Genomic DNA, 72089 nt, shown 5'->3' on the forward strand with positions numbered 1-72089 from the left:
AAATAAATATAAAGTGACTTGAATTAAAATTATATAAATCTAAAATATTAAAAAAAATAAAATGAAATGTATAAATTAGATAAAAAAATTATCCAACATTTTTTTTCCTTTACTATCGAAAAAAATTTTTAAAAATTAATGTCAAAAAATTAGAAATAGTAGACGTGTTACTTATATATATAGAATATATATGATTATATTTGAAGTTTCACTGTGATATTAAATACAAGGAAGTTATCTTTTATTTCTATCATCAGAACCGACTAAAAAAATTATTTAATTAATAAAATTTCTAATTAATATATGAAGAAATATAAAACTACATAACTTTAAGATATTTTAGTTATAACAAATTATCTCCACGTCTATTTGTTTTTATTATAGACAATTTTTATGTATGATCGTATATTTATAGCAAATAAATATTCAAAAAATTACAATATAACGAAAAAAAAAAAAAAAAAAAATGGATTCCAAATTTGTTTCATTGTTTGTCTAATAATTAATCAACAAAAATATATCTTCTATCACTTCTATTATCGATTTATTATCATAATAAAAATCTTAAAGTAATAATTATTGTTCCTCTTTTTACAATTATTTCAATTTAATACTTAAAATAAAAAAAAAAAAAATTTCAAAAAATCTCATCTTTAATCGCCATGACAAAAAAATCAAATATAATTAATTAATCAATAAATCTATACACAATATTTTCTATAAAATAAATTAATTAACCTTCATTGTAATAAATATTTTGTTGTGTTTTAACTACTTTAGGTTTTGTTTTCAATATCGTACCAATTTCAGTGAGAATATATTTTGTTGCTTTTAATACTAAAAAATGTATACCAAATTGTAATACAAGAGCACCAAAACCTTTGTACAGACCTAATGTACCTTCAGTACTAACAATCGTACGATAACAATCAATAGCTCCGCTGTATCCCGTTAAAAGTGGCATAACACTTCGTCCATTGTCAAGATTATCAATGATAGTCCGAGTGCCTTGGAGATGAAGCCGATGAACAACAGTCTCAAGTGGGTAAAATAACACGTCTGCTGCGCACATTGATATTAATGTTGAGTGTAATTCAATGTCTTGCATCACTCCTTCAGATAAATCTCGACTATAAGCTCCCTAAAAAATATTTTTCATTTTAGTTTATGGAATTTTGTTTAATTGAAATTTTTCTTGGAGATAATTTGCAAAGAATCGCACTCTATTACATTATAAATTTCGACAATAAAATCAGATGAAACTAATTTGTGATAGATTCTATTTTTAAAAAGTTTCAAAAATATTTAAAATTTTTTAAGGATTTTTATGTTGTTTCTATCATGGAAACTTGTAACAAGTTAAAGAAACTTATAAAAAAATCTGGAAAACGGTTGACCCTGTGGGCCAACTCAAAAAACGAATGTGCCAAAAATATATGTATTTCACTAAAAAAAGTAATTTTTGTCCAAGGATATCCTCGGAACAAACCGACCAATTTACGCGAGCTCTGCAGCAATCGAAAGAGCTTGTAGAGAATTAGATTTGATCAAACTTCGAAACAAATCTGTCGAGTGATTTACGAATTATACATCCAAAACTTGAAAAAAAAATTTTTTTTTTTTTTTTTCATTTTCCGTATAACTCGTAAACTACTTGACCAATCAACTTTAAAATTTATTGAGATCCAGTGCTGCCAGATCATGGGTTATTTTAACCCCTTCCCGCGGTCAAATAGCATGGAGTGTAATGGCAGGAGGGGGTAAAAATATCCCACGATCTGGCTGCACGGTTGAGATTTGAGCCTTGATGAGCCCTTTCGATTGCCGCAAATTACAATCAAATCAGTTAGCAGATTAACTTCGTAGGACCTCAAAACGTCGAGATCTGATGAAAACTCAATTTTCGAAAATCGGACCGAAACCAATAATTTCACTTTTTATTTGAAAATTTTCAATTTTCATAGCGGGAAGTTGAAAAATTTAGTAACTCAGCAACTGATAATACTGGCCTACAATTGGGACTTTGCAATTCATAATTCATTGAGGACACAAGCTATTAAAATTTTTATTAATGATAATTAAGAAATCATAAAATAAAAAATAAACTTACAGTTCTTTCTTGTGAATGTCTATCTCTCAGACACATTATCCGACTAGCAACACTTTTTACAATCAATGAAAATAAATATTTAGCAACTCCATAAGCAATATGTGGAGCAAGAAGTGCATAAATTGGAATAATTCTGCCTTTAGTCCCTACTTCTAATAATCTGATAGCTCCATCACGAAACACATCAAGTATTCCAGGTTTTTCAGAAGCTATTTCTGACTGCACAGTCTCAACTAAAGATGCTGAGTAAAATGGAGCAACTATTCCAATCGAAACACTAAAATTTCAATTATTGTATAACATATATATATTATATAACTTTATAGGTAATAAGTAAGTAAATAGATAATAATATAATAACCATTTGAGAAGTAAATGTTGTCCAAAAGCTTTTATAGAGCATTCACTGTTAATTTCTCTGTAAATTAAATAGTAAATTAATTAAAAAACAATGCTTATTATGTTTATTATAAATTTTTTATAGTCAGTAATTACTTCGGCCAGGGGGTAAGTTTAGAAATAACATCTTCAACAGCTAATGTTAAACCTCGTACTAATAACACTGAACCAATACCTTTCCAGAGTGTGCTCAGACCTTGAGTTTGATGTAATCTTACTATCACCGGTATCAATGTTATGGGCACTAAGTGATAAGTTGATGCTCGCGGATTAACTTGACATTGTCTTCTTAAAACAATGAAAGGATGAATCAAAAGATTCTCTGTTATTAAACTTACTATCCCACAGCCAATGCCCACAGACTTTTTAACTGCAATATCTAAAAAAAAAAATAAATAATTAAATAATACCTGACAATTCGAGGGTCGAAGAAATGCATGGTAAGGTGCAGGATAAGGTGTGGAAATGTAGGCAGAGCGGGGAAAAAAGGTTACAGTGATTGGATTTGTAGATTATGTGGGAATGAATGAAAGAACCTGAAGCATATTTTTAAGTGCCAAGAAGTTACGGGGAAAGCAAAAAAGGAAGTGAAAGAGTACATTTAAGGGTGGAGAGGTGACTTAGTAGAAGTTGCTCGAATACGAGTTATCGGACACTGAGAGGAAAGCCGATTAAGAAGATATACGAGTATCTCTGATTACAAACTCTGATTGAATTCGATTGGAAAATTCTAATCGGATTTAATCGGAAAGTTCCGAATCAATCCGATTGAAAGTTACCCTGATTAAAAACTTCGATCGAACCTGATTGGAAAATTCGAATCAGATTTTATTGGAAATTACTGATTGACTTTCAATAAGTTTTAATCGGAAAGTTCCGGACACATCCGATTGAAAGTTAATCAGAAATCGGAAAGTTATTAGGAAAAAAAATTATTATTTTCCAATTGAATCTGATTAAAAAATATCAATCGGATTTAATCGGAAAATAATTTTTAAAAAATTATTATTCTCCGATAAAAATATTTCTATCGAATTTAATCGGAAAATGATCAAAAAATAAATTTATTATTTTCCGATTAAATCAGATACTTGAAACACTCCCGAGCAATTCTGATTGAATGTTTGGTTTTAATTAAATCTGATAGAAACCCGATTGAGTTTCAATCAGATTCAATCGGTTAAAATCGGAATTTTTAATCAGGAATATCAAAACGTTCGTGCAGTTATTCAGAGAGAGAGAGTAAATGACAGTGTGAGGACTGAGCAGGAGGTGGTAGACAATTGTAATAAAGGTGTAGGTGATAGCAATAAATAAAAGCTTAGTTGTAAAAATAGAGTAATAAAAAGGATAATAATCACTTTGGAAATACAGATGAAAATTGAAAGAAAAAATGTAAATAGTGATGAATGTAACTGTACATTGAAATAGAAATAAATAATAAATAATACGTGACAATTTGGAATTGTTGATTATAAAATTAAATAGTAAAATGTATAGATCGATTGCGGTTGAATAATAATAAATAAAATATAGATATAAGAATTTAAAAAAAGAACCTTGTTATGACCTTACCATTGTCAGATGTTAAGTCTTCTGATAGAAGCGGTAATGATGGTTCTAGTGGTAATGGTCTTAACATACCACGATTATAATATTTATCTGGATCATCTTCAAATTGTCTGTGATCTAGTGATCTACCCCTGTAAACTTGATCATAACCTGCCATTCCTGCCATATTATAGATAATGTCAAAATTGACTTGGATTTAAATAATTTATTTGAATGATACATTGACTGTCAAGTCAAATTTTTTATTTATTTACTACTGTCACACTATCGTAATTTATTTTCCGTTTTGCCAAATATTTTTATGCCATTAAAAATACTGTTACTGTATCAATAACATTTTCAATGCCATTTAATGTTCATGACTATATCTATATATACAGTCGACAATATTTATATTGTTTTGAAAATGAATTAGAGATGGCGCAATACTGGACTTTTTTGGTCCATCTCACTGATGTCAAATTATTTTTATTTTTTTAATTTATCGCAGTTCGCAGTAATAAAAAATAATGAGTGTGAGTGTAGCAGATATGAGATAAATTTTAATTTATAAATAAACGAACAAAATAATTAAAAAGATAAAACTAACAAAAAGCACATACTGATTTTTAAATTTTATAAATGCGCATTTTTTTTATTTCTATTCGATTTACATTTTTTTCATTTATTTAAAAATTATAACAATTCTCTAATGTCTGCTACATTTACAATCATAAAAAAAAAAAAGAAAATATGTATGAGTGTAATGTAGCAGACATTAGACAATTTATAAATTTGAAATAAATAAATAAATTAAGTAAAATAATGAAGTTGAAAAAAAAAATGCGCGTACGGATTTTGCATTTATTTAAATATGTATTTGTAAATTTCTACTCTATACTTACATTTTATTAATTTACTCTCAAATTTAAGACTCTAATTTAAAAAAGCGATTTGGAATGATTTGAAACAATTTGAATCGACTAATATATAGATGTACACTTAACATGGAGCAAATCATATTTCTTAATCAGAGGAAATTGAAAATTGTCTGTTACATTCACACTCATAAATATGTAGCAGGTTTGCTAAAAATATTCAACAGTAGTAAAAAAATAAGTGTAAATGTAGCAGACATGAGACAATTTTTAAATTACATATAGAAAAATTAAACAATTAAATTCATAAAATAAAAAAAATGCATGTACTGATTTTAAAATTTTCTAAAAGTTCATTTTTAATTTTTTTGTTAAAAAAATTTTATTTTATTATTTTAAAATATTAAAAATTGTCAGATGTCCGCCAACTTTACTGTCATAGTAAAAAGACTAAAATCCTCATTATTTTTTTTTATACGTTACATTTTTTTGTTTAAAAATATTAATATTTAATATAATTTTTATTTTTATTAACAAATTACAAATTATTAAAAAAAATTTTATGAACAAATACAAAGACTTGAAAAATTTTGTACATTTAAAAATTATTTTTGTATTAATATTTAATTCATTTAGAAATATAAAAATTGTCAGTAATCTATTGCTTTCATTATCATGAATGTGAATGTAGCTGACAACTGGCAATTTTAAAAATTTTTGAATATTTTCATTATTTCATTATTTTAATTAATTTCTTATTTATTAAAAATTTATAAATTGATTCACATTTGCTAAATTTACACTCATATATCATTATCCTAATCAATTATTATCGTACTCCCACCCAAATATTTAAATATTAAATTTAAAATAATAGGTTTATATCTTAACTTCATCATTTAATTAGTGCATTTAATTTGCATCTTGGTGGATAATACGCAGTAGATATTTTTGAAAATATAAAAGCCCAATTTGGAATATATGATGTGAACAATAGAATGGTATAAAAATTATTTTCGTAAGCAATTAATCAGTACGCAATCAATTTCAGTAATAAATTAGATAGGCATTAACAATGTTTACAATAATAATGTTAGCGATTGATAAATCGATAGACAAACTGATACCTTTTCATGGACGAGGACAAATACAATAAAATTATCATCAATGACGTTTTATTTTTTATTTATTAAGACTATCAAGTAACTTAAAATATCAGATTGTATATCAAACAAAATGAATGTACATGCAGTTATGAAGTATGATAAGCAAAAAATTGGTAAATTGGTCACCCCTCTTTACATCTCAGCCACAAACATCGCAGTCAAAAAATCTCAGCAAAAATATCTCCAAGTAAAAATATGAGTTGTTTCGCACTCATATTGTACATGAGATTTTTTTTGTCTGAGTCGATGTCATTTCTGAGATAAAATCAGGGAGAGCTGTCATTTTAATTAAATCTTGTAATAATTACGAATATTACAATTTTTTGGGTTCTGTCATTTTATCTCAGAAATGACGTTATTAAAATTACACAATAATATAAAACTTATCGATTGTAAAAAATTAAATATTAAAATTATCAGCATGAAAATTTTATATAATGAACCAACTCATGGAATTCTGAAATTATTTTAGATCTAAATCATACGGCAATTCAATGTAATCATTATCTATCCATTCATTGTCATTAGTTGTAATATTTGTTGGAAAATTTTTAGACAACGGTAAACCATCGATACCCAAACTCAAATACTTAATTAATTCATCAGGAATTTTATAGTTATCAGGTCGTGCATTTTGCGGTCCCAAGTTATTGAAATTAGTAATATTCCGTCTCAAAGCGTCTTTAGCAAATCTAAAATCACTGGGCAAACAATGATGTTGAAGACAAAAATAATCTTGATTATTTTCATGGTGACACCATGTACCATCAGGAAAATATGGATCAACACCAAGATCATTTAATTCAATACGTGGTGTATAATAAGAGGCAATATCTTTTCGTCGGCAAAAAATAGCACATGACATCCAGGGTCTTCCTATTTCATGAGGAGCTTGTAAACCAGTACCATCTCTATCTAATTCTGGTAAATGTTCGCTAAATTCTTTACACTTAATTGTTGCAAACTCTTCGATAGTAATACGTTTTTTACATAATTTTTCATCGTTACAAATCATTACATCGTAAGAAGGACCTTTACAGTCTTCATTCAATTGTTCTTTTATATCTTTATTATTATTACAAACTCTACGTCGTATTTTTGATCCTTTAGACTTTTTAATACAACCACTGACACAAGACGATTCTTTCCATTTACTCCAACCACCATTGCCTTTAACTCCAGAAGATTGTGGCTTTAAAAAATGCAAAGATGGTAAACATTCACCACCACGGCATTCTTTACCCTGTTCACAAACCGTTCCCTCTAATGCAGGACCAGCAAAATAATAACCACTGCGATGTGGACTTTTACATGACAATGACTGGCAAGCATTTGCTAGTGAAACAACATCAGCATCTTTATCTCTTAATAATAATTCGCATTGTCTTTTAGCAGTCCAAATACGTCCGGGTAATGTAAGAAATCTTGAATGATCTAAAGTTTTGTCAAATTTATTTAAATTTTTATCAAGAAGACAGGGTTTTTTTCGTGGTAAATCAAGAGCTACTTCTCGGCTACATGAAGACCAAATTGTTTCTCCTTGTGTACCACGACTTGGTGACATGATGTAGCCATCACGAGAACAAGAGTTACCTGTTGAATCATGATGCATTCCTAAGCTAAAAAAAAAAATAAATAAATAATTAATGATAATATTCTATATTATTAAGAGAATAAGGAAAATTTTGTTCCAGTCATATCTCTATGATATAATTATTTAATGTTTGTAACTTTGGTATCGTTAAAAAAGTCTCGACTTGAATTTATGCTTTTTCATGATTTAAACTCTTTTTTAATGATGCCAAGTTTCGAGATAAATAAATTTATCTAAAATATTCGAAATACATTTAAATTACGCGTGAAAAAAAGATCGTATTTATTTTCTGTAAATAAATTAAGGATATGTTCAATAATTCAGTGCATTTCTGTTGGTACAAATTTATGTCGCCAATTGTTCATAATTCACTCTAGAAGAGAAAGATGTAAATGTGCGATTTTTTTTTCTCAAACGTATTTTGTTACTTCTATAAGGATTTACATAGTTTTGAAATTTAAAATTGAACCGTCACGTCAGTTGTCAAAACCCAAGTAGCAGACTTGAATTTATGATCTATAAGATCTATAAAAAGTTTTGAGTCTGTTTTTTGACTTATCGATGAGGCACCAACATGTTGACAAAACAATCACAAATGCATGTCACCGAAAAAATATCTGCTTAAAAGACTTGACACAAGTGACGACAAAAAGTAAATTACTAATAACTTATTAGTAATAAGTCATCTAAACAATTTTTTTAAGACGGGAAAAAGAAGACAAATTTTCTATGACTTCGAGATTGAAATTTTTCTTGTCTTTTTAAAAGACATTTGTATGACATCTTAAAGTTGTCTCCGTGTTACTTGGAACAGAACAGCTTTTGATAAACTCTCAAAATTTAATAATTTTTTTTTATCTTTATCGTAATTGAGATGTTTTAAAAAAATATACATATTAGACGATTTAGAAAAAAATTTGAGTGTTTGTGGAATTTTTTTAAGAATCCCTTGATTTAACAATTATCGAAATTAATAAGTTTGTGAATGAATGACAAGATCTGTCTTATTAAACTTGAATGATAATAAAAATACACACTGTAAAAAATTTGCGGAGTGAACGCGAATTAAATCCGGAGTGAATGAGGAGCGGATGACTGTATGTTGGAGAAAAATTCACTCCGAAGGGGAGTTTATTTTAATTATTCATCTTGATCACGTCCAGAATATGTATATATATATAAATTTTTCACGGGTGTTATGGATAAATTGATTGATTAATTAATTAAACATTAATTTTTTGAACGACGTTTCTTCACTTTATTATAATATATTGTGACTTTTTCAAGTTCTTAAATTTGTTGATTATTAGTCAAATTTGAAACGTCGTTCAGAAAACGAATGTTTGATTAATTAATCAATCAATTTGTCCATAATATCTGTGACAAATTTTAGATATTTATTTTAATATTGAAATTCCAAATCGGAGTGAATGCGAATTTAAATAAAAGCCAAATCACTCCGCTAGAAAAACAAACTCTCTATTTATTCCGTATGCGGAGTGATTTTTTCTAAATCTTCAGAACTCCGAGTAAATTCGGATTTAAATAAAATCCGTAATTACTCCAAATTCACTCCCGATTTTTAGCAAAGCACAAAATATCAGAGAGTTTATTGCCCTTATTAAAAAAAGCCATTTAAAAAGATTAGAAAAAAAAATTTTAAATACTTATTAATACTTTTGAATACTTTGGAATCGCCTTTCTTATGGGTATTTGCAAATCGTTTTAAATCGCTTCTTTTAATAAGGGTGGTAAAAATTTAATCAATAATTAAATTTAAATCATATTTCATAAATTTGCAAATGGTATTGATGCTAAAGCAGTCACTACATGACCGCAGGTTTTACGTTTAATAATTAATAATAAATAGTAATACATACTTATGACCTATTTCGTGAGCTGTAATGTACACTGATGTAAAACCAGCAGATGGATATGGTTTACCAAATCTATTAGTAACTCCAAATTCAGCAATAACACAAGCATATGAATCCAAACATGCTCCAGAGACAGTTGCAAGACCCATTGTCACACTATTTTTTTCACCATTTTCATATGCATAGAAATCTAATCCCGATACATAAAGTCCAATATCCCAATGATTTGGATCATCATCATCTTTGGGATTTTTAGCAGCAGTATAATTACAAAATGAATTCAATAATTTCAATCTTTCCCCATTGTAATGGGGTAAATCATCTGGTTGATGTTTCATCATGTCTAGACGTATTAAGACAATATTTATTCTTGTACCAAGACTAGGATGATAAAAAAGAGCTTGTACTGCATTAATATAAGCCAATAGCATATCCCGAATTTTTTTTTCACTGTAATCGAAGAAAGGTGAGAATAATTTATAGCCTGGTTCATCAAAAAAAACTGCCAGCTCTACTGTTAATTCATCTGTTTGTTTTCTTCGAGGTCTTTCTTCAATTATATTTTGAATCGAATTTATAAACGGATATTTTTTGAAGCCCGAATTTAAATAATCAAAAGAAGATGATGAAGGTGATGGAGAAAAAAATGATGATACATGAGTTCTCTTAACAATATGAGGCATTTCTTCCTCAAAACGAACATCTTCAAATATTAATTGTTCATTTTTATCTAATGGCGTTATTTCAAGAGTAATATTTTTCAATATTACAAGACCTTGTACTCCTTCTTCGCACAAACTTATTGCTGCGGTAATTAATTCATCTTCATGAATATAATGACACGAATATGGTTTATTTAATTCTACTATTTCTTCAACAGTATTAGGACCACTGTGCCGCCAAACTTTAAAATCTGGAGCTAATAATTTATCATTCCTCAGTAATTTAAGTTTTATTGTTTGACCAAAGGCGGTAAAAATAATTGGAATCTGAAAAATTAATATATTATCAATCAGTTTCATAACTTGGGATTTATATATTTTTAAATTATGTAACGTTTCTTATGTATAAAAATAAATAAGTACCTTAGCATCTGTCGAATTGATAGATTGGAAATAAATGATATCCTCGTCTTGTGATGTTGATAAAACTACAAAACTAAATAATAAAATTACAAGTAAACTCAATGAACTCATGGTGACAAGTCAGTGAAATAATTTTTGCTCTTTAATTTATATGAGTTCAAGTGCATTTACTTGCATTATTGTCATAGAAACAAATTATGAATACAAAAATATGCAGGTGCCTGCATAAAAGTTGATGACCTTTTATCTAAATATTGCAGTTAATATTTATTGTTATTATTATTATATATTACGTTTTTTTTATTTATAAACTTATTTTAAGTGGTACCGCACTGAGTGTATTGGCCTGTCGTTGTCCGGTGGTCTATTTTAGGAGTGCGTTGATGATCAATAATAATAAAAAGAGAAAGGATTGATATAAAAATATATTTTAGGAAATAAATAAATAAAAAGATATCAAATAACTTAATGTATCTATTTTATTTTACGTGTACAAATAATTTTAATTCCATTTGTCACATAAAAATGATTAAAATTAAATAAATTCACTCAATCAAACAAACATTCATCCATAATACGCAATTATAACACAACAATGTTTTCTAATAATTAAAAAATAATTTTTCATACATAAATTGTTAAACAAAATAATTATAACAGAATCAAATTAAATTCTTATTTATTGTTTTTTTTTATCAGTACACCGGGACATTATATATATACGCGCGTATAGCCCGGACCTTCTATAATATTATCAATAATAATAGTAGTATACATTGCAAGATAAAATTTAAATATATCATTAAATTGCTGTTAACCTTTTAGGGTCCAGTCATTTAACATATTTTATCTGCAAAAATTTTTTCACATATTTTACACGCATGTTTTGTTCTTCATAATAATGTACTACAACGTACATCTCATTTCAACAGTAAATGATACAAATGATTGAACTAACGTATTACTTATTATTATCAATTTTTTTTTTCTTTTAATCGATTCAAGATGTACATATTCAGTCATCTCACTACAAAGAATATTAATTATTAATTCAATTTGGTAAAGTATCATACAGTATGTCTTTGATGCTTTGTGATAATTTATCAGGAAATTTGATATCAAATGAAACGAGTAAATCGCCTTTTCTTGATGGTTCTTTTGGGAATGGTAGTCCTTGGCCTTGGATTCGTTTAACCATGTTTGGTTTAACGATTTCATCAGTAAGATTAAGAGTCTTTTTTTCGCCAAATAACGTTGGTACTTCAACGATAGTACCACAGAGAGCCTGTTTTAAACTTAACTTACAGGTGTATCTGATGTCACTTCCTTCTCGTCTGAAGTGGGGATGAGGTTTGTCGCGAATAATAAAGACAATGTCAGCTGGTACTTTACCACGGCCTTGATCACCTTCTTTTTGGAAGGTAATTTTAGTTCCTGCTTTCCATCCAGGTTTGACATTGATGGTAAGTACTTTGTCTTCTTTTTTAGTTGTACCGTCTGGCTGTATTACCCGTCTTGATATCTTCATTTTTTTAGCACAACCACGTGCGATGTCTTCTAAACTTACATAGAGATCGTGTTCTATTGGAGGATCTTGAGCGTGATCTTTTTGACCTGTCATTCGACCACCACCTGGACCGGCGAAGTTGAATGAATGTGATCTAAATGCACCCTGTCCACCGCCACCACCTGGTCGTGCACCAGCCATCCTCAAGTCAAATGGATCTTCCATGTCCATGTCATCATTGCCGCCGAATGCAAATGTTCTGCTGTTACCACCGCCAGGACCAAATTCAAAGAATGTAGCAAATGGTGAGGATGAACCGAAGAATTGAGCAAATGTAGCACGTGGATCTCCATGGAAAGTATATGTTTCAGCGCCACCACCTCCACCACCAGATGATGCACCGCCTTTCAATCCTTCTTCACCGAATTTGTCATAAACTTCACGTTTTTTAGCATCTGACAGTACTTCATACGCTTCTGCTATTTCTTTAAATTTTTCTTCTGCTCCAGCGGCTTTGTTCTTATCAGGATGATATTTAAGAGCTAACTTTCTGTATGCTTTTTTGATTTCATCATCATTAGCTCCTTTTGCGATACCCAAAATTTTATAGTAGTCTTTTCCCATTTTTGTTTGTTCTGAAAAATAAAAAATAAACAGTTTTAAATAAAAATTTTAATTTTTAGTATAAATAATATAATTTAACATTTTTACATTTAAAAAAATTATTTATAAAATTTTAATTTAATAAAATTTATAAATTATAATTTAATTCATTTATTAAAACATTCTAAGTCTAGATACGGACATTGCAATAAATTAAGGAAATGAATATTACGACATTGATTTACTAAATTTGTATTTCCGTAAACGTCAGTCTACTATTTTTTATTACTCTTAAGGGATTATAAAAAATAATAAATATATAAAAATATAATTTTTTAATTATATTATTTATTTTTAATATAATGCCATTTTGAGGTCATGAATATCTCGAAACACCCACGGTTATATATTTATAGTTATTTTGGGAATGATGATGCCGTGATGTGAAAGCGAACAGTCTTCATAAGACCAACGATAAAAAATAATTTTAAAATAAACTTAAACAAGCATATGAATCATTTAAATATATTTTTTATTTAAAATATTATAATTTTGCCAATAAAAAATAATTAATTTTTTTTCCGTACTTTTTTAAAGCGCTCATGACTCCCATTTTGAAATGATTGCAAATAAAAGTCTACGTATGGAAACGATATCGCTTTTGAGTATTTTATTATTACTTATTATTTATATTAATAGTTACCTTTGTTAGATGTTATTAATCCGTTTTATTATTATTTTTAAATATTATTGACACTTAAGAAATCTTAATATCACTATTAGAATGTTCTAGTTTGAATAGAAAAACTAAATTTAAAATTAGTTATGTCAAGTCTTTCAAGTCTCGATTTTAACTGGAAAGTACTCTACAGTTGCGCAGATCATATATACAAACTCAACGTCTCGTGTCTTCTGGAACTTTCTAGAATAAGAATAAAGCCAAAGTTTCATTAGCTTCCGTGGCGCTTTCGTGCGTCATCATAGTGACCCTAAGTCACTATTTTTTTTATTTATCTATTAAACAAAGATCATCTCATATATTTATACAATCATCAGAGAGAGATGAGTAACATTTATTGGAATTTGTCTTGATGAATTTTCACAGGCTCGCCGTTATTTTATACATTTTTTTCAAGTGCTGCCATCTTTAGTTATAGCGGGAATTTTCAAATTTCTGATAGTGAGTAACGTGATTAGTAGGGATGTGCGAATCGAATAATTCGAAACTTTCGAATTACTTGTAACTTTTAGATTTATTCGTCAAGTTTCGAATTACTCGATTCGAATCAAGAAAATTCTGGTCAGCTTTCAAATATTATTTAATGGATAGCTTAGTTTTCAAAGTAACCAAAAATATGAGTGTGAATGTAACTGATAAATGAAAATTTTTTGAATTTTTGAATAAACCCAAGTAACCCACAGACAACTTTAAGATGTCTTTTAAAAGGATAAGAAAAATTTCTTGTCTCAAAGTCACCGTTTTTGGTAGAAAGAAAAGATGCGGATGTTGGTCCTAAGAGACATAGAAAATTTGTGTTGTTTTTCCTGTCTTAAAAAAGACATGTCATTCAAAAAATCGTTTAGATGACTTATTTTACCACTATTTGTAATTTACTTTTGGTCGTCACCTGTGTCAAGTCTTTTAAGTAGATATTTTTTCGGTGACATAAATTTCTGATCGTTTTGTCAACATGTTGGTGCTCTATTGATTTGTCAAAAAACAGCCTAAAAAATGATGTCTTATAGATGTCACAAAGCCAAGTGTGCTACTTGGGAATAAATAAAATGTAATAGAATATAAATTTAAAAATGCGTATTTAGATCAATGGAAAATCAGTACGCACATTTTTTCAATTTTCATTATTTTTATTTATTTATTTTAAATTTATATAAATTTTTTCATGTCTGCTACATTCACACTCATCCGAAAATAATTTTTTTGAAGATTCGAGTCTGAACTCTATTTACCTCTGACAAAAATTTAAATTATTGGAAAAAATATTACAATTTCATTGTTCAAAAGAAAATTTTGGAATCATTCGAAAATTTACTAGTAATTCAGAGTTTCGAATTATTCGAAAACTAATGAATGAAGTAAAAATTTTCGAATACAGTCACGAAGCTGACAGTAGCAGACACTAGACAATTTTTAAATTTTTATAAACCAGTTACTCGCAAGTAAAATTAAATTTTCAGACCACGCGCAAAAAAATTTTTTAAAGTTTCTGATATGCAATTTTTAAAAGTTTTTTCTATTTATTTAAAAGAAATAGATTTTTTAAATGTCTGCTACTTTCTGTATCATGCACAGCTGTGCACAGTCACGGACTGTGACAACTTTCCTTGCCTTTGAATAGAATATTTATTTATCATTTCAATGTTTACAAAGTATAAGTTTTACAGTTTTATTTTATTCTGTATCTATTGCTTCCGCAGTTTGACCAGTTACATTTATCTATTAATTTATAATGCTTGTAATTTTATGCAGTTAAGTAATATTACTTGAGAATTTGTATGTTTGTGTTGGGTAAAAAATTTATAAAAAGCCCATGAGATCTTAAACTATGACAACTGGGTACAATTCAATTGTTAAATACACAGAATACACTATGTGTCACTCCGTGGCTGTGTTTCTAATCGTAACGCAACTATGACTATTTTTTATAACAAGCGCCATCTTGACAGTAGCGGGATTTTTAAAAACTCGAATTCTTATTAAATTTATTAATAATTATTTAAAGATAATTTGAATTATAATTATGAAATAGAAGTATATTAACTCAAAAATTTTCTTTATTTTTGTATAATAATAGTGTGAGTCAAGCAGATATATAAAAAAAAAAATAAATAACGTGTATAGGTGTAGATTTAGAAGCGCTTTGTGTTCACCAATCACTGTTCACTTCGACACACCCTTCAAGTGTTAGTTTTTTTTTTTCGAATGCAAGTGAAACAGTCAACAATTAAACAAAATTTAGTGAAAAATAATATTTATTTCATTTTGAATTATCATATTTTATTTAAAATAGTTGTGTAAAAATTTTAATTAGTGATTTAGTAACATTGATATAATGGTGAGTCATTTTATTTTTTAATTTATTATTATTATTATTATTATTTTTAATTTATTGTCCTAATTTATAAGACTTAGTCATTTAAATAACATTTTTGTTTATTTATAGTTTAATTTTATTGATATATTTTAATAGTTTCTTTTTTTTTTTTTTTTTTTTTTTTTACTCTAAAAACATTGAAATTTGATACCTAACCCATAACAATTCAAGTGTCAAGATGGTGAATTGTGTTCTACATTTTTGTACCGCATTTGAATAAGATTTTATCAGCAGTGAAATTTAATCTTATTGATGTGTTATGACACTTAAATAGTTGTTTTTTAATTTGAATTTAAAACAATAAATATTAATTTTATGAAAAATGAATTATTTTCAGAGTGAACAGCAAATGGATTGTGCCCTAGATTTAATGAGACGGTTGCCACCTCAGCAAATTGAGAAAAATCTCAGTGACCTCATTGATCTTGTACCTTCCTTATGTGAAGATCTCTTGTCATCAGTGGATCAACCACTTAAAATAGCTAAAGATAAAGAATCTGGTAGAGATTATCTACTGTGTGACTATAACAGAGATGGAGATTCATACAGGTAAACATTTATTGTATAAATAAATAATACAAAATATTAAAATAATAATTTAAATAGATCTCCATGGAGTAATACATATGATCCACCGTTAGAAGATGGCTCTATGCCTTCAGAAAGATTGAGAAAACTGGAGATTGACGCAAATCATGCGTTTGATCAATACAGAGAATTGTATTTCGAAGGTGGAGTATCATCAGTTTATCTATGGGATTTAGATCATGGATTTGCTGGTGTTATTTTAATCAAAAAAGCAGGCGATGGATCAAAAAAGATCAAAGGTTGTTGGGACTCAATACATGTCGTTGAAGTACAAGAAAAATCAACTGGTAGAAATGCCCACTATAAACTTACTTCGACAGCTATGCTGTGGTTACAAACGAATAAACATGGGTCTGGTACTATGAATTTAGGCGGAAGTCTCACGAGACAGGTAATTATTTATTTACTTAAACTTAAATTCCGTGATTATTATTTTTAACATTAAATTAAATGTATTCTTAGACAATGCTTCCCACTTTTTAAAAATATTTAATTACTTTTAACTGTCATAGCCGGTGTGCCGTCAACTGATCCCTACAAATTGATGAGTGTGAATGTAACAGACATTAGACAAATTTAAAATTATCAATAAATAGAGTAAATAATTAATAAAATAAAATTTAAAAAAATGAGCATTTAAAAAATTTTGAAATTAATAAGTGCATTTTTTATATATGTTATTTTTTAAATTATTTCCTCGATTTATTTATAATTTTAACTTTGTCTGATGTCTGCTACATTTACACTCAAACAAATTGATCCCACCGACAATCGATTTTTATCAACAACTCATTTACATAATTTAAATTTTTATATTTATAACAGTGAATTTTAATTACTCATGTCGTAGTAATTAATTAATAATTAATTATTTTATGAAATTGTCTGTGAAATCAATTGTCGGGACTCAGTTGCCATGGAACCGCCATAGCTGTATTAAAATTTTATTAATTAATTTAAAAGAAATTTAAACATTAATTGAAAAAAAGACAACATAATTACAATTATCACCGAGATCTAGATTTAAAAAAATTACTTATAGTTGATATCAAATAGAAGTTGAATAAAATTTGGCAAATTAATTTCAACTACTTAAAATTTGACGTTTTGAATTATAAAATTGATATGAAAATTTTACTGAAATTTATTTAACAAATTTCGTTTAACTTTTAATTGATATCAACTGTAAGTAATTTTTTTTTAATCTACATCTCAGCGACAATTGTAATTGAATTGTTTTTAAAATAATTAATTAAATTTTAATACCCTCATGACAGTTAAAAGTAATTGAATATTTTTAAAAAGTGGAGGGAGATTGTCTGAGAATTACCTCAAGTTATTAATTTATTGTATGATTACCGACTTACAGGTTGAACAAGACCAACCAATCAGTGAAACTTCACCACATATCGCTAACATTGGTCGTATGGTGGAAGACATGGAGAATAAAATTCGTAATACATTGAATGAAATATATTTTGGTAAAACGAAGGATATCGTTAATGGCCTGAGGTCAGTGCAATCGTTGGCCGATCAAAGGCAGCAAGCTGCCTTGAGACAAGACTTAGCAGCAGCATTACAAAGGCGAAATGCTAACAATTGATCATGTGATAATCAAGAGAGCTTCGATTACCATTGTGATTAGAACGAAAAAAATTAATATTAATAATAATACTAATAAATAAAATGAAAAAAAGGGATTAAGAATAAGAGTAAGATTAATTAAGAAAGGGAAAGAAAGTAACATCAACAGACATAAATATCTACAGTTTAAATGCGTGGACTCGAACGATTGATACCCATTCATTCAGTTACACTACTTTGTTATTATCTAGATTTAATGAATGCAGGGAATTTATTATGGGGCTACTAAAGAGGACACTTATGTTATTGTTTGTTTAGAAATATACTCGGTCCCCAGTGGTATTCAGTATGTTACGTTGCAAAGCAAACACAATGTATTTGTATAAATAAAATTCATTTTGTTATAAAGTCCTACACAGCATCTCTTTTTTTCGATTTTTATAAATAACTAATTAATATTTTTTTTTTTTTATATATATATATATTTAAATTGTCGAGAGATTATTTATAAGCTCCTCTGAAAGATTTAATTGGGAATGCCTTCGTGCCTTAATTGTCTTTTCTTTATGAAATTTTCCGTATTGTTGAAATAATTACTTAATATCGATAAATATAAATATTGTATTACTATTAATTTTTAAACTATTTTGTTATTACTCTTAGCCTGAATCAATTTAATATTTTAAAATTTTATTTATTCAAACAAATTATAATTATAATAATACACAGAGGTATTCCAATTATTTCCTATCAGGCAATTCATTGTATTATGCAATTATTTAATTTAAAAAAAAAAAAAAAAAAAAAAAAAAAAAAAAAAAACAACTAGCAATATTAATTACTTAAAAATACCATTTCCCGACTAAGTTGTATTTTTTGATTTTTTTTTTTTTTTTTTTTAAATTAACTTATTTATTATACGAGTAATACGTTTATTATTTTACGAGATTTATTACCCCAAACTTGTGCAATTTATTTAATTTTTATTTTTATAATAAACTTTTCTTTATTATTTTTAAAAAATTGTTTATTATAATTATCGCGTTTTTTTTTTTTTTTTTTTTAATTCTTAAAAAGGGATAACTTGACTTGTTAAGAGTTATCACGTAATTATCATGTTCTCGCATACATTTGAGCATAAAAAATATTATATTAATTGTGTTTAATCTATTATCATGTTTTTATTTTTATTAAATGCTTTTGAACATCTAAATACGTTATTTTTTTTTTTTTTTACGCACGAACGTGCTTTGGAGTAACACAAAATCTGAATAGACATAACAATTAAAAAAAAAAAAAAAAAAAATCATTACCCGTGGAAAAAAAATTCGTTTTAAAAATGTTCTGAAAACGTTCATGACAGTGAACTTTCAAAATTGAGACAACTCTGAAATTTAAGTTTAACACTTTTAGAATTTTGATGAAATGAGAAAGTAAACATTTTCAATTGGTGAACCCCGATTAAGAAAAATGATTTGAAATGATTTAAAACAATTTGAATCGACTAATATATAGATATATGCTTAACATGGATTGAATCATTTTTCTTAATGAGGGAAGGTTTTTCCTACGCGTTTTTTTTTTTTTTTTAACAATAATAATTTGATTCGACAATTTTTTGGGTTTTGAAGATTAAAAAAAAAAAAAAAAAAAGGAATTAATTGGGAATTATGAACATTTGCGACTCTTACCAGAATTATTTAGATAGGAGGCAAAAAAAATAAAAATAATTTGAAAATTTTTATGGACATTTTTTATGATCTTGTTAGCAGACAAATAACAATTTTCGAATTTGTTTTTCAACAATTTGAAAAGACAAATATGCACATGTAGAAAATTAAAAAAACTTTAGGTGCAGTTTTTTGAAATATTGCACACCTCAAGCGCGAAAGCGCTGAGGATGCTTTACTGATGGTTTTTTTTTAATTTATCGTTTTTAAAAAATTCCAAGAGCTGTTAGACGTCGGCTAATTTCAGTATCATCATTTTTATACTTTTATTAGAACTTTTTAGGAAGGTCGGATTTTTTTTCACTTTTTGTACTCGTTTAAAAATAGTCCAAAATATGAGTGATTGGAAGTAATTCTGAGCTTTTTATGAACTCACAAAATTGTCAATTCAAATCATTTGTTTAAAAAATTAAAAAAAAACCATACGAAAAGTCCTCACTAGTTGAAAATTTTTCACGCTTGCAATTATTTTAAAATTTCAAAAACGTTCAATTCAAAGTTCAGAATTGTCTCAATTTAGGAAGTTCATTGTCAGAAACGTTTATGGAAAGAATGTTTTTTACACGAGTAGATAAAATATACGCAGCTAAAATTATCAATTTCAAATGTCTTTTTTTTTTATCGTATAATTTTTTTTTTTTTAACATCGCACTAACTTTCATACGATTTACACTCGGCAATATTTTCCACTTCATTAATAACAAAGCACATTTAAATTATGTACCTGGTCCAATATAGTACACGTGTAATACAGACGGTGTTTTTTTTTAAATTCCTTAATCTTAAGAAATTTATTTATGTTGTTGTTTTACTTAAATTATAATAGCTGAGTTTATTTATGATTTTTCAACGACGTTGCATACCGAAATCTCGAAGGAAGATATAAATATACTTTCCTATAAAAATTCTGATTATACCCACGTTTATTTATATATATATGTATTTATTTTTTATCAGGTTTTGTGTTATTTTTAATTAATTATTATTATTATAACTATATATTTTATCTCAAATATTTTAGGTTGTATTGCTTGGAACAATTTTTTATACAAATTAAAAAATAAAAAATGTAAAAAATATAAATATTGTTAATTTGTCAATGACACTAGCAAAAAAAAAACGATCTAAAGTTATAGTTCAACTGCCCAAGCAGCACAAAATTAAATTGTAGACTTTTTGTTAAGGGCATTCTCAGACAGTGTCCAAAATTTTATCAATTAATTTTAAAAAATTAAACGATTAATTGGCAAAAGAGCAACGTAGTTGCATTTTCGCTAAGATCTTAATTTTTTGAAAAATTACTCACAGTTGATATCAATTGAGAGCTAAACGAAATTTGAAAAATAAATTTAAGTAAAATATTGATGTCAATTTTATAATCAGAATTTTCAAATTTTGTAGCCTCCAATTCAATCAAAAAATTTCATTTAGCTCCGAATCGATAACTGTAAGTAATTTTTTAGATTCTATATCTCAGAAAAATTTCTTTTTTCAATCGATTTTTTTGTAATTAATTGATCAAATTTTGATACGCTTATGACAGTTGTCGTTGAAAATTTTTAAAAAGTAGGGTACCCTGTCTCAGAATGGCCTTCAATTTAAGCCGACAATTTATCATGTAATCAATCGTTGACTTAAATTCAATGTCAAAAAAATTTTTTGTGCCACTGGGTATTAATTTAAATCTTAATTAAATAAATTAAATAATTAATTTATGAGAAAAAAATAACTAATTCTAAATGCAGTCTGTTTATCAATTTATTAGCTACCTCATTGGACGCAGGTAGCACTAAGTATTGTGTGCTTACTCCACAATTACTATTCTACTTTTTTCTTTTTTTGTTTCATATTTTTTATAAGCTGTTAAAAAAGAAGTTTGTTAATAGTTTATTTGAATATTTATTTTCATTAGACGTCATGCTGTTCTAACGTTTGATAGACATAAAATTCTAATGAAAAATCCATTCACTTTATCATTGATTACGAAAAATTTATATGTAAAAATATTATATATAACTTGCATACTTTTTAAAACTCTGTCACAGAACAATCGATTCAAAATTTTTTAAACTTGGATCTTATAGGCCAAGGGTTCTAAAGACCCAATGTACAAAAAACAGACAAAGTTTTTTTATTTCCTCCATTTATAAGTCGGTAGTTTAAATTTTCTTTCAATTTTTACATCTTTAGTTGAAAAGCTGAAGAAAAAATATTTTCTCCGTGCAGAATATTAAAAATTAGCTCTATCAATTGTAACTTTTTTGGTTACAAAACTACTAGCTCGATAATTGGAAGTTAAAAGGCTTTGTGTTTATTATTTTAATTATTGTATCATTGACAATTAATCCCGTTTTAAAGTCAACCTGAGATTAAATTATTATTTTTTTTTTATGATTATTTATTCTTTGCATGAAAAATTGTTCCTGATAGCAGTCGGTTACTTAATTACTTTGTTAGTTACTTTTTTATTCGATTTAGCTCGGCATAAGTGTCTGATACACTTTAATTAACATGTTACCTTACAACTACAAAAAATTATTACCGTGACGATGTATTCATTTATTTACTATTATCTGTGTCTTGAAAAAAGATGAGAAAATGTATTAAAGTAAAAAAAAAAAAAAAGAAAAAAAAATGAAGGATGTGTGAAGGCTTTTTCAGATTTTATTTTTTTTTAATCAACCCTCGGATGAAAAGTTTATCGCCCTATCTTTTTTTATATAACAAACAACATGTGTGTACGTGTGTATTTCGTAATGTCTTTCTCCCCTTCAAAATCAATCGTAAACATTCTTACGTTGATATAATGTGACGTTTCTATACATTGATTGGAAACTTGTAGTATGTTATTATTATTGTTATTATTTTTTTTTTTTTTCGATAATAAATAGTACCCAATTAGCATTTGATCTCTTGGTAAGTAATTAAGGTGTTGTTTTTATAGAAAATTGTTTTTATTATTATAATTATTAATTCTTTCTTCCAGTGTTGAGATACTGATGATTGATAATATATTGGTTTTTTATTACCAATAATATTTAGATGACGAATAGCTAAGTGGGTGGTAAATTTGTGTACTGCTGGAACTGAACACAATTATTTGTCAAGGGCAGTATTAGTTTTGATGGCAATTACCACTTCTTCTCCACAAGCTTTCAATACAGTGCACTAGAAAAAGAAAAAAAAAAAGTACATACATTATTAAATTATTAAGTAATAAAATATTTATAAATAAAATGTTTAAAAGTTAATATTTTATAATACTGAAGTTAGTTTAATAATTTTTTGATTTTTTTTTTTTTTCAAAACGATAAATTATAAAAAAAGATATTTGAAAAAATTGAATTTATAGTTCTTTAAATTTTCTACGTGTGCAAATTTTTTTTTTTTTTTTAAATCTGAAAATTGTTGATTGGGTCAATTTTACGATCATAATGTTTTAGAGAAACAAAAAATAAATAAGTAAACTTAGTATCATCTTATGTCCTGAAGTTTTTTTATAATTTACAGCTGTCTAAATTTACAAATTATCATGAAATATTCATTAACTTCTGTATTTGAATAAAATTAACGTATTATCTTAAAGTATACATACCAGTAATTCTTTTCCTGAATCGAAATCAGAACGCAATTGATTACCCAATTCACCATCGGGAATCTTGAGATCTTCACGAAGATCTCCGTTATCAGCCATAAGAGTCAGATATCCATCGTCTGAGATGTCTGTTAGCTATAATATTTAAAAAAAAAATTAGTTATCTTATAAATAACTAAAAAAATAAACGATAATTGAGAGATGATTTTATTACCTGATAATCTTCTCGCTTGACAAAGGGAACGTCCATGTTGTGTGTAGAGGGACAGATATCTTCATACTTCTTCGAAGAAAATATATCGATTCCCACAAGGTGAACTTTAGCATGACCGTGTTTGCCAGTCTTGGAAGTTGACATTTCTACAATTTTGCATGGACGAGCTTTCAACATAACGAACCCATTTTTACGCAATGCTGAACATTGCATAGGGTAAGTTACTGAAGCACCAGAGTCTCCAGTCTCGAAATGAGTATCCTCGATATCAGCCATGTTAAGTTTTGTAGAGTTCTATAAGCAAATTAAATTAAACATTATTTTATTAAATTAAATTTATTGCTTTAATTATAGTGAAAAAAAAAATTATAAGATTAATATTAGAGTTCAAACATGACTCATACTGTTTCCAAATATATTTATTCAAATGTCAATAGCAAATGTAGAGAAAAAAAAACTCGCGGGCAATGTAGTAAATCAAAAGTAAATAAATAAAACAAAGAACGTGTTCGATTAGTGAAATCCGAGCGGAATGCTTCACATTAAAAAAAAAAAAGTGTTAGTGAAGCCATGTGGCATATTGCCGACAAAACGCCGATTTTAAAACAAAACTAAAATGAATATGATTAAAATTCCAATAATTAAACGTACAGTAAACGATGTCTCTGTAATTACCGTTAGTAATAATGAACGGTAAAGGAATTGAAAAACGAATAAAACAAAAAAATCTGTATAAAATGCGAGCACGAAGACACGGTAGCAAACGAAATTAACCAACAACTCAGTTATGAGTATGGCATCTAAGTTATAGCGGGTTAAATTATTAAAAAATTTTAAAATTCACATCGTTGATAATTAGTTAATTGAATTTGTAGTATTAATTAATATAAATAAATATTGTAATTTAAAAGAAAATTATAAATGAAGATGGCGTGAAAAAGCATCCAGCCACATTGCCAACGAGTTCATTGTCATCAAAATTTGTAATTATTTATTAAGTATATTAATTATTTGTTAATCACTTTTCTTTATTATTTAAAATTTTAAATTATTTTACTTTATAATTATATATTATTTCCGGCTTTATTAAGCTATTAACACAATTAATTAACACTAAAATTAGCAACAGCTCGAGATACTCACATGTGATCAAAATGGATACTCTAACCAGAAGATCTCGCGGCGCTTGCGTAGCCCGGTGATTGATAGAGGGGTTCTCTAAGTTAAAATCACGGAATTTCTCTCTACATTTCCTTGAGAAACTTCCGTGACGCGAATATTTGAACTGCTTAACTTTATTTTTACAATAGTTCATTATTGTCCTCAATAAATATCAAACTTCTTTAAAAAATAATTTTTTTGCTGTCAAAATAAAACATCAGTTAAAAAATTTTCAAATTTATTTTTTGACATTTAATTAATTTTATTTTCTATTATAAAAATAATAAATTCTATTTTTTTTTACCGGTTACGTAGATATGAACTGGCGTTAATGAAGAAAACGTTTATGCTACAAAAAGACGAGTGTGAATGTAGCAGACATCAGACAAATTTAAAATTATTAATAAATAGAGTAAATAATTAATAAAATAACATATATAAAAAATGCACTTATTAATTTCAGAATTTTTTGAATGCGCATTTTTTAAAATTTTATTTTATTAATTATTTACTCTATTTATTAATAATTTTAAATTTGTCTGATGCTGCTACGTTCACACTCATAAAAAGACGCATTTAGTAATAACAATAATAATAATGAAAATGATAATAATAATAAAGCGATGAGTCGGTATTGTTGATGATGATTTGCTAAAAACACGTGCGTACCGGGTCTTTGTGTCATTGTTGTTATAAAATTAATTATTATAATTTTTTAATTTATTTATACTAATACTAATTACTAATACGTGTATTGAGTATATAAATATAAAAAAAGATACAAGAAAAGTAAGTTTAATTAATAATTTATTAAAATTAATAAATGTCAATTTCACAATTTAAAAAATTATGTAGAATTTTATAAAAAAAATTTTCTTTTGATTTAAAAATTGTAAGTGGAATATTTACAATTAACAACTTAATATTACAATTTAATGTTCGCCGTTACAATTGTATTGAAAACATTAATTATGTAAAACGGAGCATTAATTTAAAAAAAATTAATTACTAAAAATTTTATGATCCCGAATTTAACCGACAATTAATAATTTTCGGATTTTTTTTTTCAACAAATCAATTCAAAAAAAAATATGCACGTGTAAAAAATTAAAAAAACTATAGATGCAATTTTTAAAATAATTTGTTATTTTAAAAAAAATCCAAAAATTATTAGACGTCAGCCAACTTTAATGAGTGTGAAAATAACTGACAAGTGTCAACTTTTTACATTTTTGAATAAAGAAATAAAATATAAGTAGAATAGAAATAAAGATATTCATAATTATAGAATTTAAAAGTCAGTACATGCATTTTTTGTTAATTTTGTTTTTTGAATTGCTTAGTTCGTTTATTTATAATGAAATTTTTCTTATATCTGGTACATTCGCACTCATTAACTTCAGTATCATAAAATTGTAGATTTAGTCTGATGATTCTGGTGCATGAAACCGGTAAAATATTACCAATAAATAAATTTTTTGTCGATTTGGATCTGATTTGCCTTTAATTATTTTTAAATTAATTAATAATACTAATTGTTTTTTTTTTTTTTTTTTTTTTTTAGAGTAGAAATGGATGTAAATAATGGCAATGAATTAGTCCCTTCATCTTTTAAATTTCATGATTTTGTAATAAAAGTTGGTGAGATTAAATTTGCTTGTCAGACAATAAGATTGCCAACAAGTTTGTATCTATGGATTGGAGATGTTAATGAAGAAAAAATGAATGATTTGTCCTATGCATTTACATCGAATTATGATCCTCTTCCTGTCGCAACTAAATTAATTGGATCAACTGCTGATTCATCATCTTGTAATATTGCTAAAAGATTAACTAAAAAATGTGGAATGCCTGTTTATGTCAGTTTTAATGTCACAGCAGACAATTTTACTTTACTGGGAATTGAAAAAAGTATCAGTGAAGAATTTAAAACGCATCCTGATATTATAGCATCTTGATTTACTTAGATAATTAAATTTCATTCATTTATTTTGTTTCATCATTTAAATAAATTATTAATAAATATTTTTTTACAACTTCATTGTGTACATTCTATAATTATTTTCCCTTTGTATTAATTCAAAATTCAGTCATTAAACGTACAATTATTATCCACACGATTAGTTTTTGTTAAATATTTCACCATGATTTCAAAATTTTATTTATTTATAAATATGTCAAGTTGTTAAAATTATTCAAATTGAAGACTTGGTAAATAATAAAAAAAAAATATTTATTTTTAAATCTGAACAATGTAAAAGAATTGTGACAGTTATTATCTATAATATAGAATTATACTTTTAATCATGATACTGGGTGCATTCTGAAATGCGCTTCAAGCAGCTGTAGCGTAGCGCAGCGCTGCAGCTCAGCAGCAGGTCGTGCAAGTGCAGCGTAGTAGCAGCACAATTTTTCTGTAAAACACTTGCGTGCTTTTTTTTTTTTATGATTCAAATATTTCTATCATACTCTGCTATGGCACGCCGTTTTACTATTTAATGCTATAAAATTTTTCATCTAAATAAAAAATAATTCTATTTTTTAAATTTGAAGAAATATTTTAAATTATATTTTTTTTTATGTGGGGACATAATAAAATTTATATATTATTATGTCCCGACATAAAATTAAATCAAAATGCATAGTAGGAGATACAAAATATTCTAAGTTATCATTATGTTCAGAGATAAATTTAATTATTTATTATTATGTCGGGACATAATAATATATAAATTTTATTATGTCCCCACATAAAAAAAAACATTGTATTATAATTATGTGTAGACTAAATATCTATTCGGTTCACCAAACTTTTCGACAATAGAAATATTTAAAATTATGCTAGTACATAATAATAACTCGAACATTAAAATTTCTTTCCCTACATAAACGAAATGGTTTAATTTTATTATGCGTTGATATAAAAAAAAATTAATGAAAAAACTTTATGTCACAGCTCATAATTTTAATTGAGAATAATATTATGTACAGTCATAATTTAAATTTAAAAATTTTTATTATGTACTAACATAATTTTTATTGTCACGGACGAATTTTTATTATCTTCCAACATAAATTTAATTCCAACTAAATATTTTCCAATGGCATAAAAATAACTAAGCTAATAAAAATTATTGTGCTACATAATAATAATTAGATATATAAATATTATGATAGCATATAAATATAATTATTATATTTTTATTATGTACATAATTTTAAATCTAGCATTTTCATTATGTACATAATTTTAATTCTAGAATTTTCATTATGTACATAATTTTAATTCTAGAATTTTCATTATGTACATAATTTTAATTCAAGAATTTTCATTATGTACATAATTTTAATTCTAGCATTTTCATTATGTACATAATTTTAATTCTACCATTTTCATTATGTACATAATTTTAATTCTAGCATTTTTATTATGTACATAATTTTAATTCTACCATTTTCATTATGTACATAATTTTAATTCTACCATTTTCATTATGTACATAATTTTAATTTTAGAAGTTTTATTATGTACATAATGAAAATTCTACCATTTTCATTATGTACATAATTTTAATTTTAGAATTTTTATTATGTACATAATGAAAATTCTACCATTTTTATTATGGACATAATTTTAATTCTAGAATTTTAATTATGTACATAATGAAAATTCTACCATTTTTATTATGTACATAATTTTAATTCTATACATTTTCAATATGTACATAATTTTAATTCTACCTTTTTTATCATGTTCATAATATTAATATTCTTAGTTTTCATGATGCATACCCGTAAAAAAACTGATATACATGTCCATGTATAGCGCATATATAGGTATGTAGGAAGTATCTATGGAGCCTATATGTTCTGTACATGGTAACTCACAGCATATAGACATGCATGGTCCATGTATGCTTCTTTTATGGCAATGTATACCCATACAGGAAGCCCCAGAGTTGAACGACGGGGCCATGCCTGGGACATTATTGGGAAGCCCATCTTGGCAAACCTATACTGTCCCATGCCCGGGCCATAACTGGGTAATTAGTCTTGGCCATTCCAATGATTACCCAGGCTTGGGCCAAGACTGAATAAGGATAATAATAAAATTTTTTTTAAATTAAATTTATTTGTTTTGTCGATGCATGGGCCAAATCTGGCCACCACGCATGGGCCAGCCTTGGCAATGATGCCTGGGCCAATAGTAACAACCAAGCCTGGCACCCTGTTATCATCCCAGACTTTTACCAAAGCTGGGCCAAAGTGGGTTTACAAGCATGGGCCAGAGATCGACAGCATTGCGCCAAGCGTGGCCCATATCTGGCCCCGTCGTATTTTCCTGTATGGGTAGACTTGTTAAAAAATTTTTCGTTGTCGATGGACTATTTATGCCGATATGTGGCTATATGTCGAACATATCCCTGGTTGGAAGGAACCATTGGCCAAAGCTTGGACCAAGCCTTGGTCCGTCGTCAGCCAATGCTCCTCGGCTTAGCGCAAGGCTTGGGTCAAGCCTTGGCTGATCATTGGGCGAGCGATGGTTCAAGCCTTGGATGGTAGCCATGTTCCAAGCCTTGGTAACCTAAAATATCAAGCCTCGGCCGAGTCTTGGGAAACGAAAAATTGAGCCTTGGCCAAGGCTTGGGAAACAAAAAATCAAGCCTCGGCCAAACCTCGGGGAGCAAAAATCTAAGGCTCACCCAATGCTCGATCTAAAATATCATTATTTAAATTATTAAATATAATTAAAAAAAAGTTTGATCAGATTTTTATCGACATTACATTGGAGTGTGATTAACTAATCACTGAATTACCGGGAAATAACGAATACAATTATTTGGGGGCTACCGGGGTTCAAACTGAGATCCTTCTGGTTACTAGGCCAGGATGCTATCCACTGTGCTAAATCTGATGTTCAGATAATCCTGATTTTTTTGCTTATTAATTATTCAAATACAAATTAATTCAGAAATATTAGATCATAAAGATGAGGTGAAATGTAGTTTTATATAATGAAGTTAAAATTGTCTGATGAGTAATGACATATATTTATTAATTTGTAATTTTACACTGTAAAAAATCCAGAGTGAATTCGGAGTGAAATTAAATCCGAATTTACTCCGCATTCACTCCACCACTCGGAGTTCCGGAGTTTTGAAAAAAATCACTCCGCATGCGGAGTGAATTGGGAGTTTTTTTTAGCAGAGTAATCTCGGAGTGACGCGGATTTTATTTCACTCCCAATTCACTCCGGTCCGGAGTTTTAATACTTAAATAAGTTTATATTAATTTATATTAAACTGCGAAACAATGTGTGTGTGTGTGTGTGTGTGTGTGTGCAAATGTGGGCGTGTGTGCAAATGTGGGCGTGTATGTACAATTATGTGCGTGTGAGTGTTCGAATGTGTGCGTGTGTACAAATGTGTGCGTGCATATGTGTGCGAGTGCGCGTGTGTGCCTAAATATGTATGTGCGTATGTGTGTGCATATCAGCTGATCAATAATGTAATACGCGAATTTTTACTTCGATTTTATTGAGGGGAGTTATATTTTATTAATAACATTTTTAAAACTCCCCTCCGGAGTGAATTTCACTCCGAGGGGAGTGAATAATTCAAAATTCATTCACTTCGCATTCACTCCGGATTTTATCCGCATTCACTCCGCGAATTTTTTACAGTGTACGATTTGATATAAATGAATGAATTGAGAGTAAGATCAAGCAGCTCTACTATATTGTTTATTAAACTTTAACATTTATGTTAACTAAAGTTTTGTACATAGCAATAACAAATTAAATGAAAATTATTGTATATCAAATAATTTTCCTTTTTAGAAAATTTCAACTCTTGATATTAATCGTATACTCGGTGGACCGTTTTGCCCTGGTCTTCTCTATATACATATATATAGATACATGTAAAGTTACTAATTTTAATATTAAATAAAAATTTAACCTAGGCTGAGGCATTGGCCAATGGTCAGCGGCCAAAGCTCGATCTAACAAAAATCAAACCATAGGGCCTAGGCTTGAACGTTTTCGAGATCCTGGAACTCGAAAACAGCGGAAAGTTTTAGGGCTGGCCTGCAGGACCAACCGTTGCCTAGATTTTTTGAAACTGCTCAGGAATGATTTGATGAATTGATCCTAAAATCTAATCAGGTGTAGAACTTAATGATACACATCGATTTCTGCTAGAAACATCTCAAGCTAATATTAAGTTATCGCTTTTGGTTCAACAGTTCTATAAGGATAAAGTAAAAAATGCTATTTTTAAGTAACTCAAAAAAAATTTCAAACACCCACATCTTCTAAACTATCCGATCGATTTTGCTCATCTTCGAACTTGATCAAGGTAATTTCTCAATTCCCTTATTGGGCAGTCCTAATAGGAAAATCCCCAAGAGATCCTACTAGGGTACCCCTGTTAAAAAAATCTGTCTATCGATTGACCCTGCGGGCCAGCCCAAAAACTTCCTGCTATTTTCGAGCTCCTTGAGCTCGAAAACTTTGTCGTGAATACATTTTCGAGCTCTTCTAGCTCGAAAATACTTTTGTATGCCGTTCTTTTCGAAAAAAATAGTTTCTTACCATATTTTCTCCAACGATATCTCTCAAACAAATAAACCGATTGTGACGGTTGAGGTCGCGATTGACGCGTTTTATTAAGTTCTGAAGTTGATAAAATTTTGAATTCGATTTATCGAGTCGATTTTGAGATATTTCAAAAAAACTAAAAAACAAAAATTTTTTTAATTCTTTCGACAACGGTTTCTCTTAAACAAATGAACCGATTTTGATGGTTGAGGTGGCATTCGACGCGGCTTATAAAGCTCTAGAGCCCAGACGATTTTGGGATCAATCCCTCGAGCACATTAAAAGTTATCAAAAAAAACATTTTTAATAAAGTTTTATTCTTGGAATGTCTCTGAACGAGCCCTACCGATCAAGCTCAATTTCTTACAGCTTCAAGATATTGACAAGCCGCGTCAAATGACACCTTAAAGTTAAAAATCGGTTCATCCGTTCAAAAGATACAGGTATTTACATACGTACATACATACACTCGGGCATCATCTTGAAATTAGTCAGAATAGATTCCTAGGACCTCAAAATCAACTAAATCGGACCGAAACCAATAACTTCCCGAATTTTTGAAAATTTACAATTTTCTTAGCGGGAAGTTAAAAATTTTAAATACTTTTTAATGCTTTTGAATACCTTGAATACTTTTGAAAAATATTAAAATGCGAAAACAAAATTAATATAATTATCATAATACCAGCATTGAAACTTGAAGTTTCAGTGTCTCTACAGCCCGTCGAAACAAGCAAATTTCAAGCCGATGTTGCAAACAACTGCCAGCGTATTCTTAATTCAAAAATACCTTCATACAGCGTGCAGAAACATGCGTTTTTCTTCCGAAGAGAAGAAAAAATCTGATCAGCTTCAGAATTAATTAAAACGCGTCGATTGCTACCTCAACCATCAAAATTGGGTCATTTGTCTCAGAAGTATCGTGGACAAAGGAAATGATGAAGAACGGTTTTTTGCAAATATCTTTGAAATAACGGAACTATAAGATTTCAAAGTCTGATCAGCTTTAGACTTTACCAAAACGGGTCGATTGCCATTTCAAATATAAAAATCAGATCATTTGTCAAAGAAATATCGTGGGAGAAAAAATGCTAAAAAACGGTTTTTTCCAAATATATTTGAAACGACTGAACCAATCGATTTTAAATTTCAATCAGCTCTAGAATTCAATAAAACGCGCCAATTGCAACATTAAACGCTAGAATCGGTTGATTAGTTCAAAAGACATCGGCGTCAAAACGTTAAAAAAATAACATTTTATGTTATTTTTTCCGGATAAGTTATAATATAATGTACTGAAATATGTCTAAAATCATACCAACTCTTCGTCTTTAACGTCTTTTTCGATCCCTATATAATATCGTCTGACTCGTTTTCTAGTTTGAATCATATTATCAACAAAAAAATTTTTAAAACACAGTTTTTAATGTTTTTCGCGAATATTTTATATATTGATGCTCTGATCTGCGTCAAAACTCATTTGAATGTTTATTTTTATTATTGACATTGATTCTACTTCAATTGATTTATTTTATTAAACATAATCAGGACTAAAAATTTAAAACCGCATGTTCATTAATGATTTTCAATTCTTAAATTTTCAAACATTAACATAAAACGTAACTTCTTAAGGCTTAAAAGACTCATAAAAAAACAATTGCATGTAAAAGCATTTTCGAAATCGAAGAGCTCGAAAAGAGCGGGAAGTTTTAGGGCTGGCCCGCAGGGTCAACTGATAGACCGTTTTTTTTTTCATGTATTTGCTTACATACTGATATTTAAATATTCAGAAGTTTATTTCACCATGATTTTTAAATCTCATCGAAACTAATGTCAACGATAGTATGCTCTATTGCGACTACATGTTTCGTCCATGCCATTCCCACTCTTTATTTTGAAAACTTGGGTTCAGAAACGCTAGCGCACTCTTGTGAGAGGAGTTCTTATCATTTTCAGTCGTTTTCTATATATTGCAATCTTCTAGCGTTCTTATTGAGTCCAACCTCCGTGGATGCCTCAATATTACCGCCAATTATAATAACCTTAATACCAATCAGTTGTTGAAGAAAGGACGACTACGTTTAGGTCCTTTTGTTAACTTTAAATATTTTCTGTCGTTTCAATTCAAGTTTAATTTTGTTTAATTCATTCACTCTAAATTATATTTGTTTTTCAACATTTTTTATACGGTAAGATGATTCATAATTATTCATATTTATCTTTACTTATTTAGGTCTTCAAAATGTAAAAAAAAAATTGTTTATTATTTGTTTGAATTATTGATTGCTTTTATAAATCTACGTAGGTCAGACGTTGAAATGTCACAGGAAAGAGATATTGCTGATCGCTTGTTGCGAATAGCAGCAACTGCATCTAATGAAACTACAGTTGAAGAAAGAAATTTCGAATCTTTGGTTAGAACAACTCGTCGTAATTTTAGAAGAACCGAAGACTTGCCTAGTCCCAGCAGAGGCAGAAAAAGAAAACGAGTTATCAAAAAAAAAATAGTATTACTTAAACTAGCTCACGCTGAGTTTTTTCCATTTAATGCAGAACTGAAATTTTTAAAACAAAGAGGATTAGGTATACATGTAGTTTTTTATATTAGAATAAGCAAGTAGTTCTTACAAAATAATGTAATAAAATTCAGTAAATAATTCGTGAATATTATTCACTGGTTCTTATCGCAAAGGATACGGCAGAAACAATCTGCCACCTCATTAAGTAAAGAAACTGTGAATATTTTTTTATTGAATTTTACTTATTAATATAAAGAGAAAAATTATTTCATTAATAAATAATAACGTATGTAACTTCATATTTTAAATATATTTTGTCATAAGGTGAGCCTGATAAGCATCTAGAAGTTGGGAGAGATCAGTCAATAGAAGAAATACGGGAAAATATCATTTTACTTTTCCATTCTTCTATTCAAAATTTACTTCGGATGTGTGGATTTAAATTAGCAAAGTCAGAAAGGTCAAAAAAAATCATTTTTTTAAACAATGTTACTGATGGAGCTGATTTAGAAACTGAAGTTGGACAAGGAAAGATTATAGTATTACCCAAAAAAGATTTTCCATGTGATTTACCAATCCTCGAAAACGATTTAATACTTAACCAGTTATCTGAAAGCTCATCAACGCCACCATCAAATCACTCTACACATTTAACTCGAAGAAGGCGAATTATTGAGCAGTTAAATTCAGAGCAAACTCGTACACTTGAACAACCATCCACCTCAAGTTCTCCGATCACTCCAACTCCTTTGAGATCTCGGATTTTAAGAATGCAGTTACAAAATGTTGAAGAAAGTGAAGAAGAAGATATCGATGAGCATGATGATGATGAGCTAAGTATGTTATGATTTTATTATAAATCAATATATACAACTATCCATTATATTCTGAACAGCAATAATTTTTGTCTGACTTGAATTCTCAAATATCCTTGTAAGACATTAAATTTTCTATAAAAAAAGAAAAAATGTTGCGTTGATGTATATAATTTTTAGAGGAAAATAGACATCACTAGTTGATCTCAAAAATGTCTATATAAAGTCGGTTACCTGCGTTAATATCCCCGGACAAAATATCCCCGACAAAATATCCACGACAAAATATCCCCCGACATAATATCCACGAGACAAAATATCCCCGCGACAAAATATCTCCAGTCAAAATATCTCAGGATAAAATATCTTCATGACAAATTATATGTAGACAAAATATCCACGAATATTTACGTTGACCAAAATTTTTAATAAAAGCAATTTAAAATAATAAGAAAGAAATAAGTATAAAACGTTAAAGATTATATTGAACTTCTTTACTAACATTAATAAAAATAATTGAATTGGAATACAAAAAAACCTAAACTTATTGATTAATTTAATTACTGTAAGTAATATAATCTATTATCAACTATTAGTAATTACCAACTATTTAAGGTCACTTTTCATCAATAGTTTTAGTCAAATTTAATATTAATCATAAAGATCTGAATGCATCCGTTTGCATTAAAATTGTGCTCTTTTTTCAGAGGTTTTGGGTAAGTGTAATTACAAAAATATATTAACACACATACATGCAATAGTACGTGTTCTTTTTTTCAAGCATTTTGTGTGTGTGTAAATACATAAATATCTGAATGCATCCGTTTGCAATAAAATTGTGCCCTTTTTTCAGAGGTTTTGGGTGTGTGTAATCACAACAATATATGAACACACATACGTGCAATAGGACGTGTCTTTTTTTCAGGTATTTTGTGTGTGTGTAAAACGATAGGGATATTTTGTCAACATATATTTTGTCATGAAGATATTTTATCCTGAGATATTTTGTCTGGAGATATTTTGTCGCGGGGATATTTTGTCGCGTGGATATTATGTCGGGGGATATTTTGTCGTGGATATTTTGTCGGGGATATTTTGTCCGGAGATATTAACGCGTGTCACCATAAAGTCTAACTAGAGTAGTCTTTAGGTTACAGAGCTTCACAGCTGGTTTTTCTATGCTGTGAAAAATGTTACCAATAATTTAAAGCAAATTACTCGAAGTTATTAACTAATTAAAATTAGTCAAAAATAAAATACATAAAAAGTGTTTTATTATTTGAATAAGAGACAAAATATCATCCGAAAGATTTTTTCAGATGGTAAGTTTTATAATATAAGTTTAAAGTATTTTCATCTTTTTTAAATAAATTTCTATTAAAGTAATGTAGCGTTAATGACTTCCAGTAATTTATATAATTGAATCGGAGTAATTCGAAAATTACAATTATTCACACTTTTCAATTATAAAGTAACCATAAAAATGTAATAATCATAAATTCATATAGATAATGATTTTTCATAGGTATTATTGAAGAAATTTCAACAACAGAGAATCAAGTATATCTACCATCACTACCAGATGATGCGCCAACAACTGTAATTAAAATATCTAGACCTGACTGTCTCAACGATCTCATGAATATTTATCAAGATGAACAAATAGTTAATACAAAATTAAGTGTTGAATTTATCAACGAACTAGGTATTGATGGAGGTGGACTTACAAAAGAAGTATTTAATATTTTTTTTGAGAAATGTGAAAATTTATATTTACAAGGTGAAGATTGTTTGATACCATATTTACCATTAAACAAACGAAATGAATTAGATAGATTTATAGCAGTTGGTCGAGTTATTCAACATATGTTAATTTTAACTGGTACGATTCCTGCAAAGTTATCAAGAATTACTTTGATGTTGATTGCTAATCCTGATGTTAATGTTGACTCTGGTATTATCATACAAGAATTATTGAACTTTGTTAACCCATACTTGAGAAAAGTTTTAAAAAAAGCTCAAAAAAATTTCCCAGCGCTTACAGATAAAGAAAAAGATGTAATTCAAGATTTTTATCAGGAAAACAAATTTTATAGTAGACCTAGCTCAGATGCTTTTTCGGAGCAAATATTAACTATTGCTGATGAAATTTTAATTCAAACTCCAAAACGGTTTATTGAAAAACTTCGTCAAGGTGTCTCACCTGACAAATACCCAAATTTTTGGAAAAATTGCGACTTTGGCGTTCTGATGGAAATGCAAACCCCTACGCCGAAAAAAGTTGTGAATTGTTTAATAACTGATCCTGAACTGAAAAATGAGGAGAATGATGTTTTCCATTATTTTACGATGTACATCAATTGCCTTGATAAAGAGAAATTGAGTAAATTGGTATTTCTCATTACCGGATCATTTCTTATGCCAAACTATATAAATGTTAAGTTTAATGATTCAGTAGGACTTAGTCAAAGACCAATTTTTAGCACATGTACCGATACTATTACTTTACCAAAAACTTATGCAAATTACAATGAGTTGAAAAGTGACTTAAATATTTGTTTATGTTCTGAAGAAGCTAAAGAATATACATCATATTAGATTTAGTTTTTTTTTCTCGTGAAAAATGAGTCATGAAGCCATATATAAAAACTGGCCATATATGTCCATATATGGGACATATACGATCCACATATGTCAATATGTCATTTATTTTTCATGGGTTGTCGTTTTTTTTTAAATGTATTGTATTAGGTTTGTTAGAAAATCTTACAACACTCAAATGGTCGGTTCAATACTTTAGAACAAGTTTTTAAAACTAAGATTTTATTGATTCGTGATCAAATTATTATTGCTAGCATATGTTTATAATGTAAATATAAAGGTATATCAGCAGTAATAATTTAATACCGAATTGAAAAAATCTCAGATTTAAAATCTGGCTCTTAGTGTTGTAAAAAAACTTTTTTAATATTTTATTTAATTCCTTATGACATTTTATTTGAAAGCTTATTACTGCCTAAATACATATTTTATAACTATATTTAAGCATTTAAGTACATTTAAATGTATCACTTACATTAATAAACTTCATTAGATTGTGTTTAAACAAAAATAAAACAATTTTTTTTGTGGATGATTTAATCACCAATTTTCCCCAGTAGTTACAACAAAATTATTTTAAGAAAAAAAAAGTTTAAAAAAGGGTAAATATCTTAAATATTAGTCTTGCTTCATTGATAATCAGAATTTAAAGTTCAAATATAATTTTGAAATATATTTTATCTACTGGCAAAAGTCTTAAAAACATATTTAGCTGGTGAAAACATTCACACATAATATATATTTTTCTTTATTCGTTTTATCTTGAGAGATAATGTTTTCTAATAGTATTTTTTGCTCTTGGTTTGTCTCTAAAATAGCCAGAAAAGATGATGGAGGACAGTTGATTTCATCACGGTGTGTTATTGGTGCAGTAAGATCAACCCCTAATATTTGTAGAGACTCATACAGTCTTGTGTATATGTCCGAATCATTATTTAATACATCATTCACTGCAGTAGATTGTGTATTGTAATTTCCTAAAATTCCTTCTATCCATAACTGCCGTGGTGAGCGGTTATTTTCTGTTCGAATGTTATGCATATTCCAAGCGGATTGAAAAGAGCTTAGGCGTTCATTGATGACTGTTTTATACACATATTGGATACAAAATCTATGAGTTACATTATCTTTATCCAATAAATTTTCATCTTCCAGAGAATATAACTCAGAATAAACTGAATCACATACTTCTTTGTAAACATCTACCCATAATCTTTCAATTCTCTGGTTATGAACAGATTTTCCTGTAATGTGACTGCCTCTTTCTAATCCACGTATCGCGTTCATTAGAAATGCCACAAAAATATTTTCATAACCATGGTCTGAACGAACGCGTGATGGTAACCCATAACGTTGAGCAGCACTTGCAAACAGACTGACAACGGGTTCTGCTTGAATTGACATTTCACAGCTCAAATAAATAATTAATCTGGAATACCCATCTATACAACCATGAATCACAAAGCCCCACCTGTGAGTAGGAAAAAAAAAAAATGATTGTATATTCTCAAATCTACAATAATGATAGTCATATAAATGTTGCACGACAATTTCAGAGGAAACAAACTTTCTACCTTGAGAGCTTTAAATGAGCATCCATATGCCACAGAGAATTCGGTGTTGCTACTTTATATGTTCTTCTTTGGATAGACTGACTCCATCGACTAGCCGTTCCTATTGGATCAACTTCATTTAAAATTTGTCTCACTCTATTTCTTTGCACATTAATATTCCTTGCTTCCAAATATGCCTGCATCATCTATAATTTTATTATAATTAAAATTAAGTAAAACTCTTTTATTTATAAAATAGAATTTACCGTTTGCCCAGCATTTGGATGCTCCTGATGAATTTGATTGATTTTTGCTTTTAGTTCATCGTCCGAAATTTGATTGTATCTTGCACGTATAGGTAAATTTAATTCGTATAGCTTTTTATAAACAGTTTGCATTGAACATCCGAGACACTTGGCCATATTAATTGCAGTAAATCCTTCGTTATATAAAAGTAATAATTGGCTTTTAGATACTTGAACTCGTGGACGACCTTTTCCTATTATTAATTTTGTCATGAAATAACTGTCAATAGCGTAAATAAAATAGGATTTAAATATTAAAAACATAACTGTCAAGTTTGCAGCCACGTTTAAAGCAGTTAATATTAAATGAATCATTTTAAAATTAATTAATCATTCGTTTTACTCATAATAATTTTAATAACTTTGCATCAAAACTTTGATGGAAATTTTGGTAACTTCTAAAGTTGGAACTTGCTTATTATTAAATGTACCATTATTTAATGATTGCAACAGATTAAATACAATTTTTAAACCAAAAATTAAAAAAAAAACGTACCTTCAGAATTGATTCTAGGAGCTACATAAGATGTAGCTTGTTGTTCATTGTTGTTAATAAGTAGTAAAGCTTCAATCCCTTCAAAGAGTTGATTATAAGTTGTAATAGAAATTTTAGATGATATTCTTAATAAGTTTCGCTTTGCATTATGTAGTGCACGATAATCTATAGCTTCAGAACTTTGATATGATCTGATAACTTCTGCGATAATTTTTCGAACACGGCTAAGAGTTCTCACTACGTGTAAATCTACGTCGTTGTCCATTCTTATCAATAAATGAAAAAATAAATTAAAACAAAAAAAAAAGAAAAAATACTAATTTTTGATGCTAGAAAAATAATGGATGATCATTTCAATATTTTTAGACAACTTTATCTAAAATTAAATTTAATTAAAAGAGTCCAATTTAAATACACATACTTCTTTCTTTTTAAATAGTTTGTTAAGAAACCAAAATGATAATATGAGATTGATACAATAAAAAAATATTTTATTGAAATATATAAATAATCTTATCTATTGAATTATTCTTAAAGGTTATGAGAAAATGTAAAAGATTTGTTTGTCAACTAAAGAGGAACGACTTATGCACTCCCGGAAAGAACAAGATTGGACTGGGTACAATGTCGGATTGTACTGAGCCCCATCTATTGTGAAAAAAATTAAACATTGAAGCTGCTACAATGTACATTGTAGCCACTAATAATTGCAAACTATACCCGAGTCGAAATATTAGACGTAAATTGAACGTTTTCAACGTTTTAAACGTAAATTGAACGTTTTGGACATTAAAAACTCAATTGGACAGCTTTCAACTTATTCAAAACGTAGATTGGAGTATCATAAACCGAAAACGTAGCTAAAATCTATTCAGACTTACAATAAGAAAACATATACCAAAAAATTTTTTTCATCGATTTTGTACTCCCGGATTATAATCACGTCAATTCCGTAAAATTTTGTCGTCCATCTCTCTGGCTCTTAAATAAAAAATTCGTATTTTGTAAAAAAATTTTTTTCAGTTTCATACTTTTATCTTTAACACCATTATATCTTTTCACATATTATGATCCCTTATAGGAAGGAACAATAGGCCCAAGCTTGGCCGAGGCTTGGCGCAAGACTTATTAACTCTGGGGAAAGCTTGAAATCCAAGCTTGGCCCAAGTCTGTCTAAGCATCGAAATGATAACACCCAGCCAAGCTTGAGTGACAGTGTTGTGCCAAGACTGCATCTTAGTATTGGCCTAATAACCAATGCCAGTATTGTGCCAAGATTGCATCTAAGTATTGGCCCAATATCGAGAGCCAGTATTGTGCCAAGACTGTTGCTAAATAAGCACCTATGCTTATTAAAAATAAATTTAAAAAAAAAAACTATTAGTAGACATGTGCGAGATGGTAACATATGGAAATAAATTTGTACACAGAGAAATCAGGTGGATCGATGAAACTAATTTTTTTTTGCATTTGCTGGGTCTCGAACCTGGTCCTTCATGACTGCTAGGCAAGCGTCTTATCCACTAAGCTGTTACGCTATTCACAGAAGCCAGGGGTTTTTAGGTACCATTTGTTATTTAGACTGGTAAACCAAGGCTTGTTACTTGTATTATGGCTGAACCTTGTCCCAAGACTGGCAAACGAATGCTTGTCACTTGAGTATTGGCTGAACCTTGTCCCAAGACTGGCAAACCAAGGCTTGTCACTTGAGCATTGGCTGAACCTTGTCCCAAGACTGGCAAACCAAGGCTTGTCACTTGAGCATTGGCTAAACCTTGTCCCAAGACTGGCAAACCAAGGCTTGTCACTTGAGCATTGGCTGAACCTTGTCCCAAGACTGGCAAACCAAGGCTTGTCACTTGAGCATTGGCTAAACCTTGTCCCAAGACTGGCGAACCAAGGCTCGTCACTTGAACGTTGGTCGGATCTCGGACCAACCTTGGGAGGCCGAGCCTCGGTAGCCCAGTATTGTGCCAAGACTGGCCCCGATGTCAATATTTTTTTTCCTACAAGGGATATCAAGGTTATGAAAATTGTGATTACAAACATTGAAATAAATTAATTAATGTTATCATTAAATCAAAATCATAACTCATGAAATTACCAATTTTTTATGAACCAAAATACAAAACAATCGTTGAATTTACTTTCAAAACGTTAAAAACGTTCACTTTACGTTTAAAACGTTAAGAACGTTCAATTTACGTTTGAAACGTTAAGAACGTTCAACTTACGTCTAATATTTCGACTCGGGTACTTACAGCGGTATTGCAATATGACTCAGGATATGTTTATATATGATGCTTAGATGAATTGAGCACAAAAATGGTCATATATGATCTTATATGGCCTGGATATCGAGTAAAAATACTTCAGGTTGTATCATATTTGATCATACATGACCATATATGATCTTATATGAATATGTATGACTCATATATAAACATACGCGAATCATAAATGATTCATTTATGATCTTATATGGCCATATCTAATTATATATGGCCAGATATGAATTTTTAACTTCCCGCTAAGAAAATTGTAAATTTTCGAAAATTCGAGAATTTATTGGCTTCGGTCCGATTTACGAAAATCGAATTTCCATCAGATGTCGACGTTTTGAGGTCCTAGGAAGCTATTCTGACTAATTTCAAGATGATGTCCGAGTGTATGTATGTAAATACCTGTATCTTTTGAACGGATAAACCGATTTTGAACTTTAAGGTGTCATTCGACGCGGCTTGTCAATATTTTGAAGCTGTAAGAAATTGAGCTTGATCGGTATGGCTCGTTCAGAGATATTCAAAAAATAAATTTTTTTCAAAAATGTTTTTTTTGGATAACTTTTAATGTGCTCGATGGATTGATCCCAAAATCGACTGGGCTCTAGCGCTATATAAGCCACGTCGAATGCCACCATAACCATCAAAATCGGTTCATTCATTCAAGAGAAACCGTTGTCGAAAGAATTTAAAAAAAAAAAATTTTTTTTGAAATATCTCAAAAACGACGCAATAAATTAAATTCGAAACTTGATCAGCTTTAGAACTTGATAAAACGCGTCGATTGCTACCTTAACCGTCTCAATCGATCGATTCGTTTGAGAGATATCGTGGAAGAAAAAATGGTGAAAAACGTTTTTTTTCGAAAACAACAGCATACAAACGTATTTTCGAGCTCGAAGAGCTCGAAAATGTATTCACAATAATGTTTTCGAGGTTCTTGAGCTCGAAAACAGCGGGAAGTCTTGGGGCTGGCCCGCAAGGTCAACTGACAGACCGATTTTTTTTCCCCGGACGATACAAACGTCTATTAAAATGTTATGAAATTATATAAATTTCTACAATAATTTTGAAAAATCATACTAGTTTTAATACAATAATGTATAATTACTAGGATGCTCTGTTTGAAACGGACATTTTTTTTTCGTTCTCCATTAAAAATCTTGTTCTATCCCGGCTAGAATTTCTTCCTGATTTGCCTAAAGTACCATAAGGACCTTATCAGGTTAATATAAGGCTTGCCTTATTAGAGCAAACCTGACAAGTTCCTTGTCAGGACCTCATCAGGATATCCCTATTTAAAAAAAAAGTTATTTGCCATCGGGTCAACCTGACAAGTTCCTGATCAGGGCCTCATCAGGATATCCCTATTCAAATAAAAGTTATTTGCCATCGGGTCAACCTGACGAGTTCCTGATCAGGACCTCGTCAGGATATCCTTATTCAAAAAAAAGTTATCTCATCCCTTTAAATATTCCATTTACAGGCTAAAAATTAAACAAAGTACAAAAGAATATTATATAAAAATCACGTCAATCATTGCAGCACGGATTTTTTACTTCTTCATCAGTTATTCTTTGACATCATAATGAATATTATATTTACACTTTCAAAATCACATGTGTATGCCAGCGCAGTGGATAGCATCGAGGACTTTGAATCGGAAGGACGCAGGTTTGAGCCTAGCAGTCATCGGGATTTTTTCATCAATAAAAAATATGTTTACTTCCTCTAATTAATGCTCTCAATACGATAGATAACATTCTCGATCGAATTAAAATTCTCTTATTTTTTTTTTGCAATTTAATATTTTTTTTAAATAATTACTAATAAGGTAATCCTGATAAGGATTGGATGAGGACATCCTGGTAAGGCAATCCCGATAAGGACCTCGTGGGTCTTAAGCGTTAAATCCATATCAGGATCCTCGTCAGGATCCCATACAGGAAAATACGACGGGGCCATATATGGGCCACGCTTGGCGCAGTGCTGTCGATCTCTGGCCCATGCTTGTAAACCCGCTTTGGCCCAGCTTTGGTAAAAGTCTGGGATGATAACAGGGTGTCAGGCTTGGTTGTTACTATTGGCCCAGGCATCATTGCCAAGGCTGGCCCATGCGTGGTGGCCAGATTTGAGCCATACTTGTTTGCCAGACCTGGTCCATGCTTGCTTGCCAGACTTGGCCCATGCATCGACAAAACAAATAAATTTGATTTAAAAAAAATTTTATTATTATTATCCTAATAGAGTTTGTGATCATTAACGTTTAAACTATTTAAGTGAGGTAAATGACGTGAAAAAACTCGGTGAAAATTCTGCTGGGCTCTGGGCGCGAACTGCCGTCTTTCTGATCGCTAGGTTTGAACGGTAGCTACTGGACGAACCTATTAATGTTGAACTGAAACTTTTATATATTGTACTTATTCATTCTACTACAACCACTTGGTTTTATGAAATACAAAGAGCTATTAAATAAATGTTTTCGATTAAGAAAAAAAATAATAATTTTGTATTATTTTTATTATAATTACATAATTTTCAAAAATAAAATTTATTAAATTTAATTGATTATTTATCAAGAACCCAGTTGAATTGTCTTGCTCTACCACCAATATTAAAAATAACATTTTTTATAAAAATTCATGAGTTATTTCTTACTTAAATTAATTTTTATAACTAAAATTATAAAATTACGGTTGTTGATTGCAAATAACAACGAACTAAAAAATATTTCAATTATTAGTTGTAAATAATTTTAATCGCAATATTATAATATTTATTGATTAAAACTTATTTCAATTCAAAAATAAATAATTATTAATTTAAAAAACCATAATAATGAGTTTATTGAATAATCAACAAAAAACGTGGGTTAACCAATTCTAGCCCAAGGATGGGGAAACTATAGGTATAGCCGAACTTGGATAATCCTACCTTGGCCCAAATCTGGCTTGCCATTGAATGATCAAGGCAGGGGAACCTAGTCTTGACCTAAGCTCGGGTAATGATTGGACCTAAGAATGGGCCAATATAGACGTGCCAAAGCTAGGTTCCCCAGTGCTGAGCCAAGGAGGGCCCCTTCGTTCAACTATGGCAGCTCCTGCATGGGGTGCAGTGGGCTGGCCTTCACAAGGTCTGTGATTCGAGTACTGAACAAACGTGAGTTTTTTATTTCTCGGCCGATATGGGATACCCTGATCGGGACCATATTTAAAATAAGGTTAACCCGATAACGCCCAGATAAAAATTGAGCTCTTAATATCAATTTTAAGAACCGGAACAACGTCGTTGAATTTTTTCCATGCTTAAAGCATGTAATTCTCGATTTGTTTAATTTTAATGAATAAAACTCAGTCCCGTATTAATGAATCTTATTGTTTCAAAGTTTTAGTTAAAGACAATTGTATGTTCTTTGAAAAAGCCTGTATGTGCCCAGCGGTACTTTCTTCTACAGCCCGTGTGGAAGCTTTGAAAGTCTAATTTCCTATCAAATTGGTGTTTTTTTTATGTTAACTAGTAAACGGTTGACTTACAGGAAAAATAGTATCGAACATTTTTTGTGGGAAATTTATTTTTCTACAATAATTTAACATAAATCAAATCTCTAAAATTAATATTTACAAAGTTAGATGAACTTTAAATGATTAAAATTCAAAATTTCAGCTGTACGTCAAAATTTAATACGACAAATTATTTACAGTTACTATCTTATGGTAAATATTAATTGATATAAATAAATCATTTTTAATCTCAGGAATTTAGACGAGTTCGAAGAAAAGAATTAAATCATCAATTATTTGAACGATTCGTCAATTATATTTTGACTTCATCAGCAAAACTTAATACGAGTTCTTTATGTCCAAATATCACATAAGTTACCCAGGTAGGAATCGCCAAGGCTAACTATAGGCCGAGCCTGGCCCTGTTGTCACTTGCCAAGCTTCGGCAGCTAACCACTAGCCCAAGTCTAGGCCGAGGCTTGGTCCAATGGTTTCATTAAGCTAAGCTGAGCCTTTGGTAGTGACCAGTGGCCCAAGGATCGGCCGAGGCTGGGCCCGATAGTTTAATTTTTGTCAAGCCGAGCCTTGGCAGCTGACCATTGGCCAATGCCTCAGCCTGGGTTAAATTTTTATTTAATATTAAAATTAGCCACTTTACATGTATCTATGTATTTTTATATAGAGAAGACCAAGGCATAACGGTCCACCGAGTATACGATTAAAATCAAGAGTTGAAATTTTCTAAAAAGGAAAATTAATTGATATACAATAATTTTGATTTAATAAGTTATTGCTATGTTCAAAACTTTAGGTAACATAAATGGTAAACTTCAATGAAGAATATAGTAGTGCTACTTGATCTTATTCTAAATTTATCTATTTATATCAAATCATAAAATTACAAATTAATAAATAAAAAAATAAATAAATAAAAAATATACGTCTATCTAATATTTCTAGATTAAATTATATTTAAATAATTAACAAACAAAAAACTCATGATTATCTGAACATCAGATTTATCACAGTGGATAGCGTCCCGGCCTAGTAATCAGAAGTATCTCAGTTCGAACCCCGGTAGCCCCCGAATAATTTTATTCGTTATTTCCCATTAATTCAGTATTTAGTTAATTACACTCCAATGTAATGTCGACAAAAGTCTGATCAAACTTTTTTTTAATTATATTTATTAATTTAAATGATAATATTTTAGATAGAGCATTGGGTGAGCCTTAGATTTTTTACTCCCCGAGGTTTGGCCGAGGCTTGATTTTTTGTTTCCCAAGCCTTGGCCGAGGGTTGAAATTTTGTTTCTCAAGTCTTGGAACATGGACATCATTCAAGGTTTGGACCAGTGCTCACCCAATGGTTCAGCAAAGGCTTGCGCCAAGGCTCGGAACTCTGGCATGACGACCGGCCAATGCCTGGTCCGAGCCTTGTCCAATGGTCCCTTCCTACCAGGGTACCCAGATGTACCTATGTATAGTTCTATACGAACCATACAAGACCATAAATGTTCTATAAATAGCTATGTAAGCCCCCCTATGATTAGTTTTTCACACTACATATACTCAAATACACGCTCACGCTTGTACACATACAGATACTGACCCATATACACAGCTTTTATTGTGAATATAATTTTAAATCCGAATTTTCATTATGTACATAATTTTAATTCTCGCATTTCCATTATGTACATAATTTTAATTCAAAATTTTTATTATGTACATAATTTTAATTCAAAATTTTTATTATGTACATAATTTTATTTCCAAATTTTTATTATGTACATAATTTTAATTCTACCATTTTCATTATGTACATAATTTTAATTCTACCATTTTCATTATGTACATAATTTTAATTCTAGAATTTTTATAATGTACATAATTTTAATTCTGAATTTTTATTATGTACATAATTTTAATTTCAAATTTTTATTATATACATAATTTTAATTCTAGCATTTTCATTATGTACATAATTTTAATTCTAGCATTTTCATTATGTACATAATTTTAATTCTACCATTTTCATTATGTACATAATTTTAATTCCGAATTATCATTATGTACATAATTTTAATTCCGAATTTCCATTATGTACATAATTTTAATTCTTGCATTTTTATTATGTACATAATTTTAATTCCGAATTTTTATTATGTACATAATCTTAAATCCAAATTTTCATTATGTACATAATTTTAATTCCGAATTTTCATTATGTACATAATTTTAATTCTCGCATTTTCATTATGTACATAATTTTAATTCTGAATTTTTATTATGTACATAATTTTAATTCTCGCATTTCCATTATGTACATAATTTTAATTCAGCATGCCTAAATATCTAAAAAATTAATATATTATTAGCTCTCATAACTCAAAATCTTCCAATTATTTTTATAGGATAGTATAGTTTAAATTCAACATATTTTTAGTATGGAGATCATAATTTTAATAGAACTCATTACAATTATGTCAGTACATAATAATATATCATGATTAAAATTATCTAAACACATAATGATAATGTAATTCATTTTTATTATGTGGCACCATAATTTTAAATAATCAAAAATATTTATGTCAGAACATAATTAAAAATAACCAGATTATTATTATGTCAGGAGATAATAATTATTTTTAATAAAAATTATGCATGATAATAAAATTAATGTGTCGCATTTCAATTATGCCTCGATTAAAATTATTTCAATTTTTTTATGACAATTTATTTTTTCTCTAATTTATTTGTTAACATTAAATAGTAAAACGGCGTGCCATACTCTGCTGCCATTTTATTTTGAATTACGATTTTTACTATTTCTCCCATTTCTAATAAGTTATTTTTCGAATATCTTAATTTACCGCGTAAGTAATGAAAATAATTAATAAATTATTAATGAAAATAAAAAATTTTGAGTATACTTTTTAGTCTAATTAATATAATTATTGACACAAATAAATATTAATAAAATTATCAAATTTTAATTTTGAAATTTCGCGCCAAGATGGCTCTACTGCGTGTCACTGTATTCAACGTTCAAATTTTTGCTAAAGTGGGGGCAAATGAATTGTGCGAAATAGATTGCTTTGTATCAACTGGTGGTCCAATAGCAGCAGTCAGTATCATTGACAACGGCAGTAGTAGTCCAGATCTTTCTTAACGTTTAAATTGAAACACAGTATTGTAGTTAATTCGCGGAATTATCCATAAAACTTATTGCTCATAGTCATTGTTTAATTAAAATGTGCAGTGTTTGTAAAATTAAAATCGTGCAAAGTGTCTGTGGTGTCGTTAAGTGTTGAGTGCTCAGTGCTAGTGTAGAGTGTTGCGAATTGCTGATGCTGATAGCTTTCAAGTTCCTGAGCAAAATCATCTGGCATCGTCTGGTGGGAAATAGCAGTTAAGTGACGTTTTTTAGCTGCAATGCACTTGGAGCAATTTAAATTAAATCTCCAAGTGTATTAGGACACCCTTCTGCATATTATTTCCCCACCAAGGTTTGTTCAAACACTTGCGTGTTTTTTTTTTTTTAATTTTTAAAATATTTTTTTATCATATTCTACTGCCATTTTATTTTGACGTTCGATTGATTTTTAGTTTTCTCCAATTTCTAAGAATTTATTTTTCTACTATTTAAATTAGGGGTGTGCGAATCTTGTTCGAATCGAATCGAGTCGAATAGTTAGATTCGATTCAATATTCGAGTCGAATGTCGAATAGTTCGAAAGATTTGAATAGTTTCGAAACTTTACCGAATCTTCGGTAAATAGGGGAGCCTGGGGCACGAAGGCCTTCCTCAAAAATTAGGTAAAAATTTTTTTTTATTTTCCGTCAAGTTAATTTTTTTTAAGGGTCCCATTTTACCCCAAATATCACATATTGGCCGAAAATATGATAAAAACATTATAGAGGTCATAACGACGGAAAATAAAAAAAATTTTTTTACCCAATTTTTGAGGAAAGCCTTCGTGTCCCAGGCTCCCCTATTTACCGAAGATTCGGTAAAGTTTCGAAACTATTCAAATCTTTCGAACTATTCGAACCTTTCGAATCTTCGAGGTGAATCTCGAATCGAATTGTTCGATTCGATTCGCCTCGAATAATTCGAAGTTTCGAGTATTCGCACACCCCTAATTTAAATTTACCGCGCAGGTAATAAAAATAATTAATAAGGGTGCATTTATTAATTTTTATTCTACTTACATTTTATTTATTTATTAAAAAATTTAAAAAACTGCTAAATACATTCAAACTCATCTTCAGGATCACTTTTTATGAGATTATGTTTGTTAAATTTAAAAATAATAAAAATCCACGGATTTGAATTACGCGCGGGAAGTTTGTTTCTTATGTAATCTTCTTAAACAAAGCACATAGCTTGATATTGAAAACATACATTACCTTTCAGATTCTGTAATTATATTAGTCAAAGTAAATTACATATTCAATTATATATTCAATAGATTCGCAGTATTTTCTAATTGCGCAGTTTTTTCTACGGTGAAAATTAGCCTTTAATATTTAGCCGTCGTTCTTATTCAGTCTTGCGCGGGATAACGACACGCGTATGAGTGAGTGTACTTTAAAATATTAACCTGCAAGAGTAACACGTGTTTCTTTGTAACTGTTGTAACCAGCGTGTTAATTATTTGAGTACCGGTTTGATTATTTATAAATAATAATTGATGACAACTTAGTAGCACAACCATGAAAGGACTATTGAAGAATCTCAAAGAATTTTGTGATAAAAATTCTTCGATCCATAATTTAAATCAACTATTTTCAATATATTTAAATAATGACGTGAGTTTTTGTTATATTTTATATTATTAAATAATATAACTACATTTGTAATTTACATTGAGTAAAAAAAAATTTTAATTATAAATTAAAGTACTTTACAATAATTGTAATTTAATTGTAATTGTTTTGTATTATTATTCATAGGACTTGACTGAAGATGAGTTCAAAGAAGTAATAGAAAAAATATGCAGTCATATTTTGATGGATAAAAAATATACTCGACATGTAGCTGAGTATTTTCCTCAATATTTAATTCTCTTTTTATCACATGCTATTCCTACAGAATGTAGTGAATTAGACGCAGAATCAAATCCACAATTGCATCGTTTAAATTGTGTAATTCTTGGACAATTAATATCCATTAATCCTGATGTCCTTGGGTAATTTATTAAAATATATTGGCATTACTTTTTCAAAAATATAAACTACATAAAAATTTAAAATTAATTATAATTAAAATTCTCGCATGGAGAAGGACAAAAAGCATAAGAATTTGTAATATTGATAAATGTTAGGCGTTTCGTCACTTTTATTGTGACTTTATCAGGAACTATACAGAAAAAGGTCATTCGGCAGCCGAAATGAAAGTAGATTTCATGATATCTATATGTATAAATAGATGTATATGTTAAAAGTAAATAAAATAGCCGGAATCGGAGGCATTGGGAAAGCCACAAAAAAGTTTTTTTGAACATCATCAAAAACGAATGCAATAGCATAATTTCATTTAATGAGTAGCAAGATAAGTAATTTCTTTGGTATAGCCATATATATAGGCATGAAAATCAAAGCTTATTTAAAGAGCTTTCAGATACATTTTGAAGAAATTCAATAAGTTGTCACATTCAAAAATTATTGAAGAAAGAATCAGTAAAAATATAATTTTTTGACATTTTGAAAATTTTGAAATGCTATAACTTCTAAATTGATTGACTGATTTTGCTGATCTTCGAACTTGATCTCGAAAATCGTCCACAGAAAATGTATGCTGAGTTTCATTAAGATCAGTTAAAAATTGTGGACGCTATCGTCGTGACAAGCCGCGTTCTATCGTATAAATACATACATATATAAACTTTTGAACCATATGTATTTCCTGACTCAGCTCGTCGAGCTGAGTCCAGTGGTAGCGAAATTTTTCGAAAATTCCGTCATGAAGACAAATGCAATAGTTAGATTTCTATGAAATCTACTAAAAGGATTTCTTGATAAGAAATTTTTTGCATTATGAAATAAAAACAGAAATTTTCTGAAGACTAGAAAAAAAAATTTCTCATCTCAAAAAATTTTTTCTCTTCCCAAGAAAATTTTTGTTTTCAATTTATAATGTAAAGAATTTTTTGTGTCTAGATCAGATTTATAATTTTGAACGTTTTAAAAAGGTTTGATACATGTATTGAGATTACTCAGATTCTATCATCTAAATAATAATAATATGATAAAACTGTTCATTAAAATGATAATAAACTGTTACAGCAACAATTCATTTTAAGTAATTATTAAAAAGTATAAATGAAACACTGCCAATATCAATCTCGTGTAACTGTTAGTAAAACAAAGACAATTGATGGTTAACAACTGGGTTTTTTTACGAAAGTATGTTAGAATGTTAACTTGTTAAAATATTTTAAATTATAAAGCTGATCAATATTATACTATTGTTCATTATATGTTTTTATTTGCTGATGAAGTCACAATTAAAAGTGACGAAACGTCAAACATTTATCAATATTACAGATTCTAATGTTTTTTTGTCCTTTCAGAGATTTTAATTAAAATTATCGATAAGATTTCCATATATAAATTTAAAATTAATTTTACAGATTTACTTTACGATATTTTGAAGTTTATCCAGCACCATTTGAAACTCCCACGGAATTAACTCCAGCTAAAAAATTAAAAAGACATGAGGTATCATTTAAAATTAAAGATGTATCTGACTATGACGTAGTAGTTGCAACTTATAATATTTTACGAGCGGCTTCAAATCATTTTAAACATAAATGGAATTGGTCGAAATTTTATAACTTTTTAGCTCACAGTGACAGTGATTTAAAATGGATTGCTTTGAAATGTGTAGGAATAGTTTTAAATATGTCTGAATCTATAAAGATTTCATGTGCCAAGGCATTAATTCCTAATTTTCATAAATTTTTAATTAATCATGATGCTCATGATAATAATATCATTCTTACAACTGATGATGATGATAATTATTTACAAGAGTTAGAAAAAGCTGTTGAAGATTCAGACTCTCTTGTGTCAATTTCTGGTGTTTTGCTACCAGTATTTGATAAAACCAACCGCGTACATTCCTCATTAGTTCCAGTACCATCAATGGAGTCAAATTTACGTAGTCTTGCTCTGGCAGTTGCTTCAAGAAAATGTGTTTGTCTTCAAGGACCAGTTGGCTGTGGAAAAACTGCATTAGTTGAATATTTAGCAAAAGTAACTGGACGTGGATCATCTGATTTTATAAAAGTTCAATTAGGAGAGCAAACTGATTCAAAAATGTTGCTAGGAACTTACAGATGTACAGACATTCCAGGTGAATTTATATGGCAGCCTGGTGTTCTTACTCAAGCCGTTGTAACTGGAAAGTGGTTACTTCTAGAAGATATAGACAGTGCGGCTCTTGATGTCATCAGTGTTCTAAGTAATTTGATGGAGACTGGAACACTTTCAGTACCAGGATATCGTGACACAATTTATGCTAAAAGTGGCTTTCAATTGTTTGTAACCCAACGATTAATTTCATCAGTATCTGGATTGTTTCGACAATCTGCAAATGCTTGTAATTTGCTTGAAAAACATTGGCTGTGTGTTCACATGGATCCGCTTACTAAAGATGAATTAATAATTGTCATAAAAACTCTATTTCCGGTTTTAACTACCACAGCAAATAAAATAATAGATGTATTTTTATTATTTTCAATGGGGAATCACGATACTGAAGATGGAGATGAAAAATTATCAACAGCTGGAAGATTAATATCAACAAGAGATTTAATTAAATGGTGTACCCGATCAATTGTTAATTTTAATGTTTCACAAGAACACACCGCTCGTAAACTTCTTCTAGATGCTGTTGATATTTTTTGTTGCTCTGTACCGGATGTTAAAAAAAGGCTAGATCTTGCCATTGCTATTGGGCATATTTTAGGAATCGTTAAAACTGAAACTGAGAGTATGATTAAAACTCGTACGATTCAAGTGTCTAAAACAGAAGATGAAAAAGTGATAACTGCTGGACGAGCAATAATCAATTGTAAGAAAGAACGTTCTGTTCAATATGATCAATCAAAAGATAATTTCACATCTGAGTCAAGACCATCAGCAGTTTTATTAGAACGAGTTGCGTGCTGTATTATGCAAAATGAACCTGTTTTATTAGTTGGTGAAACGGGTACAGGAAAAACTAGTTCTATTCAGCATTTAGCTAAAAATACAGGACATAAACTCATTGTCATAAACATGAATCAACAAAGTGAAAGTGCTGATTTATTGGGAGGATACAAACCTGTTGATATTAAACTTTTAATTACACCAATTAGAGAAGAGTTTGAAATACTCTTTCGTTCGTATTTTGCCGTTGAGCCTAATCGTAAATTTCTTGAACACTTGGCTACATCTTATGAACAAGGCAGCTGGAAAAAACTCGTAGCTTTGATGAGTCACAGTGCAATGGCTGCTATAAAAAGATTACGTGGAAATATAAATGAAGATGAACAACTTAAAACAGGTAAAAAAAGAAAAAGTACTGATGATAGTAAAAAAAATAAGATGGATGTTAACAAAGAACGATTAGTTAAATGGGAAAAACTAAACATTAAATTAGAAAAATTAAAATCTCAAGTTAAAACCGAATTTTCTTTGGCATTTGCATTTATAGAGGGTAGTTTAATAAAAGCATTGCAAAAAGGTTACTGGGTATTACTTGATGAAATAAATTTAGCGTCATCAGAAACACTGGAATGTTTATCTGGACTATTAGAAGGATCAACAGGATCGCTGTCATTATTTGAACGCGGTGATAAAGAATCTATTAAAAGGCATAAAGATTTTAAAATATTTGCCTGTATGAATCCTGCAACGGATGTTGGAAAAAAAGAACTTCCTGTTGGTTTGAGAAACAGATTTACTGAATTTTATGTTGATGAATTAACAGAACGATCAGATTTACGTGCACTTGTTAAATCTTATCTCAAAGAACTTAATTTATCTCAAGGTATTGTAGAAAATATTGTTAATTTTTATTTAGAAGTTCGTAAGAGAGCTGTCAGTGTATTAAATGATGGGACTGGACACAAACCGCACTACAGTTTAAGAACATTGTGCCGAGCATTGAGTGTAACTGTTTCATTTAACTGCGGTAATATTTTACGTTCACTTTATGAATCATTTTGTCTGAGTTTTTTAACCCAATTAGACAGCGAGTCGTATAAAAATGTTGATAATTTAATTAAAGAAATGATAAATACTAATAAAAGTAAATGGAAAGCGATATTGAATTCTCCAATACCAAATCCTAGTATGAAAAATAATATTTACGTTGAATTCAAACCTTATTGGGTACCACGCGGTACTTTAGAACCTGAAAAACCAACTGATTACATTATCACTAAATCTGTCGAACAAAACTTACGTGATCTTGCTCGAGTTGTCGCAATCAGTAGGATGCCGGTATTAATTCAAGGTAATACGTCTGTTGGAAAAACAAGTTTAATAAAATATCTTGCTAAAGCATCGGGTCATATTTGTGTGCGTATTAATAATCATGAGCATACGGATCTTCAAGAGTACGTCGGAAATTACGTTGCCGATGAAACAGGAAAGCTTATGTTTAAGGAGGGAATTTTAGTCGAAGCAATGCGCAAAGGATATTGGATTATTTTAGATGAATTAAATTTAGCGCCAAGTGATGTTTTAGAAGCATTAAATCGTGTTCTTGATGATAATAGAGAACTTTTTATACCAGAAACACAACAAATAATAAAAGCGCACAATAATTTTATGTTATTTGCAACACAAAATCCACCGGGTGTTTATGGTGGTCGTAAAGTATTATCACGTGCATTTAGAAATCGTTTTGTTGAGCTTCATTTTGATGAAATACCGTCTGATGAATTAGAAATTATTTTAGAAAATAAATGTTGTGTACCTAAAACATATTGCAAATCAATGATAAATGTTATGAAAGATCTTCAAATGAGACGTAAAAGTACAGCAGCTTTTATGGGTAAACATGGATTTATTACATTACGTGATTTATTTAGATGGGGTCAAAGATATAAAGCTAAAGAAGTTAAAAATGTAACTGATAAAAAAACTAAAGCAGTAACAAATCAATTTGAAAAGTATGATTGGGAGCAATTACTTGCTGATGAAGGATATCTTGTGCTTGCATCAAAAGTACGTCAGGAAAATGAAGCTAAAGAAATAAGAGAAGTCATTGAAAAACGTTTTAAGCGAGATGTTGATCCAAATAATTTATTTACTCTTCATGATAAAACTTCTCGTGAAACGAAGCCAATACTTAAAGCTCTTGAGGTCATAAAAAAATCACCAATGCCAGGATTTGAACATATTGTTTGGACCTATCAGATGAGACGCATGGCTGTATTGGTAATCAAGTCTTGTCAATTTAAAGAACCGATTTTGTTGGTTGGTGAAACAGGTGGTGGCAAAACTACCGTTTGTCAATTAGCAGCAGTATTGAAAAATAAAAAACTTCATAGCGTAAATTGTCATATGAATACCGAGTCATCGGATTTCTTGGGTAATTTACGACCTGTTAGAGAACATAGTGAAGACAATAAAAAATTATTTGAGTGGGTCGATGGTCCATTGATATCGGCAATGGAAAATGGTGATATATTTTTAGCTGATGAAATTTCTCTTGCTGATGACAGTGTACTCGAACGAATGAATTCGTTGTTAGAACCAGAGCGTACACTTTTGTTAGCTGAAAAAAATAGCGATTCAGTTGATAAAAACAAAGATGACTGTGGAATTACAGCTCACGAAGATTTTTGTTTTATTGGTACGATGAATCCAGGTGGTGATTATGGTAAAAAAGAACTTTCACCTGCGCTACGTAATCGATTTACTGAAATTTGGTGCGAAGGTTGTGTTTCTGATGATGATCTTCGTGATATTATTGAATACAATTTACAACCTGAAGTTATTAAAAATGAAAATCAAGATATTGCTACTGGGATATTAGCATTTATAAATTATCTTAAATCATCTGAAGTTGGTAAAAAATTTGTAGTAAGTGTACGAGACATTTTAACTTGGATTAACTTTATAAAAATTTGTCGTGATGCAAGTAATTATAAATTAACAACTTCAATGGCATTTATTGAAGGAGCTCGACTTACTTATATCGATAGTTTAGGCTCTGGAGTAACTGGTACAGAGTCTAAAGAAAAATTGGAAACATTTAAAAATAATATTTTTAAATATTTAGAGCCTTACATTAATAAATTAAAAAATTACGATCATACCATTTGTGATGATAGAATAATTGAGAGAGATGATATATTTGGTATTGATCCATTTTACATTCCCACTGGGCCTAATGGAAAATATACAGTAACAAGTTTTACATTTGACGCACCAACTACTAAATCTAATAAATTAAAAATACTACGAGCATTGCAATTAAAAAAATCACTTTTGTTGGAAGGAAGTCCGGGAGTTGGTAAAACAAGTCTTGTGTCTGCTATCGCAAAAGCATCTGGACATAATTTGTTGAGGATAAATTTAAGTGATCAAACTGATATATCTGATCTATTTGGTGCTGACTTGCCAGTTGAGGGGGGCAAAGGTGGACAATTTGCATGGAAAGATGGTCCTTTCTTGCGAGCATTGAGAGCGGGAGATTGGATACTTCTTGATGAATTAAATTTAGCATCTCAATCAGTTTTGGAAGGTTTAAATGCTTGTCTTGATCATCGTGGCGAAATTTACATTCCAGAACTTGCTCGTACATTTATAGTTAACCCAGGAACGAAAATATTTGCTTGTCAAAATCCTTTAAGTCAGGGCGGTGCAAGACGTGGATTACCAAAATCTTTTCTCAATAGATTTACTCAAGTGTTTGTTGATGCGCTGTCAGATAATGATTTAAAAATTATTGCGGTGACACAATTTAGTGATATCGATCAGACAATAATTGATAAAATTATCGAATTTAATTCTATAATATCGTCAGAGGCTGGAAGCTCTTGGGGATACCATGGCTCTCCGTGGGAAATGAATTTACGGGATATTACACGGTGGTGTGAATTATATTATAAAATGAAAATATCTGATTATAATGATGCTGAAGTTACGGCCACTGAATTAATTTATGTTGATCGTATGCGGACTGCGGATGATAAAGAAAAAGTATGATATTTTTTAAAAATAAATTTGGTGTTAATATTTTTAAATTATTTAATAATGTTGTTTATGTTATTGAATTTTACTTTTCTTTTTTTATAGGTAAGAGAATTATTCCGCAATGTGTTTCAAAAGCCATCTTATATAAATAAACAACCCTTTATGTATGTTAATGAAGAAAATTTATACTTTGATAATATTATTTTACCCCGGAGTGAAAATTCATTCAGTGTTGATCATAATTTATTGGTCCTACGAGATCAAATTCCTGCGTTAAAAAGTCTTGCTCAGTGTGTTCTAATGAATTGGATGCCTATTTTTGTAAGTAAATTTTTTTTGTTACGATTTAAATATTTCTAATTCAATAGAAAAAATGGATACTAAGATTAATTATATTATAATTAAGTAGTTAATGAAATAAATTAATGTCTGTGATTAAAGGTTGGAGAATCTGGAACAGGAAAGAGCAGCATTGTTCGTGTGCTTGCTCAGTTAGCAGGACAAAAACTCCGATCAATCGTCGTAAATTCTGCAATGGATACAACAGAAATTCTTGGCGGCTTCGAACAAGTAAGTTTTTAAACAATTTTTTAAAATAAGTGATGGGTTGTTATTAATAAATTTCATTTCAACACAAACTTAAACTACGCCGTCAGGTATCACAACTTAGTATTTAAACTGAATTAAATTATTGAATATTAGATATTAAAATTTGCTTTACTAGCTAGAGCCTTCATCATATTACAAAACTTTAAAGATAATTATGAATTCAGTAAAGTACTTATATATTTATTTACTCACCATAGAGTAAATTGTTTCTTATTATTATCAAATATTTTTTAATCTTTATTTCTTAAGTAAATTATTATTTTGAATGCAATAGTTAATTTATTTTAAATAAATTACTTACTGTCACTTTGAATTTTTATATGAGAATTAGGGACGTGCGAATAGTTCTAACGTACGAATTATTCGTATCGAATCGAATCGAATAATTTGAATTTTTTGAATTATTCGTGAGTTTTTAAAATATTCGTAAGTTTCCTAATTATTCATAAATTTTCGGATAATTCGAAACTTTCCGAATTATTTGAAAATTATGAATAATTCCTAAATCTTTTTTTGAACGACCTAAAATTATAATATTTTTTCCAATAATTCAAATTTTTGTCTGAGGTAAACAGAGCTCAGACACAAATCTACGAAAAAATTATTTTGGATTACTTTAAAAACTATAAACTCTTCATTAAATAAAAATTCGATGTTTGAAAGCTGATCAGAATTTCCTCGATTCTATTGGAGTAATTTAGAAAGTTACGCATAATTCAAAAATTTTCCAATTATTTGATTCGATTCAATTCGATCAGAAATTTTCCCCTAGTGAGAATATTAAGAATATTATTTTTCTATTACAAGGTGATTTGTAGTGGATTTTCAATGATACTTAAAAAAATTTTAATAATATTATATTTATATATATATATATATATATATATATATATGTATATATTATATTTTATTGACATACTCCCTCAGTTACATGTATATTTCAACGAATATTTACACTACTTATTTTAGTTGATTTTTTTTTACATTTATCCATCGTCTTATTACTGTATATATTAATATTCACAATTCACACTAATTATTAATAGATAATATGATTACGTAAATGATTTTCTTTCATTTTTTCACCTGCTTTTGTAGATTTGAAGTCAGTTGACAGTTTATTTCTTATTTAGGCACATTTTACGTAGCATTCTCTTTCAATCGCACTATTTTATATATGTATATATATATTTTTTTATTTTTATACTGTTTATCAGACTATATTAATTTTATTTAAAAATTTTAAACTTTATGGCCTGATTTACCCACCGAGGCGATAAATATATATTATGCGTTGATTAATTTATGTTTAAATTATAGTACAATATCTATTACATGGAGAGAAATTTATAGTAACCGTTCCTAGTAAATTTATGAAATATTATCCCATACTCTAATGGCAATAATCGCATTCTAATAGAATTATTGTAATGATTACCATACTCATAGGAATAGTTCTCATAACCACATAGGAATAAATCCAATAACCAAATTGTAGCAGTTCCTCAGTTCATATGGGAATAAACCCTATAAATTATGGTAACCATTCCCATGATATTATGATAATCGTTCTTGTGATACTATGGTAAACGTTACTATATAGTACACGGCAAAAAATGTCATGCTGTTATTACTATGCAGCGTAGTAATGGTTACGTTACTCTATAGTTTATATAAGCAGTCACATAAGAGCGGCGTGACACAAACTATAGAGTAATGTAACCATTACTATGCTGCATAGTAATAACAGCATGACATTTTTCTCCGTGTATGGTAATCATTACCAGACTTTTATGGTACAGGAACAATTACTATAGTGACATAGTATCGATTACCATAATTCCATAGGAACGATTCCGATATCATCCCTGGTGAATCCGAATTGCGGTAAATTACCGCAATATACCGTGTTCGGTAGCAAATTTATGTAAATACGGTATTGATACCGCAAATTTACCGTATTTCACGGTAATTTACGACCAATGCGGTAAATTACAGTACAAATGCGGGAATTTACTGTAATTTGTGGCATTTTTGCCGTAATCACTGTTTGCTTTTTAAATTATACAATTTTTACAGTGCAATACTTTACGGTGAAACACCGCAGTCTTGCCGCAATTTTACGGTAAATTATTTTACCGCAAGTTTACGGTAAAAATACCGTACGTTTGCCATGAAATGCCGGACGTTTACCATAATGTAATCTATATTACCGTAAAATGCCGCATTTTACTTTAATTTACCGTAATTTGGATCCGCCAGAGATATAGGAATGAAATCCATATTTATAGAAATGAATACCATAATATATATGGTTGCCATTCCTATAATACATTGTAATTTTTACCATATATTTCTCTTCGTGTACAGAAGTTTAGTGTGGAAATAATATTTTTATTTAATTTTATAGCCATAAAAAGTTTTAGATAATGAAAATAAAGAATTTCTTTTTACACTGCATTAACGGTCATTTTCAAAAATTTATTGATTAATTTTTATTTCTAAAAAACTAAGGGATCTAATATGCATAGTTAACATTCTTGTGGTTGAAAAAAAAAAAAAGCCAAAAAATTATATTTACTAATTTTTTTTTTTTTTTATAAACTTACGAGTTATAATGGACCCAACGGATTTTATCTCGGAAGTGCACTTCTAACTTGGACGTGATAATTTTTTTTTTTTTCTTATATAACGACAAATGATTTTTTTGTGCTGAAAAATTTCGCTGATAGATATCTATTATAATTTTATGGTTTACAATTTTTTCTATTCTAAATAAAAAAAATTTTTCGTGTTACACTTCGGTGGGCGGAATATTTTAATGAGCAATTATTTCAAATTTTTGAATAATTTATTAATTGAATAGATTCAATAGATAAATCTCTTTGAATCTTATTTTTTATTAAATAGTATATTAGTTCAAAAAAAAGTTGTGATCACTTACTAATATATTATTTTTTTCACTTAACTCAAAATTTTTCTTATGCTTATAAAATTACAGTAAATTTATTTAATTTTTTATATGAGAGAAGGGCATTTCATATCGTTTACTGATAAATTAAGTTTACATTTAAAGTTTTTATTAAATTTTGATATCTTTCAGTAATAATTAAAAAAAAATATCCTGATTTTACCAAATTTTTTTTTTGGACAGCAGTTTACAAGATATACAAAATTTTCTACAAGTTAGACGAGTTTTGTTTGAATAGAAGTTAGAAAAAAAAAACTGTTAAATTCTGAAAAAAGTCGTATTATCAAATATTTGTAAAGGGAGAATTGACGGAGGTCAAAAAAATTTTTTTGAATGAGTACTGAAGGATATCAAAATTTCAGTGAAACCATAGAAGTGAATTCACTGCGTAGGTAAATTTGCCACATATATATTAGACTGTCATTTTGCAGTAAAATTTTTTTTTCAATCTCATTAATCAAAGTTATTAAATATATAACAAGTGCGGTTTATTGTTCGGAGTATGTATATCTCCATGTATTAAATTTTTTTCAAGCAGAAAAACAAAGACGTGTATAATAAAATATATGAGCTCCGAGCAGCCCAGTCAACCAATCGATATATAACACATTCAAATTTTTTTTTTTTTTTTTTTGAGTACAGCACTTGATTCAAAGTTTAGAAAATCGCTTGGACTTTTATTAAATTTGCCATTAAAAGTACAGAAATAAATACTTGCCGTTTATTGTTATTTTTTATGACTAAATAATTCTCTCTTGGCTTTATAAATCATAGAGCGCCACAGGGCGTAAAATTTTCTACAAAAAAGTCCGTTCAGTTAAATCTGTATGTCAGACGGCTTTTGAGTTATGGCTACTGAAAGCTTTTTTACTATAAAAATTTTTATAAAATCATTTACGATTGATTTAAGCAACGAGTACGAAAAAAATGTTGCAAAATGACATAGTCATATATATATATATATATATATATATATATATATATATATTAGGGTGATCCAAAAAATAACAAATTTTTTTTTTTTTCTTCCAAACAGGTTCAAAAGTTTCATTTAGATAAAAAAAGACGCCTGTAAAAATTAGAGCTCTTAATATTAACATTAAGAGGTTCCTCATCGCACTTTTCTATTTTCCATAAGAATAACATGGGAAAAATATTTTTTACGTCTTCTGATTTTTATAAGTAGCTAACGATGTGTCATAGGAATAATTAGCAGGCATATTTTTGTAGGGAATCAAATGCTCTACAAAAAAAGATTCTTATCATTTTTTGAGGAATCTATTTGTTCAAAAGTTATTTGAGGTTGAAGTCGAATTAATATTAAATTTTGAGATTTTCTACTTTTCCGGCGAAACTATCAGACTTATTACAAAATATCATCAGACCTTTTTTGTAGACAATTTTATTCCCTAAAAGTTATTTCTGATAAAGTTTTTTCGAATTCCGCATTGTTTTCTAGTTATTTTTATTTTAATGTCATGCTCATAAAAAAATAGTCATCTGATCGATTTTAAGAGCTTGACATTAAAATAAAAATAACTAAAAAACAATGCGGAATTCGAAAATACTTTATAGAGAATAACTTTTAGGGAATAAAATTGTCTACAAAAAAGGTCTAGTGATATTTTGTAATAAGTCTGATAGTTTCGCCGGAAAAGTAGAAAATCTCAAAATTTAATATGAATTCGACTTCAACCTCAAATAACTTTTGAACAAATAGATTCCTTAAAAAATGATAAGAATCTTTTTTTGTAGAGCATTCAATTCCCTACAAAAATATGCCTGCCATTTATTCCTATAACGCATCGTTAGCTACTTATAAAAATCAGAAGACGTAAAAAAAATTTTTCCCATGTTATTCTTATGGGAAATAGAAAAGTGCGATGAGGAACCTCTTAATATTAATATTAAGAGCTCTAATTTTCACAGGCGTCTTTTTTTATCTAAATGAAACTTTTGAACCTGTTTGGAAGAAAAAAAAAAAAGTTTGTTATTTTTTGGATCACCCTAATATATATGTCTCATAGGTGTGCGACTAGTTTGAATTTACGAATTACTTGTATAGAATCGAATCGAAATATTCCAAAATTTATGGATAATTTCAAAATTTTTTTTGTATGTCATAACATTGTAATATTTTTTCCAATGATTCAAATTTTTGTCCGAAGTAAATAGAATTCAGACATGAATCTATGGAAAAATTATTTTTGGTTACTTTAAAAACTACACTATAAAAAATTTTCGAAGTAAATGCGGATTATATCCGGAGTCAACGCGGAATGGATGCCTGTGTATTTATTTGATTTACACGGAGCATGATGTGGAATGAATGTGGATTTTTAAAAAATGCAGATCACTTCGAAATCACTCTGCTGAAAAAAAAAATCCCTATTTATTCTGTATGCGTACTGATTTTTTCTAAAACTCCGGAACTCCGAGTGACGAAGTAAATTAGAATTTAAATAAAATCTGTAATCACTCCGAATTAATTCCCGATTTTTTACAGTGTAAACTCTCCATAAAATAAAAATTGAAAATTTGAAAACTGGAATCAAAATTTTCTTGATTCCTATCGAGTAATTTGAACAGTTACAAATAATTAAAAAACTTTTGGATAATTCGAAAATTTACGAATTAATGGAAAAATCGAATCATTCAATTCGCTCACCCGTACTATGTTTTGTTGATATGGCTGCCAAATTAAAAGTAATTAAAAATTATTTTACAATAAATTTTATTTAAAATTTATATTTTATTTCATTTGTATTAATTTAGATTTTGTGCTTTACCACTTTCATGTAAATTTACCACATATAATTTTAATTTAGTTTCATTAATTAATTACATACATACGGGGCTTAATTAAATGGACATTAGTTTAAATGGAATAAATTTACATGAATCATTGCATTATTTATAAAAATTATCTAACGACTAATTACATTTCATGCTTCTGACAGACTAAATAACTATTCTATTTATTTTTAAATATCAACTATTAATTTTCTCGTCAGCTAAAAGATATTTGAATAATGTTTTTAAGCAATAGTACAGTAGCTCGACAAATTATTAGTGTTATTATTTTATTTAATGTATGAAAAATTCTAAACTTAATCGATAATAAATTCGTTCATGAAATTCGGTGTCTTATTAAAGCAATGAGACAAAGACACTCTGCGGAAAATTGAATAATGGATAAAGATGTAATGAATAAGATAGAAAAGTGTACTGATTAAATGCAGATTTTAAAAATCAGTCTGTAAGGACATGTCTTGGAAAAAATTTATCATCAATCATCATTATTACATATTAGGTCAGTAATTTATTATTACTATTATTATTATTATTTATTATTTATTATGGAAGAAATAGCACGAGAGAAATATTTTGATAATTTAAATATATTGTAAAAAAATATTCCGCATCGATGTCAACTATTTTCGAAAATTTCTCAGGAATACTATTACGTTTTTTTTTTCTTCTATTTTGTAATTATATTATTTTATTTAGTATCTAATCTATATAGTAATATTAATCACTTGGCATGTCGCTACTTGTTGGACTAGTTGCCGTTGTCATATCGTTCATAACCGGAAGCACTAAGCTCGGCCTTCTTGATAATTTTTCTTCATATAAACTCAAAATACTTTTGGGTCGTGGTATTATTACACTCCATGGATCAGATGATATCGTAATTGGTTCATCTTGCTATAAAAAATATAATATTACATTGATAATATTAAGATTTTAATATTTTCATTTGTGGAATTTACGAAAAAAAAAAATCCTTTGTGTAGGAATTGGATTTGTTTTATTAATAATTGTAAATATAATTATTATTACAGAAAAAAAAAAAGATTTCGTGGCTCAAGAAATATATTGCACTGTTAATTGAAGACAAAAATTTTTTTGGGGCAAGAAAAAATTTTCTTAGCGCAAGATTTTTTTTCTCGGTTCAAAAGATTTTTTTGTCTCAAGAAAAGTTTTATTTTCAATTTATACTGCAAAAAATTTCTTGGGACGAGTAAAAATTTTTTGTGCCAAGAAATCTTTTTTTTTCTTTGTGTATTGAAAAGATACCTACCGGAAGATATTTAGCTGCTGGAGGCAATGGAGGTTTCAAAAGAGCAACGTCACTTAAATCCAAAGACGCAGCTGCAGTAGCTGATATTGGAGGTGGTGGTGGATCTGGTGGTGATGGAGCACTCAATGGTGCTTCATACCTTGGTGGTTGTACTGATTGTATTGGTGTATTTGTCGCTGATCCTAAAATCCATCGTGCAAAACTTTCACAGCAACCGCAGCATACGTCCGAAATACCCTGGCGAAGTCCTCGATGAAGTGTTAGGAACAAAGCAGGGTTGACAAAAGCATGAATGTAAGCAATGTGTAGAGTGACCTTTAGATAAAAGTAGGATAGAAAAAAAAAACAGTTTACGTCACATTGATTGATTATTGTTTTAAGTTAATTGATTATTAAAAATAAATAATTTATTTTAAATATTTATGATTTTAAATTTAAACGGTAACTTTTAATTTTAAATCACCTCATATCCAGTTGCATTGCCAATTACTGGGTGATGAACAAGTGTTACAAAAAATAAGGGACCCCAGAATATAAGATATGCTGCAGTGATGACTAGAAACATTTTGACCCTTTGAACTCCTTCACGTTCCATTCGCCTTAGATAATTTCTCATCTTCCGATGCTCTTCTAATGCACCACCCCTCTGTAACAATTCAACGATCGATAGTTATACACTTTTGTTTTCGCCCTATTGTTGGGTTGTTTCTCTAATGTCTAGTAATTCAGTGAACTGGAAATTATCTTGACTACTCCATCGTTGCTTCATTGCCGCTCTGTCGATTCACTTACTCATTATATTAAGTTGTTAAGAGTTTTCATGAGGATACTCATACTTAATTAGTGTGCATTGTTCAGTACTTGAACTTTGTATGAATGGTATGGAAATTTTTTAAAAATTGAATTAAAAAATTATAATAGTAGCTTTTTTTTTTTTTTTTTTTTTTTCATTTACTACAAGTTGATAATTTTGAATGTGAAAGTTGAAATTAATTAATGTGTCTTTCTTTAAAATAGACTTAATATTAATACCAAATGTCATTGTAGTTATATTCTTTGACGATTAAACATGAATTACTTGGCAATATTCAAGTCACGTATTTTATAAGATTTTTATCACGATTATCCGTATGAATAAGAAGCAAAGAATATGATGATATGGAATAATTTATTGGTCTTTTAAATTCTCTAGGTTAAGTCGAGAAATATCAGATTTATTTTTATATATTTATTTTTAAAATTTATATTCCGTTTTATACCTTTGGAGTAGTGCCATTTCTCTGATCTGTGGTTCCACCGTCTGCGACTCCGTTCGTTCCACCGTGACCACCGCCTGTGACATTGACGAGTGTCGTGACAAGACCGGCGACCCGAACCTGATGGAAATACAAGAAATTCAAATATATCCTATTTGTTCTTCTATACATACTAGACATTTCTACACTAAAACGGTCTAAATGGCAATTAATAATTTAGTTAAAATAAATAAATTAATCTAGCGAATTAAATATTTTGATTAAAATTTTTTTCAAATATTTTTAAATCTTAAAATAATTGAAAATATTTTTAATCTGAATTAAATTTTCTAAGATTTTTAAATTGTAATTATACCCAAGTAGCACAGCGACAACTTTAAGATGTTATAAAGATGTTTTTTAAAGGGACAAGACAATTTTTTTTTATATAAATAAACAAACAGATGTTGGTCCTAGGAGTCCTAGGAAATTTGTGTTCTTTTTTCCGTCTTAAAAAAATCATTTCAATTAAAAAATTGTTTGGATGATTTATTTGTTATTTATTTTTTGTCGTCACTTGTCAAGTCTTTTAAGCAGATATTTTTTCGGTGATATAAATTTCTGATCGCTGTCAAGATTTTGGTGTCTTCTCAATAGGTCAAAAAACAGCCTCAAAACTTCTATCTTATCGCTGTCACAAACCCAAATGTGCTACTTGTGTAAAGGTGTACTAATAATTCAAATTTTCGAACAATTTGAAATATTCGAATTATTCGTTAGTATTCAAAGTTTTTGTAAATTTTCAAATTATTTGAAAAAAAAAAAAAATAATAAAAAAAAAAAAATTTGTAAGGTTCAAAGACCTAGTACCCGGTCAGGGAACTAGTATTCGATTACTCCATTAATTTGTCTACAGAAAAAAATATATCTTGGCGCAAAAAAAATTTTGCATTATGAAATGAAATGAAAACAGAAATTTTATTAAGACCAAAAAAAATTTCCTGCATAAAGAAATTTTTTCTCGCCCAAAAAAATTTTTGTTTTTAATTCACGATACAAATAATTGCTTAGGGCAAGTAAAAATATTTGGATTCAAGACATCCTTTTTTTCTGTGTATATCTATATTTAGTAATTTCTCAAAAACTAAATAAAATTATATGTTCGAAATTCGAACCAAATATTTGAATTTCAATCGAATTCAAAAATTTACAAATAATTCACGTACCTGAAGATGAGAACGTTTTTCACGCAACGAAAATGAAAATAATTTATGTAATTTGACTCTAAAAGTGACTTGAGGGGTAGTTGGGGGTGGCCTGCAATTATCGGCTGGCGTGCGAAACATTTCAGAAATCTAGATCCCGTAGATTTTTCACTTTTCATTTCGTTTTTATTATTTTAGTTCCGCGAAAAACGTTCCGATTTTCAGGGACATAATAATTCGAAAGCTTCAGAATATTTCGAATTTCTCAAATTGAATAGTAATATTCGATTCGATTTGAACACTATTCGCACATTCTCAATTGTAGTAATCGATTTTTATTTAAAACATATTCGTACAATTCCAATGTATAAAAAAAAATCTAATTTAAAATATAAAACTCACGGCTTCAACATTGGCTTTCGTGAGATCTCTGTGCAATTTTCTTAGATGAAACAATGTGAGTGCAACACATATAATATTTATAGCTATCCAGAGAACATTTAAAATGTAATGTCGGAATGGACCGTGTACCAGTGGACAACTGGGTGCATTATGACTGGTTTCAGTATTAGCGGCAAGTGCGCCACTCAAAAAAGTAGGCCCGAGGTTTATTGTGATGCTAGCAAACCATATCATAAAAGTACCGAAAAGTACACACTGTAAAAAATTTATTTTAAAAATTTTACATTAATATTTTATTTTTAATTATTTTTTTATTAGTGTCATTATTATATCATATTTATTATTAATGATATTATCATTATCTGTGGGATGTTAAATTAAATGGATTACATAGTAAACGGATTTGACACCGCAGGTGTCAGACCACGTGCATCAGTAAACCTCAATCTATCATCGGCATTTAACCGAACAACAGATGGTTAATGATAGAGGAAATATCATCATAATCTTTATTTAATTAATTATCAAAATTGTAAAACAAGCTCATAGAGCAAGAGATTTAAATATTTTTTTTTTTTTTATAAGTAGTAATATTATATCTAACCTGGGGTGAATCCATAAGAAGTGGAGCCGTAAGATCAGCTTCTTCATCACTTTCTGGAAAAACAGGACTGTCATTAAGTACAGTCGTTAGCATATTGACTGTTGAGACTGTGACGAGTAATAAAAATGCAGTCTCAACCAGTGAACACTTGTTAACCGGCTGACAATTCAAAATACTCGATCCAAGTGGTAATAATATTGCTGCTCTAGCACAATCTACCATTGCTTGATGAAATAATAAGCCCTGCGACCACCTAAAATCAAATATAAGTACAAGTGTATTTTTTTAGCATCTGTAAGTCTCGAACTATTTTGGAATTTATATTAGGCTTTATGATACACTTTTTTTTTATAGTCAGAAAGAATAATACGTTTACTAAAAAATATTTATTAATTGAAGAAATTAATTATCAAAAATAATAGAAATGATTGAAAAAAAATAAAGCAACTAAAATTATAGAAACTTTTTATATCGATTAGTAAGACATTAATACACGAATTTCTGGATCCCCTCATAGCGCGACGGACGAAAGTTTAATGAAAAGTATTGATAAATTGATTTGGTTAATGCAAGTGAATTTTTAGTATTTACGTTTATTAAAACCAACAAAAATAAATTTAATAATAATTTTTTTACGAGTGGGCCATCGTTCCGTAGAAAAAAAATTATTTTATTGAAATGATTGTAAAATGGAATTAAATTTGCCCAAAATAGATTATAATCATTTGTATCCGATGCGAAAAGCTACAAAAAATAATCACTTCCTTAAGTGGTCTGTCGTGCCCCGGTCTTTTCTGTTTTTGTCTTAAGAATTTATCGAAGGATACAAAAAATTTTCGTTTAATTAGAGTTGATTTATCTGGAATCGAAAAAATAAGTATCAATTTTCTTCAGTACAAAATTGTTCTTGTGCAAAATATGTAGTTATTTCCAAAAAACGAAATGAAAAATTCTCAAGTCGCGAAAATTTTCTGGGAACAATAATATACATTTTTTATCAACGTAGTGTTATCTCTTGATGTTTATTTTATATTATTTACAAGTAATTTATAAGACAATTTAATAATTTTAACCGCAAATGTTTGTCATAGTATGTATTTTGTATGACAATACTCATCTCGGAAATGTTCCCTAGAGAGTTTGTCGATTAGCCGCTGGCAAGTACGACAATATTTCTTGCACGATTGGGGACAAGGTTTACCACAAGGGATATACACTTTTGAGACTAAAGGGATGAGAGTTAAGAACCAAAGGACGGAAATAGCTAATCAAATGCCAACAAAAAAGCTAAAGTTGGCTTGCTTGTTCATCCAAAGTTAGTTCTTCTCACTATCAGCTTTAACTTTTTTGTCTCCTAAAAAAAGAGGTGATAAAAAAAAAAATAATTGCGATGCTAAGCCAATTTTAGACCATTATACTCAGTCCCAAGCATATGTAATTATACTTATGGAAAAGACGTGTGAATGAAATGAAAATGCTTACATTCATATATTAAAAACATAAACATATATATTTCTATAATGTATATGTACTGAAATAAATAGGAATATGAGCATGAAAGGATGAGGGTGAATATGAAGAGGACATATGGAAGAGGCAAAATGAATACATGTCACTTGGATCTATGTACAAGGCCATAGCTTGGTTGTGACAGCATCCAAGCCCTCTGTGTCACGTTAGATTCTCTGTCACTCCTGTCGACCGCATGGAAGTTGTTTCATGATACTGATCTCAAGATAGATATGCCATATACTTACATACCCTCATAAACCTTCATATATATATATATAAATTTATGCAGTTACACTAATACTGAAGTCATAAATTCATACTAGCGACTGCATGTACAAAAAATTCGTTCCAAAAAGATTCGAAAAAAGTTTGACATGTAGAACTTTTAAATTTGAGACAGATTAGAATTTCAAGTTTAACTTTTTTCGATCTTTTGGGATTTTAATATTAGTAAAAAATATGGGAGACTTAGAACTTTATGTGGGTGAATATTAAAATCACAAAAGTTCAAAAAAAGTTAAACTTTACGTTCTACATGTTGAACTTTTTTGGAACCTTTTTGAAACGAATTTATTTTACACGGGACCATACACTATTAAAAATTTTCCTTGAAATTTAAAGCAAATTACTTGCAATTATTAACAAGTTGAAATCGATCAAAATATAAAATATAAATATCATTATAGATTAACTTATTTATATATTTTATTTTTACATTACTTTAAATTTCCAAGTGATAAATCTCAATGTATTTTATTTTATTTTGCTTCAATAATTTTTTTATCATTGCGCTCGAGTCAGTTAATTTTATATAATATTTATTTTAAAGCTGATGGTTATTTGAAAAACCTGAATTTTAATTGAAAATTATTGTTTTTATGTATAATTAGTTTATGAATACAACAAATTTTATAGCAAGATTAACAAACTCGTAGTTATCAAAAACTAATTAATGTTTTTAAAAAAAAAGTTAGTACTGTATTGTAAAAATTTTTCAATTAAAATCCAATTCGATTTCAAACCAGGGTGAAGTTGGCTGACATCACCCGCAGTCTGAAATTGTGTTTCATCCTGATTTTCACACTAGATTTTTCATGATTACCTGCATTGGAACTTAAAGTTTCAGTGTCAGTAGCCAGTCAGAAATAAGTTAATTTAAGAACCGTTTTCAGATAATTTTGTCCAAGCTTTTCTCTGAGATAAAAACCCTAAACGCTAAATAAAGACACAGACCCGATGCTTTACTCTATGAACTAGCGAAGTGCACTTCAATTTTTTGACAACTTCCATTTGTTTACGAGAAAAGCTTGGACAAAGTTTCCATTTACTGTACAAGTGTAACAAAGATAGTACCGTTTATCCACTTGAGTGCGAATAGAGAAACAAATGAAAACGCGTCTTAAGACCAATAGTGTGATCAACTATTAACGTAAACGTAAATTGTCATTTGAAATTTATAATTAAGCAGAAACTATAAATACTATTTATTATTCGCGCTAAATTTTATAAAACTTAATCGCAAAATCAGAACTGTCATTTACGTAAATAAAATTAATGGTCTGAAATTACTATTAAACAAATGACTAGTATCAGAGTTTAAATTGCGAAAGCCTTCAGTCAGCGGGCAGAAATATCATTCGTTTTTTCCCAAGTTTTTTTCTGCCCGCTGACTGAAGGCATTCACAATTTACGCGTTTGCTAATATTCATTTGCGGCATTGGACTGAAATTAGCTTCTTTCGATTGGCTGTAGAGACTTTGAAACTTTAAGTTTCAATACTGGTATCATAAAAAAGTCTGTGTAATTTGATTTTTTAAAGGTGACTGAAGGG

The 72089-nt window shown here is 28.9% G+C and overlaps 9 protein-coding genes across 10 annotated transcripts in view; 3 read left to right on the forward strand and 6 right to left on the reverse strand.

Moving 5' to 3' along the window:
- Positions 1 to 708: 708 nt before the first annotated feature.
- LOC130675214 (mitochondrial outer membrane protein SLC25A46-like) lies at positions 709 to 4459 on the reverse strand. Its single transcript, XM_057480772.1, has 5 exons — positions 4085 to 4459; positions 2606 to 2888; positions 2472 to 2528; positions 2111 to 2387; positions 709 to 1141 (listed from the first exon to the last, which is right to left on the reverse strand). The coding sequence occupies exons 1-5, from the start codon at positions 4245 to 4247 to the stop codon at positions 734 to 736; spliced, it is 1188 nt and encodes a 395-aa protein (XP_057336755.1). The 5' UTR covers positions 4248 to 4459; the 3' UTR covers positions 709 to 733.
- An 876-nt stretch (positions 4460 to 5335) lies between these two features.
- LOC130675179 (A disintegrin and metalloproteinase with thrombospondin motifs adt-2) lies at positions 5336 to 11030 on the reverse strand. Its single transcript, XM_057480715.1, has 3 exons — positions 10661 to 11030; positions 9579 to 10564; positions 5336 to 7723 (listed from the first exon to the last, which is right to left on the reverse strand). The coding sequence occupies exons 1-3, from the start codon at positions 10769 to 10771 to the stop codon at positions 6568 to 6570; spliced, it is 2253 nt and encodes a 750-aa protein (XP_057336698.1). The 5' UTR covers positions 10772 to 11030; the 3' UTR covers positions 5336 to 6567.
- Positions 11031 to 11237: 207 nt separating this feature from the next.
- LOC130675220 (dnaJ protein homolog 1) lies at positions 11238 to 13679 on the reverse strand. Its single transcript, XM_057480783.1, has 2 exons — positions 13474 to 13679; positions 11238 to 12802 (listed from the first exon to the last, which is right to left on the reverse strand). The coding sequence occupies exon 2, from the start codon at positions 12789 to 12791 to the stop codon at positions 11712 to 11714; it is 1080 nt and encodes a 359-aa protein (XP_057336766.1). The 5' UTR covers positions 12792 to 12802; positions 13474 to 13679; the 3' UTR covers positions 11238 to 11711.
- Positions 13680 to 15648: 1969 nt separating this feature from the next.
- Positions 15649 to 18464, forward strand: LOC130675226 (F-actin-capping protein subunit beta). The gene is made up of 4 exons (XM_057480797.1): positions 15649 to 15844; positions 16221 to 16432; positions 16490 to 16862; positions 17841 to 18464. The coding sequence occupies exons 1-4, from the start codon at positions 15842 to 15844 to the stop codon at positions 18072 to 18074; spliced, it is 822 nt and encodes a 273-aa protein (XP_057336780.1). The 5' UTR covers positions 15649 to 15841; the 3' UTR covers positions 18075 to 18464.
- A 4167-nt stretch (positions 18465 to 22631) lies between these two features.
- On the reverse strand, positions 22632 to 24879 carry LOC130675234 (eukaryotic translation initiation factor 5A). 2 transcript variants are annotated; one of them, XM_057480810.1, is made up of 4 exons: positions 24738 to 24879; positions 23595 to 23888; positions 23381 to 23515; positions 22632 to 22953 (listed from the first exon to the last, which is right to left on the reverse strand). In XM_057480810.1, exons 2-4 carry the CDS (start codon positions 23868 to 23870, stop codon positions 22882 to 22884), a joined length of 483 nt encoding a protein of 160 aa, XP_057336793.1. In that variant the 5' UTR covers positions 23871 to 23888; positions 24738 to 24879; the 3' UTR covers positions 22632 to 22881. The 2 variants fall into 2 exon arrangements, with proteins under 2 accessions (XP_057336793.1, XP_057336794.1); XM_057480811.1 differs by having other exon boundaries at positions 24652 to 24747.
- Positions 24880 to 26326: 1447 nt separating this feature from the next.
- Positions 26327 to 26713, forward strand: LOC130673374 (proteasome assembly chaperone 4-like). Its single transcript, XM_057478363.1, has one exon. It carries the CDS (start codon positions 26327 to 26329, stop codon positions 26711 to 26713), a length of 387 nt encoding a protein of 128 aa, XP_057334346.1.
- An 11062-nt stretch (positions 26714 to 37775) lies between these two features.
- On the reverse strand, positions 37776 to 39954 carry LOC130670701 (uncharacterized). The gene is made up of 4 exons (XM_057474132.1): positions 39646 to 39954; positions 39111 to 39343; positions 38866 to 39050; positions 37776 to 38762 (listed from the first exon to the last, which is right to left on the reverse strand). The coding sequence occupies exons 1-4, from the start codon at positions 39908 to 39910 to the stop codon at positions 38000 to 38002; spliced, it is 1446 nt and encodes a 481-aa protein (XP_057330115.1). The 5' UTR covers positions 39911 to 39954; the 3' UTR covers positions 37776 to 37999.
- A 9961-nt stretch (positions 39955 to 49915) lies between these two features.
- Positions 49916 to 72089, forward strand: part of LOC130678222 (midasin) — a 93150-nt gene continuing 70976 nt past the window's right edge. The window contains exons 1-5 of the mRNA XM_057485314.1: positions 49916 to 50247; positions 50392 to 50627; positions 52071 to 57642; positions 57739 to 57957; positions 58078 to 58206. Coding sequence (XP_057341297.1) covers positions 50152 to 50247; positions 50392 to 50627; positions 52071 to 57642; positions 57739 to 57957; positions 58078 to 58206 — 6252 coding nt within the window. The 5' untranslated portion in view covers positions 49916 to 50151. The remainder of the gene's footprint in view (positions 50248 to 50391; positions 50628 to 52070; positions 57643 to 57738; positions 57958 to 58077; positions 58207 to 72089) is intronic.
- The window catches only part of LOC130678223 (uncharacterized), a 47506-nt gene continuing 38600 nt past the window's right edge, over positions 63184 to 72089 (reverse strand). Inside the window, exons 5-10 of the mRNA XM_057485315.1 lie at positions 68747 to 68999; positions 68143 to 68397; positions 66560 to 66676; positions 65764 to 65946; positions 65301 to 65615; positions 63184 to 64924 (exon numbers count right to left, since the gene is read on the reverse strand). Of these exons, the coding sequence (XP_057341298.1) occupies positions 64748 to 64924; positions 65301 to 65615; positions 65764 to 65946; positions 66560 to 66676; positions 68143 to 68397; positions 68747 to 68999 (1300 nt within the window). The 3' untranslated portion in view covers positions 63184 to 64747. The remainder of the gene's footprint in view (positions 64925 to 65300; positions 65616 to 65763; positions 65947 to 66559; positions 66677 to 68142; positions 68398 to 68746; positions 69000 to 72089) is intronic.

Source organism: Microplitis mediator, chromosome 1, assembly GCF_029852145.1.
Source record: "Microplitis mediator isolate UGA2020A chromosome 1, iyMicMedi2.1, whole genome shotgun sequence".
Classification (NCBI taxonomy): Eukaryota; Metazoa; Arthropoda; class Insecta; order Hymenoptera; family Braconidae; genus Microplitis; species Microplitis mediator.

What these genes read in the sequence shown, in the direction of transcription:
- LOC130675226 (XM_057480797.1), top strand. An exon ending in AGAGATGGAGATTCATACAG is followed by an intron (nt 16,433 to 16,489) that starts GTAAACATTTAT and finishes TAATTTAAATAG; the next exon opens with ATCTCCATGGAGTAATACAT. An exon ending in GCGGAAGTCTCACGAGACAG is followed by an intron (nt 16,863 to 17,840) that starts GTAATTATTTAT and finishes ACCGACTTACAG; the next exon opens with GTTGAACAAGACCAACCAAT.
- LOC130673374 (XM_057478363.1), top strand. Translation starts at nt 26,327, where the DNA reads ATGGATGTAAATAATGGCAATGAATTAGTCCCTTCATCTTTTAAATTT.
- LOC130675220 (XM_057480783.1), bottom strand. Translation starts at nt 12,791, where the DNA reads ATGGGAAAAGACTACTATAAAATTTTGGGTATCGCAAAAGGAGCTAAT.
- LOC130675179 (XM_057480715.1), bottom strand. Translation starts at nt 10,771, where the DNA reads ATGAGTTCATTGAGTTTACTTGTAATTTTATTATTTAGTTTTGTAGTT. An exon ending in TCAATTCGACAGATGCTAAG is followed by an intron (nt 10,565 to 10,660) that starts GTACTTATTTAT and finishes TTAATTTTTCAG; the next exon opens with ATTCCAATTATTTTTACCGC. An exon ending in GCTCACGAAATAGGTCATAA is followed by an intron (nt 7,724 to 9,578) that starts GTATGTATTACT and finishes TTTTTTTTTTAG; the next exon opens with CTTAGGAATGCATCATGATT.
- LOC130675214 (XM_057480772.1), bottom strand. Translation starts at nt 4,247, where the DNA reads ATGGCAGGAATGGCAGGTTATGATCAAGTTTACAGGGGTAGATCACTA. An exon ending in AAACTTACCCCCTGGCCGAA is followed by an intron (nt 2,529 to 2,605) that starts GTAATTACTGAC and finishes TTTAATTTACAG; the next exon opens with AGAAATTAACAGTGAATGCT. An exon ending in CAACATTTACTTCTCAAATG is followed by an intron (nt 2,388 to 2,471) that starts GTTATTATATTA and finishes TTGAAATTTTAG; the next exon opens with TGTTTCGATTGGAATAGTTG.
- LOC130675234 (XM_057480810.1), bottom strand. Translation starts at nt 23,870, where the DNA reads ATGGCTGATATCGAGGATACTCATTTCGAGACTGGAGACTCTGGTGCT. An exon ending in TCAAGCGAGAAGATTATCAG is followed by an intron (nt 23,516 to 23,594) that starts GTAATAAAATCA and finishes TAAATATTATAG; the next exon opens with CTAACAGACATCTCAGACGA. An exon ending in ATTCAGGAAAAGAATTACTG is followed by an intron (nt 22,954 to 23,380) that starts GTATGTATACTT and finishes TTCTTTTTCTAG; the next exon opens with TGCACTGTATTGAAAGCTTG.
- LOC130670701 (XM_057474132.1), bottom strand. Translation starts at nt 39,910, where the DNA reads ATGGACAACGACGTAGATTTACACGTAGTGAGAACTCTTAGCCGTGTT. An exon ending in TCCTAGAATCAATTCTGAAG is followed by an intron (nt 39,344 to 39,645) that starts GTACGTTTTTTT and finishes AATTAATAATAG; the next exon opens with GAAAAGGTCGTCCACGAGTT. An exon ending in ATCCAAATGCTGGGCAAACG is followed by an intron (nt 39,051 to 39,110) that starts GTAAATTCTATT and finishes ATAAAATTATAG; the next exon opens with ATGATGCAGGCATATTTGGA.